Below are 72,089 nucleotides of genomic sequence, written 5' to 3' on the forward strand. Positions count from 1 at the left end.
TTCATATATTTTTGTCCAACATACAACACTTTGGGGTCCCCGTTTTTAGGGTCCCCGTTTTACAGATCGACCCAGGGTAATCTGTAAAACGGGGACCCCAAAAACGGGGACCCCTTAAAATCACCCCATAAAGCTTCTGACAAATTTCTAGGGGTCCCCGTTTTTGGGGTCCCCGTTTTACAGATTGACCCAGGGTAATCTGTAAAACGGGGACCCCAAAACGGGGACCCCTGTTTTGTCTCTCTATTTTAGGACTGATGAGTCTCCAAATGTCGCCAATATATTCACCATGGATATACTAATATTACAAATGTGAGTTGGGGATCGGAAGACCCTGGCGCCCCACACATCCCCGTGGCCACACCCACAATTAATTCACACAAGGCCCGTGACCTCACCACATATTTCACCACTTTGAATTAGATCTACGTCATGATTAAATCAATTTTGATTTATGAAAGTAGTAAGGACTTCATATATTTTTGTCCAACATACAAAACTTTAGGGTCCCCGTTTTTAGGGTCTCTGTTTTACAGATCGACCTAGGGTAATCTGTAAAACGGGGACCCCAAAACGGGGACCCCTTAAAATCACCCTATAAAGCTTCTGACAAATTTCTAGGGGTCCCCGTTTTGGGGTCCCCGTTTTACAGATTGACCCAGGGTAATCTGTAAACAGGGACCCCAAAACTGGGACCCCTATTTTTCTCTCTATTTTAGGACTGATGAGTCTCCAAATGTCGCCATTATATTCACCATGGATATACTAATATTACAAATGTGAGTTGGGGATCGGAAGACCCTGGCGCCCCACACATCCACGTGGCCACACCCACAATTAATTCACACAATGCCCGTGACCTCACCACGTACATATTGCACCACTTTGAATTAGATCTACGTCATGATTAGATCAATTTTGATTTATTAAAGTAGTAAGGACTTCATATATTTTTGTCCAACATACAAAACTTTGGGGTCCCCGTTTTAGGGTCCCCGTTTTACAGATTGGCCTAGGGTAATCTGTAAAACGGGGACCCCAAAAACGGGGACCCCTAAAATCACCCCATAAAGCTTTTGACAAATTTCTAGGGGTCCCCGTTTTTGGGGTCCCCGTTTTACAGATTGACCCAGGGTAATCTGTAAAACAGGGACCCCAAAACGGGGACCCCTATTTTTTCTCTCTATTTTAGGACTGATGAGTCTCCAAATGTCGCCAATATATTCACCATGGATATACTAATATTACAAATGTGAGTTGGGGATCGGAAGACATTGGCGCACCACACATCTATGTGGCCACACCCACAATTAATTCACACAAGGCCCGTGACCTCACCACATAATACACCACTTTGAATTAGATCTACGTCATGACAGATCAATTTTGATTTATGAAAGTAGTAAGGACTTCATATATTTTTGTCCAACATATAAAACTTTGGGGTCCCCGTTTTTAGGGTCCCCGTTTTACAGATCGACCTAGGGTAATCTGTAAAACGGGGACCCCAAAAACGGGGACCCCTTAAAATCACACCATAAAGCTTCTGACAAATTTCTAGGGGTCCCCGTTTTTGGGGTCCCCGTTTTACAGATTGACCCAGGGTAATCTGTAAAACGGGGACCCCGAAAAACGGGGACCCCTATTTTTAATTCACACAAGGCCCGTGACCTCACCACAGTAACATGCAATCTTGCTCATGTTGAGCTGCACGGTCGCGGTCTGCGCCTGGAAATTTGTTTCATTCATAAAGTTGCTCAAAAATGTAAACAAACATGCAGACATGACACACGCGCAAACTTGAAAGGGAGATGTAGAAATATTCACCAAGACGTGTGTAATCTTATGGTGTAATCACTGTGTGGTGTAATCAAACCATGTTGCAACAGGCAATCGCGTAATCAAATTAATTTTGAGCAAAATGTTTGCAGATTGAACTAATGACCTTTCGTGAAATCGCCCTATCATCATCTTCATCATCATCATCATCATCATCATCATCATCATCATCATCATCATCATCATCATCATCATCATCCCCCCCCCCCCCCCCCTTGTAACCATGATTGGCTGGGCTAAATAAAAAATCTCAAAAACAAGCGGAAGAACTAACATTTATATTTATAGGCCAATATATCCATGTCATCATCGTCGCCATCATCATGATGATGATCATCATCCCCCTCCTTTTCCTGTAGGCCTGTCTGTCCATGGAGGTAGTCTCTACTACCTCCATGGTCTGTCACTCCTCCTCCTCATTATCATCACCATTATTATCCGGAGGTCATATTTAGGTATTATGGTCTCAGGTTCGATGTTTTTATAAGGTCATAAGCAACATTAGACCTACCAATTGCATTATGTACCCACCACTGATCTTTTAATTGGTAGAATTCAGTCTAAACTATTATTAACATCGATCTAATTGTTTCTATTTATTAATAAGATATTAAGGTATATATTTCAGCCAAAAAAACAAAAACAAAATTCTTAATTAGCTGTTTAATTAGCACTTAATTTCTTAACGAAGCGCTCATATGGGCCTGTAATGCGTAACAACCGAGCTCATGCCCGGGGGGGGGGGGGGCACTGCCATTACAAGGTGGACACCATGCTCGTGTACAAAAACGCGTAAAAAGGGTAGTTTTTCACGAACGGGCGATGTACGCGCGTACAGTGCAAAGGGTGCCAGAATTGCCAAAATCGGGAAAAAGGGTATACTTTTCCATGCAAAATACTTGGCTTTTTTAGGGTACCAAAGTTTAATGGCAAAATAAATAAAAGGGTGAAATAGGCTATGTTTGGCTTCTATCAGAACAAATCGTAGGGTAAAACATTAAGGAACATCAAACTACTTATATTAAACAAAAGTATGAACATGAATTTTTACTTTATAGTGTTAAAAAATGGCAAAATACTTGTTTAGGGTATGTTTTGCACGCGCTGAGTAATACTCGTTTAGGGTGCGTTTCGAGAGTCCATACTGTCATGAGCATGGTGTCCATCACATAATGTAAGTGGCCCCTCCGGGAGCTCATGCAGCCTCACCTATTTTAAATTTTCTAAGAGAATTTGAAGATAATTCCAACAAATAGGGTATCACAGAAAAGCCGAGACTCTAAGCAATGTCACTGAGGCATCGATTAAGTTGTGTAAGGATCTATTTTTTGTGAATCAAGTTTTTGTTGTTGAGTAATGTTATGTATAATGGTTTCCTATGAGAGTGAGTGAAAGTTTGTTAAACGCACGCCTGGATGTGAAAAGTGTGAAAAATCGGCCAAAACGCTATCATATGAAATGAACAAATGATAAAGTTCAAAATAAACATCTCTAGGATGACAAAAAATGCACCAGGAGTTCAGAGTGAGATGATTTCCATGATCAGTCCACTACTCAAGGTTGACTTCAACAGTGATTACAAGCCAAGTTTCTGCTTAAATTGCCCATGTAGTAACAGTATTTTGGCACTGTTGTTTTTTAAACACTTTTACATATTAATGAACATGGGATTGGCAGTAAGTGCTGAAAAAACAAAGTGGATAGCTCTTTCCAAAAATTTTTGAGACCATTTTTTACCAGATCAGTCCATTTTCCAAGATGCTTGTTCAGAGATATTTAACAATGGACCAATAGACAAAGCATGTAATACACTTTGATTTCTATAGTTAACATGTATAGTATTATAGGCCTACATTATATTTCATCAGATTTATTCCGGGGATTTATTATGTTAAATGTTGTCATTATGAATCTTTTAAATGACATTTAAGTTTCAATGTCGATTCTAGGGTTTCATGATAGCAAAAATATAGATTTCTTCATAATAGATATAGATGGAAAAGCTGAAATTGCAGTGTCTTAACTCTAGCCGGATTTCTTCAACGCAAATTCAACCTTGTCTTAGGCTTAACGCTTGACAACCTCGTCCCTTTCAACCAGCGACTTAATTGTATAGGCTGTTGGAGGTAGATGTACATAAGCTGTGGTCCTCACGGTTTACCGTACTAACAAGGTTGCCGTCTCATTATCGCAATGTTCCCGGCGCAAAGACTAGCCTGGACCCGCGGTCTTGTGCTTGGGCTTATACCGTATACACAACTTGATGCAAGAATATTGTGTCTGTTTTGTGTCTTTTATGTATTATTTTATTTCCACTTGACTTTTTATGAGTCCAACTTGTATGAATGATACGTCTATGCTTTATACTCGTGATTTTTTTTCTTTGCATCCCAAAAAGGGTAAAACTGTAAGCCTATGGAAAGGAATCTGTGATTCCCCTAAAAGGAAAACAACCAACGTGATATCTACTGCTGATATCAGTAGTCTTCTCAGATCTCACATGAAGTTATCTGTTGGTACAATATTTATAATTATTTAAGTAGAAGATATAGCAATATTATATGCATCTTATCCGTAAATTCAGTTTTAATACTGCATGCATTATTGTTTCGTGTCAAATATTTACTATATCTTTACCAATTTTGTCATTCATCTTCTATTGTATTAAATTGATGTCCAACCTGGTATAATATAGGCACTCCAAAATAATATTGTAATAGGCCTACTTATGAAAAGTACGAGTATCAAACTATTAAGGCTTGGATAGGGACAGGTGGTATCATATAGGTCTTCATGATGATGATGATGATGATGATGATGGTGATGATGATGCTGATGATGATGATGATGATGATGATGATGATGATGATGATGATGATGATGCAACCCATAATCTTTCTTATTTTTAATATATAGGTTAGAATGACATTTGAGTTTATATATAAAAATATGTTAAAATTAAGGTATGCGCTCAACTATGCTCACAATGCCCGTTTTTGGCCCGCTAGTCTTGACTGAAAACCTCTCTTCCTGTAACGGGATGCCCCCCCTCTCCCCCCCTCTCTCTCTCTCTCTCTCTCTCTCTCCCTCTTTACACCTAAACCTTATCTCCCTTGGAGTTGATAGAAAAATAGCGGGATATGATATACTCGACGACCCGAATCGGGCTCTTCGTTCAGGTACATGTATAATACACATGTAATTATTTTGTTTTACATTATGATACAGCTTGACAAAGACTATCATGTGGATCTCCTGTTGTCAAAATAGACTTCTTCACATGCATGAAAACATTGTGTACTGTTGAAATAATAATTATTAGACAATGTACTGTGCAAAAGGCCAACTTTTTATATAATCGCGTATTGTACTTTTGTATGCTATGTGTACCACAGATAAGCAGTGTATTAATGGAATTGTTTATTGTCTATTAAAAACTTTAAAAACTTGAAACATGTGAAAGAGACCATTATTGATGATGATGATGATGATGATGTTTGTGAGGATTGAGGATCACTCAGTGTATTCCATCACCGTATACACTGCACGTTCAAATATTTTTCTGGAAGTCAGTCATTCGATGTAATTTTTTGCCGATATTTATAAATCAACAGTGTAGCCATATAATAAAAATTGACGATACCTGTGAACTTGTCACCTGGGCCTGGCTGTCACCTGTGCAGTGTTTTTATACACGCAGATAATAAATGATGGTAAGCTTACTTACAAATCATGCGTAACTTCCATATCCATATCATGCTTCATGGGCATTTCATTTTCATGATTTTGTGTTCAACAGCCTAGGCCCTAGCCCCGCACACCGACATCGCCTGGCTAATAATTATTTGGTGCAGCAGAGACACTAAAATGAATACACGGGATCGATACACATGAATTGCTCCCTGACCCTGATAACACAATGCCGTCGGCCCGACGTTGGCGACTGGTCGGCGAAGTCGGCAAGGGGTCGGGGTGAAGTAGTCGGGTGGACATCGGCCCTACGTCACTAAAGTGAACGACGACCTGCTGACTTTGGGGCGACGTCGGGTTGAGGTCGGCCCTAAGTCACTAAGTGAATGTCGGCTCGCTGACTTTGGGGCGACGTCGGGTTGAGGTCGGTGAAATTCCGGTGAATGAGTGTCGATCTATAACGCTGTATGACAGAAGCGGGGTTCTGCTGAAGTAGTCGGGCGGACATCGGCCCTATGTCACTAAGTGAACGTCGGCCTGCTGACTTTGGGGCGACGTCGGGTTGAGGTCGGCCCTACGTCACTAAGTGAATGTCGGCCCGCTGACATTGGGGCGACGTCGAGTTGAACTTGAGGTCGGTGAAATTCATCAAATCTTTGATGTTGGGCCAATGTTATTAATCCATCCATTGACCAAATTTTTTATTTTTACATGTATATTACTTTATAAAGAAAACAAATAAACAAATTTAGTAAATGTTATCAATATTTACAGTAAATTTGATCAAAATATTGCTTATATTAACTTAAAACACTTCATCAAAATAGAAACCTCGGTAGCTCAATCGGTAGAGCACCAGATTTATAAACCGAAGGTCCCTGGTTCGAATCCCGAAATTTTGGTAAAATACTGGCACCTAGTAATAGGTATTAGTAAGGGTCATCCACCAAATTAGCAACAGCACTGATGCCCCACCAGTGTTGGCTTGGGAAAGGAATATCTGTTTTTGTCTCGCCTGATAAGGCAGGAGACTATATAATCACTTTTCCGTGCAGATGTGTGTATGTGTGTGTGTATGTGACAAATTTGGTTAAAGTTTTGGTTAAAGTTTGCTTTCCGCCTATTTTCTCGGAGACTATGAGTCACACGATCCTCAAACTTGGTGGGAGAGTGCATCTTGACCCGAGACAGAACCAGTTTGTATTGGTTAGTGGGTCAAGGTCACTGAGGTCATCTAGGGGTCATCTGAGGTCAAATTAGTAAAAACTGTCATATGTCCATGACACTTGGTGGGTCCATTCAACATTTAAAGCCAAATTTTTGGAAGGTCATTTCAAGGTCACCAGAGGTCATCTGAGGTCAAATTAGTAAAAACTGTCATATGGGCATGAAACTTGGAGGGTACAGTCAACATTTAAAGCCAAATTTTTGGAAGGTCATTTCGAGGTCACCAGGGGTCATCTGAGGTCAAATTAGTAAAAACTGTTGGATGGGCATAAAACTTGGTGGGTACAGTCAACATTTAAGGGTACATGCCACAAAATAGCTTTCCATAGACTTTACGTGCAAAATAGGGGTCACGTTTTAGGCTATAAGTCGAGTTACGCCTTACTTTGAAATATATATTTGATATCATCTTAATCAGAACAAAATTCTGCATAACATATCTGAAAATGACACCATATTTTAGGTCTACTTTTTGAGAAAAATAGCGCTATATAAAAAGACCCGATTTTCCCTTGTTTACGTCCGACTGCTAACCGCGTTTTGACCTCGTGTGTTCATGCGCTCATCATCGTAAACATCACTCAAATTTTCGCGTTTTCTGTTCAAATTAGAAGAGATCACATTCACAAGTTCTAGCAAAACACGATTTGCAACACTAAAATTGTTAATATTGTACCGATTTTGCACATTTTTATGCAAAGTTGGGACTATAGTCGTGATAAACTTTTACCGGAAACCGCTTCACACGCTGGATTTAGTGGCATGCACCCTTGAAGAGGCTAAAACATCGTTTTAGGCCTTGAAAATGATTTTGTTATCTTTTTCACTACATTTTGAATTAATTGTAAGAAATTTTGGGTTATTTTCTTTCATACTTTAGACAGGATGTCGATTTCAAGCACAAGCATGATAGCCGACAATTGCCATTTTTCGTCATTTTGATGCACATGAATGCACAATGGTTGCTGATTTGCTATTTTCATGAAGATATTAATTGATGTTAAGAGTAAACGTTCTTTAAACATCTTTTACAAGTGCATAACTTGAAAATTAAAACATTCTCAGTACCTGCAGAATATTTAAAAAGACAAGAAATGTCAATCAAGTAGGCCTACCCCCCCCCCCTTCAGCGTCATTTTTAACCCGTTTTGTACAAAAAAGCAAATGTAATGAATGGCTATTTGAAATTAAATATTAATATAAATTAAACTTTGAATGTTATAACAATTTAAAATACTGGACAGTGATATAAATAAAGCAAACTAGAAACTTAAATATCTTAAATCTAATATTTTATGTAATTTTATTAAAATTGAAGGCCAAAACTTGAGTTTAAATGACAAAAAAATTGGTTAAAAAATAACAATGAAATTGAAAAACTTCTTTGTAATTTAAACACCAATAAAAAATGTTTTCAATATTTTGAAACTCTTCTTTATTCATATCAAAAGGTTTCAAACTTCTACCAAAATCGGAACTTTTATTAAATTGGAAATAAAAGCAGGCCTATTCGCGGCAATCGCACATACAGCGAAAAACCTGGCGGCGTCCATGAACGCGCTTGTTGATGTCCCTCCTCTTTTCTTCGCGTGCATTTTAAATAGATAAAGACGCGCGGAAAACGCATGGAATTGCTCCTTAAAGGGTACATGCCACAAAATAGCTTTCCATAGACTTTACGTGCAAAATAGGGGTCACCTTTTAGGCTATAAGTCGAGTTACGTCTTACTTTGAAATATATATTTGATATCATCTTAATCAGAACAAAATTCTGCATAACATATCTGAAAATGACACCATATTTTAGGTCTACTTTTTGAGAAAAATAGCGCTATATAAAAAGACCCGATTTTCCCTTGTTTACGTCCGACTGCTAACCGCGTTTTGACCTCGTGTGTTCATGCGCTCATCATCGTAAACATCACTCAAATTTTCGCGTTTTCTGTTCAAATTAGAAGAGATCACATTCACAAGTTCTAGCAAAACACGATTTGCAACACTAAAATTGTTAATATTGTACCGATTTTGCACATTTTTTATGCAAAGTTGGGACTAGTATAGTCGTGATAAACTTTTACCGGAAACCGCTTCACACGCTTGGATTTAGTGGCATGCACCCTTGAAGAGGCTAAAACATCGTTTTTAGGCCTTGAAAATGATTTTGTTATCTTTTTCACTACATTTTGAATTAATTGTAAGAAATTTTGGGTTATTTTCTTTCATACTTTAGACAGGATGTCGATTTCAAGCACAAGCATGATAGCCGACAATTGCCATTTTTCGTCATTTTGATGCACATGAATGCACAATGGTTGCTGATTTGCTATTTTCATGAAGATATTAATTGATGTTAAGAGTAAACGTTCTTTAAACATCTTTTACAAGTGCATAACTTGAAAATTAAAACATGCTCAGGACCTGCAGAAAAAAAGACAAGAAATGTCAATCAAGTAGGCCTACCCCCCCTTCAGCGCATTTTTAACCCGCTTTTGTGCAAAAAGCAAATGTAATGAATGGCTATTTGAAATTAAATATTAATATAAATTAAACTTTGAATGTTATAACAATTTAAAATACTGGACAGTGATATAAATAAAGCAAACTAGAAACTTAAATATCTTAAATCTAATATTTTATGTAATTTTATTAAAATTGAAGGCCAAAACTTGAGTTTAAATGAAAAAAAAATTGGTTAAAAAATAACAATGAAATTGAAAAACTTCTTTGTAATTTAAACACCAATAAAAAATGTTTTCAATATTTTGAAACTCTTCTTTATTCATATCAAAAGGTTTCAAACTTCTACCAAAATCGGAACTTTTATTAAATTGGAAATAAAAGCAGGCCTATTCGCGGCACACGCACCTACAGCGAAAAACCTGGCGGCGTCCATGAACGCAGCGCTTGTTGATGTCCCTCCTCTTTTCTTCGCATTTTAAATAGATAAAGACGCCATGGAAAACGCATGGAATTGCTCCTTAAAGGGTACATGCCACAAAATAGCTTTCCATAGACTTTACGTGCAAAATAGGGGTCACGTTTTTAGGCTATAAGTCGAAGTTACGTCTTACTTTGAAATATATATTTGATATCATCTTAATCAGAACAAAATTCTGCATAACATATCTGAAAATGACACCATATTTTAGGTCTACTTTTTGAGAAAAATAGCGCTATATAAAAAGACCCGATTTTCCCTTGTTTACGTCCGACTGCTAACCGCGTTTTGACCTCGTGTGTTCATGCGCTCATCATCGTAAACATCACTCAAATTTTCGCGTTTTCTGTTCAAATTAGAAGAGATCACATTCACAAGTTCTAGCAAAACACGATTTGCAACACTAAAATTGTTAATATTGTACCGATTTTGCACATTTTTTATGCAAAGTTGGGACTATAGTCGTGATAAACTTTTACCGGAAACCGCTTCACACGCGGATTTAGTGGCATGCACCCTTAAAGCCAAATTTTTGGAAGGTCATTTCGAGGTCACCAGGGGTCATTTGGGGTCAAAGTAGTAAAAACAATCGTATGGGCATGAAAGTTGGTGGGTACAGTCAACATTTTAAGCCAAATTTTTGGAAGGTCATTTTGAGGTCACCAGGGGTCATTTGAGGTCAAATTAGTAAAAACAGTTGTATGGGCATGAAACTTGGTGGGTACAGTCAACATTTTAAGCCTAATTTTTGGAAGGTCATTTCGAGGTCACCAGGGGTCATCTGAGGTCAAATTAGTAAAAACTGTTGCATGGGCATGACACTTGGTGGGTACAGTCACCATCAGCCAGATAATCGTGCCCAGCCGATAACCGCCAAATTCATTTACCTCTACCAAAAGTAATTGAAAAAGCAGGTGGTCGCAAAAGCAGGCGAGACTCGTGGTTCGAGAACCGCCTTGTTTGACTTACTGACTAATTTTTATACAATATTTTTTATATATAAAGATGCGTTATCTCCATGTTGTTTGAAGATTCAGGGGATTATTTTTTGAGTATCATAAGCACTAGTAGTAAGTCCCAGAATAATGTTAAATAAAAGTTTTATTGTATTTCTTATTTTGTGTAACGAACTTTGAAATGTAAAAATAGGCATCAGGGTTAGTTGAAACTTTTGAGGTGGGGTTAGTTGACACGTGAAAATCGCATAGAAAAATATGGTTAAAAATTTGACTTTTTAAAACTTTGTAGCATGTTTACCATTTCTTCAATATTGCTTTAATATGGTTAAAAAGCAATAATACAAGCAAAAAGTGCACACAGAAAGTACATTTTATAATATTTTAGGCTTCTCATATTTTGGTCCATGGTGACACTCGTCACCTTGTGTCTAAAGTATTGACTTGCACTCCCACATATTTATATATTCATTTTTTCACACTGATTGTATGTTAAAGGGTGCCTTCAAGGGAAGTATAACCCTAACAACACAATAATAATTATTTTGAAATTTTTACAAGCCATGTTTCAACTAACCCCACCCTATGTTTCAACTTACCCCAGGGGTGGGGTTAGTTGAAACACTTTTTTCAAATTTTCAAATTGGATTATATGAATAATCATAAGCAGGTCCAATAAAGTTCAAGGCTGTATTTGTAGCATGTATGTATATGTTGATATTAATATGGTCAGTGTTTCTTGAAAGTAATCGGTTTGCGTTAAAAAGACGATTTTGTGAAAAATGTTTCAACTAACCCCAATCTCCCCTACGCTACTAAATAATATTTTTGATTTTTTTAAAATGATTTTTCGTCTCATTGGGCTAACTTGCCAATCGTTGGATCGACGTTGGATAATGGTTGGTCCAACGTAGTTCCAAGGTCGGGCCGACGTTGTTGAAGTCGGGTTAGGGTCGGCAACGGGTTTTAAGCAGTCGGCATTACGTCGGCCGGTGGTCGAACTGAAGTCGGGCCGACCTTGTCGGCAGGACATATACCCAATGAGCAGCCGACATCTGAGCTGACGTTCAGCCACCGTCCATGGCGACCTCTTTGTGTTATCAGGGCTATATGCACGATTTTGATATCAGACGAAAATCTTCGGATACCGGGTTAGAAAATGATGAATATCTGCCGTAAAAATGATTTCGTCTCAAGAAACCAGATCTGGTCTCATACACTTGAAAATATGTGTTGAACAGATATGATAGTCGTTAGTTTGCGCTTTGAGAAACGGCCGTGATCGAGTCTTGAACTCAAAATCTGACCAAAATCGCTAATTTTATATTACAGCGCCACTACTCCAGTGGAGACAGTATGCCCATTGACCGCAATGTTGTATACAAGCTTACTCACACAGCGAGAAATCAATTACCCCGGCTATTGTCAGTAGCCTTAGTCAGGTCACTTGGCTAATTATATGCGCCTCATAAGGTCGGAATAAAATGACCTTTCGTGGCTGTGGATTCAACCTACCATGGCGATTTCTACCATGGAGATATCGGGGCGATGACACTGTGCCCCGGGCCCTAGTCTAGCCTTGCCATGCTAATGACATCCCCCACTTCTCTCAAAAAAAGTTGAGACTATTTATAATTCTTGACTTAGTCAGTGGGAGTGGTCTAGTTCGTAGACACATTTCTGATTGGACAATATCGCATGTTTTCGGGTGCCGTCTCAGGCCATAGACGACCCCACGTCATCATACGTCTTGATAATGCATAACACGGTGTAGTGGTATGTATCGCGCTGGATGTGTAGACAAGTGCGGAATACGCGAACGCGCTAGCAGTACACGCAACAGAATACGTGAAGTTGTATTAACTTAGTTTCATTCATTTTATAATGAGGGGAGTTTTTATGTAGTACCGGTACTCAAAATATTGGACCTGCCTGTCGTCTATCACACGGTAGAGGATAGGCAAAATAAAAATTCCTATCGTTTATTCTCTAATTATACCACTGCACCGGAAACCTGGCTGTGGCCTGTGCTATGTTTGTGATTGGTAGGCCTATACCGTTAGTAACGTTAAAAGGGCATTTCGTGATCCACAGCCTCATCCCCACTTTTCTCAAAAAAAGTTGAGATTTTTATATCGCTGGAATACTCTGGCTACATAATGTTTATGTACAAAATATTTCTTGCAGATTAATTTGTTTAGCAAAGATATCGCGAAATTTGAATTTCGTTCTGGTGCACCAACAACAAATATTTTCCGTTCAATACGGGCCGGGCATTGTACAGCATGTCAGCATTCGTCATACGAACGGGAATTGTTGTTGCTTGCTTGCCTACCCAGAATGCAATTCATGTATACCAAGGTATTGGATTGCAAATTTGGCTATTTATTCACATTTACGCTGAAAATGCTCTTTTTTTTTCCCAAAGCAGCATAAAGGGGGGGATATTTGATATTATTATGTAATTTTATAGACAATCCATATCCAAAACCAATAGGGTTACCCCCCTTTAATTATAATGTTACAGTTTAAATATTGTTTCACTGCAGTACATGTATATGCATAACCTTGTGATGATGATCAGTGATGTAGAAATTATTATGTAGATTTTATTTTTTTCAGGTTTATTAAACATGCATGTTTAAGTCGAGGAAGGATGGCACATCATTTTTCTACAGAAGGTATGTTAATTGTTTGTTAGTTGATGTTCAGTTTCCTATTGTTACATATTTTTTGGTTGAGTAAAGGTGAGTCTTCCATTATTTGTCATTATACTGTATTTCATTATTACCAACATTGTTGATGTAATCGTGTCAATTAAAGCAGAGATCATCTTTACCGGTATTTTGTTATTAGATAAATATTAAAATGGAAAGAATTTGTAATTTGTTGTAATCATCCATTTAATGAGGGAATCCTTATTATGTTCATTTACATTCTCTACCCCTGAAACCTAGATACAAATTCTCCTTACATGTTAAGAGTTAAAAACATTGATATTTCCATCTCACCTTTAACTGATGGTTATGAACTGTGTACATGAAAAATGAAAGTTTTGGCCCAAATCAAAAATTGAGGCTGGTGGGTGACGCGCATCTTGGATTCACCTTTCATTAGCTTTTATCATTGTCAAAACTGACCAATTGTTAAGTTTTGTGTAGAACTTTTGCACATCTCTGTACATATTATTGCACCTGGATATACTTCACAAACACGTTGGAGAACACTGAATTGAACACTTGTCGGTAATGCCCTGTGTGGGGCAAGAGTTTTCCATCCCGATCATGGCATTCCCTGGATAATACCTACCCGACAAGGCATGTCTTGAAAAAAATTTTGAACAAACCCGCTTAATTTTTTTGGCACAAACTTCTCCCGAAACTTCTTTTACCTCATAATGTTAAATGAAAACTAAGAATGACCTACACATGTACATACATGCAATCACCCATATTCATAATAATTATGGAACTATTATAATACCATATTCGTGGGTCATTCAAAAAGTTCTACATCCATCGTCACATCTCTGTATATTGAAATTACGCATGATTATACTCTGCAATCTTGGCTAGAAATTAAAGGTTATTTGAATAAAATGTGATTTTTGATAAGCACAAAAAAACCGATACATGTTCAGAATAGCCTTCGTATTGACCTTTTTCCATAGGTTGTCGACTTTGATCGGTTATTACCATTAGAGTACCAAAATAATCCTTTCCATTTGTTAAAAATTGTATTCAATCTATTATATCAGGATTGTCCAGACAGTGGCAGCCAAGACGGTTGAAACGGCATACAGATGAAGATTCAGAGGACAACCCATTGCTAAGTTTGGTGAAAAAGACGTTGGGAGAAGAGACAACTGGCAACAACAGAGGGCCATCCTATTCCTTCCGCAATAGACCAGATGATGATGGGAATATAGAAAAACTGACCAAAACAAGGAAGAAGAAATCGACAACACAGAGTAAATATTTAAAAGCATATGGAGTATATGTGTGTAATTGGTGTAATTAATTGAACCACTTTTTTCCCTTTATTTATTTATGTATTCGTTATTTATTTTAGGAAATGTACTGGTTTCCCTGTAGGAACTGATTATAAAATCTTTTAATCAAAGATCCCCCATTTAGCAAATATAACAGTTTTGTGAATAACATTTTCGGTCTGATGGACTTTGCTTTTTTTTTTTCACTGCATCTTATCAAAAGAAATACAGAAAGAAGAAAGGGGGAAAATAATGTAGGCATCATGATCAGGTTAAATATCAGTTTGATTAATTTTGCACCGATTACAATGTATAACAAAACAAAACACAGTACTGCATTTAGGGCATATAAATTTGATGTTCACAATTGGCTGTCAAATAATTTTATTTCAGGTGTTGATCTCTGCATGGAAACCCAACTCCAAAACAGTCTTATTCAACATTTTGCATTCAACATAATTTGAATTCCAGTAGATCATGCCCAGTGGTTCCAATGTTATAAGCTTGCATTGGCCCATGATAAAACAGTACTTTTTATTTGCTGTGGTAACCACATTATGTTGACGAGGCTACTAGTTTTCAGCTCAGCATCTAAAAGAATTTTTTTTATTGTTTTTTCCTCTGAACAGATGGAAATATTCGCAATGTATTTCCTGAACAGTACAACATTCCACCAGAAAATCAACCAATAGAAGGTAAATAGTTTAATTATATTCTTGAATTGATAAAACCCTGAAAATGAACTACAGGTCAGGCATCCACCATATTTGTAATCAGAAGAACAATAAGTGGTCATGTCATTGTTTTCTGTTTGATAATTACAGCAATACTGATATTTTTCTTCAAGCTTATGTAAGATAAGCCTACCCCTCATTGTGGTATAGTGTATTGTTAGAAAGTAATTAGGTAAAGAAAAAGATCAAAATAAACTGTATTCGAATGTGGTGAAGAAAATTAAACTATTACTCAAAACGGAAATTATACAGCTTTAACCCAACATTTGTGGAAGAAAGACCCAACACTAGGCTTTCATTCTATTCCTTGTTCACTCGGTAGATAGACTGGTGAAAGATGCTTGTTACTGGTCAGAGACCATCAAACTGTGTATTGGAATGTGTTTCAGGCAATAGGCCTGTCAGTTTAATTGAACACCTGAGAGAAAGAAGGGCCCAACATCATCAAACTGTTTGTGAGATATAAGAAATATCTTAGTATTTGGAATAGCTTAGCTTTAGAGACATAATGTTTTCATCTTCAGGGGACCTTTAATACATGAACATCCTTTATTACATATACATTTGAAATGGTATACAATGTTTCCACTGTACAGGTCTTAATACAAGCCAGAGTAGAACCCTTCTTACACTAATATACTAAGTTCATTGTTGTGAAAAGCAGATTTCATGGAGAAACAAAACTCCACTTTAAACCCAACATTTGTGGAAGGAAGGCCCAACACTAGGCTTTCATTCAATGAAAATCATGATTAAATGTAGTTTGGGAGACTATTTAGAGAGTGAATTTACGCCATTCTTTCACACACAAGGAAGAACAGTCTGCTGGCAATAAAATGCTGGGTCTACCTCGTTTTTGTAAAAAACATATGTTATTTTACCTAAATATCTGAAGTCATATTGAAATTTTTCTCTTAATCCCATATCAAGAAAAGCGTTCTAAAAACAGTTCTAAATCTGTGCCAAATTTGGTGTATCTCCAATAAAAGAATGTAGGATTTCTCCAATATATTGCACAGTACGGCTGCATGATGGTGATAAAGCATCCATGTGTTATAATACCTTTACGCTGTAAATTGCAGTTTCGTCCATTTTTGGTAATATCAATGTCATGCCAAAATGAATCAAGCTATTTACATGAAAGTCACAGAATAAGTGTGACAGATACACTGTTGACTAGTATTATTTCTATTTTTTTTTTCAAACACAGTATAGATCATTCTGGGACACCCTGTACAAACCCACTTTCGCATCATTTTATTGGTGTATTATTTTGTATAATTTTCTTGCAAACCAACAGTAAATATTTATGAACTACTTATCATATTCAGATCCCCATCAGCAGCTACAAATGCTTATGGAGAACTTAGTTGAGCAGAACGAATACCAGTTGTCAGCGTGGGAATCAAGACAAGTTGAATATGAAGCAAACTGGCTGGCCCATCGGCAGATAATATTCCAACATATGTTGGAACTAGAGGCTCCACCAGAAGAGAAACAATGTGATGGATGCTCGAAAGAATTAGCTATGGTCAGGTGCTTTGACTGCATTGGGTCATACCTGTGTACTAGCTGCGACCACATCATTCACAGCTGCAATCCAATGCACAATAGATGCACATGGGATAATGGTTTTCTGGAATTCCTACCACAAGGTCAGTCTGCCATATTCAAACCTCTAACTGATAATACATTTTTTTTTACATTTTTTTGAAAATGTACAGTCAAAAAGGTTCACCTAACCCTGTTGCCTAATTATCATTAACAATCACCTTGGTGTAAACTATATTAAAGTATGTATTTCTGGAAAGAGTAATGAGCCAAGTAACTTGGATATCAGGCCTCATCATCATGCCATAGGTGCAACCGACCATTCAGATATTGCTTTTAGTCTTAACTTTGCTCGAATTAAACAAAATTTTCCTCCTGTTACAATTCTTCAATGCTCCAAGGCAGATCTTACTGGTCTTTGTAATGAACTCCATGTAACCGATTGGTATGAGCTCATCCATGGTAAAAACATCAATTAAGCCTGGAGTCTTTTGAAAGATAAGTACATGGAGTGCATCCATAGATTTGTTCCAAGCAAAAGATTCAGAAAATGGAAGAAAAAGCCTTGGATTAATGATGAAATAATCTTTTCCAATTGCAATTATATTTAATATTTCTCTTACACAAGGTACAATCCCATATGATTGGAAAAGAGCTACTGTTTTGAAAAATTACAGACCCATTTCCTTGTGTTCAGTGATATAAAATATTAGAGAGAGTTGTTACACGTAATGTTGTCAATTATATGAGAGCAAATGGTATTGTTGCTCCTCAGCAACATGGTTTTATAGCTGGTCATTCCTTTACCACTCTCTGTAAAGTTTGCCACCACTGGCTACAAATTCTTGCTCAAAGATTTCCACCAGATGTTGATGTCATTTCCCTGGACTGGAGTAAGGCTTTTGATAAAGTCAGCCACTCTTTGCTCTTGGCCAAGCTTCATCGTTATGGTATTTGTGGTCCTCTCTGGCACTGGATTTCCTCATTTCTTTTAGGTCGCTCTCAGTGTGTTAAAGTCCGATGGGCATTTCAAATAGGGTTTCTGTTGAGTCCGGGGTCCCTCTGGTTTCAGTCCGGGGGCCCCTGTTGTTTAGCCTCTTTGTTTTGGACTTACCAAATTTTGTTAGTTCATCGCTCACACAATATGCTGATGACACTGTCCTGTACAGACCCATTCGGGCGAAAGATGACATCAACACTGTCCAAAATGATTAACAAAATGTCATTCAATCCAGACAAGTGCAAAGTTATGAGATTCTCCAGAAGAGTCAGTGTTAATAGATCCACTCTACAGGCATGACAGTACACCTTACTTAACAAACTATTGGGTGTAGTTCATAGCTACAGATATCTCGGTATTATAATTTCTTCAAATCTGAAATGGGGGAGAACCATGTTAAATCTGTCACTTCAAGAACCTTGCAGCTTTTGGGGTTTATTAGGCGGCTGGTCCGCTGTAATGATCCAGCTATTTTGGTCAAATTATATATGTCCAATTCTTGAATATGGGATCCCAGCCTGGCTTCCACATCAAAGTGGACACTTAAAATCTTTGTAAAAAATACAGGGACATCTGGCACGTACCTGTATTCCAGCACCCTGGGGAGAACTTGCGTATGGTGTATGCCTAGAAAAACTAGGTCTGATGTCTGTGTGCAATAGATACAATTATCTTGCTATTTCATTTATTGCCAAGTGTTTTTATTACCAAGTGTTTTTACTTCAAGCATGACAAATTGATCCTTTGGAGTATATTTCCATCAATACTCGTCATAGTAACTCTCTTAAGTTCTCACATGCTTATGTTAGAACCGATAGTTTTAAATACACTGTCTTCAATTGTTTTCTAGTTTATTTTGATCAACTTCCTCCGTCTTTCAAACAAGACCAATTCTTGTTTAGTATCTCTAATTTCCTGGAAAATCTCAAAAAAATGTCAGGACAATAGCTAAGGGCGGAGCCAGGTGGTGTATGACGTGCAGTCCCTAAATTCAGTAAATTTTCATCGTCGACCGTGTAATTGAATGGGATTATTTTGAAATTTTAAAACGCTTGAAATATCACAAACAAATAGGCCTATGTTCATGAAAGTTCATCTGTGTTGGTATAAATCATGATTTTGATTTAAACTTTTAATCCGATAAAGGCCGTTTGTGTGTGATTTTGGATACCACTGAATATCATCAAAAGTGTGAAGCCTTGCTTGGAGATACCAACACATACAAGAAGTTAGGAAAACGGGATCCTACCTCCAGATACAAGAAAAATCTTGTGTCAGTACTGCAGGACATTGAAAATGAAGGTGCCATAAACAGGGTCGAGTATCGGAAGTTGTACCCAACTGCTGAAAATTCCCCTAAGTTTTATGGTCTACCTAAGGTGCACAAACCGAACACTCCTTTGCGCCCAATAGTCTGCTGCATTGGCTCCATCACCTATAATTGTTCCAAATTAGTTGCGGACATTTTATCACCTCTTGTCGGAAAAACCAAACACCACATTTCCAATTCGCAGCAATTTGTCGAACTTATTAAAGATCAAAGAGTAGAGGAGGATGAAGAGCTAAGATCGTATGACGTAAGTGCCTTGTTCACGTCCGTCCCGGTTGACAAAGCACTTCGGATTGTACGTTCCGCTAGAACAGGATAGTGCCCTCGGCGATAGAACTGAATTGTCACCTGACCAGATAGTTAGACTCTGTGAAGCTTGTCTTAAACAGTATTTTGTCTACAATGGAGAGTATTACGAACAGTTACATGGTGCGGCCATGGGCCTTCCACTTTCTCCGATACTGTGTGACATTTACATGGAAGATCTTGAACAGAGAGCTATTGAGACAGCGCCCACCCTCCTCTGTGGTGGTTTCGCTATGTAGATGACACCCATTGTAAACTTAAGAAGTGTCACTCTCAAGAATTCACTGACCATCTCAATTGCTGGATAAGGACATTCAATTTACCACTGAAGGAGAAGAGAATAACTCGCTTGCCTTTCTAGATACGCTCACCGTTATTCAACCAGACAGATCCACCAAAGTAACCATCTATCGCAAGAGTACACACACGGATCAATATCTGAATTTCGCCTCGAATCACCCCATTGATCATAAACTTGGAGTCATCCGAACTTTGTACCATAGGGCTGATACTGTAGTCACTAACCACCAGGATCGCGAGGACGAAAAATCTCATGTCAACAATGCTCTAGCGAAATGTGGATATCCCAAATGGGCACTGGATAAAGCGAATCAACCAAAATCTCACAAAACGCGTGGACGTGGGCGATAAACGCCTAATAAAGGCCACGTGAGTGCTACCCTACATCAAAGGCACCTCTGAAGCTATTAGAAGGACATTTAGCAATTACGGTGTCAGCGTGTTCTTCAAACCAACTCGCACACTAAGACAAATCCTAGTGTCACCAAAGGACAAGACAGAAAAGAAAGACATTACAGGTCCGGTATATTACATCCCATGCCAGGGCAAAACTGTAACCGGACAGTGCAAAGAATCTTATATTGGTGAAACTGAACGCTCCTTAAAAACACGGTTTCAGGAACATAGGAGGCCCAGCAGTACAGCATCAGAGGTCTCAAACCACATCCATATCGAGTCTCCTGGACATTTTGTGGACTTGGATAAAGTTCACATACTCGATAGGGACAGCAGGTGGTTCCAACGTGGAGTCAAGGAAGCAGTTCACATCAAAGCCAACCAACCATCTCTCAACAAAGACGGGGCGGTTCAAACTCTCAGGAGTCTACGAGTCTGTTATCAGGTCAAAGGTCAAAAGATCACGACCTGATACAGTCACTCACTGGCTGATGAAAGATGGAGTACCATCTGAAAATTCCGAGGTAGGAATTAATTCCTTGTGTTTGGATCAAAAGTTTAAATCAAAATCAAAATAGGCCTATGTTGATAAATAATATAAATACAAGCTAAAACCGTTGGGGTTCGATAATGAACCCCACAAAACTGACCGAGTATATGGAAAATGCCATACGGCCGGGCGGTTTCACGGGTTGCCGGCTCGATCATGTCATCCGCCGCCTGGGCGGAGCTATGTCATGCCGGTGAACATAATCGAATCCCGGTGAAAACAATATGAGCAAATCAATTATAAAGGCCACTGCACATTGCGCATCACGTGCGTGATGCTTACGTTGAATGTTTCTATTTTGACTCACTTGTTGCTAGGGAATTTAGCTCAATTTGTTGCTAAGCACCTGGATGTCCGTGCCCACCTATTATATTAGTTGGAATTCAATATAGTTGGGCTTAGTTTTACCTAAAGATTGTGCTTATTATCCGATGCCTCTTCTTATGTGGAGAATATAGGCAGATTGCATCCTTTGCCCCGCTTGTCTGTGTTCCTGTGGGAACCAATTAGGTTTAGCCACTTCGAAAGTGACTTTGTCACTATTTGGCTATATATCCCTGCCAGGAGTTCTCTTGTCCTTTGTTTTTGTTTCTGGTTAAGGCATGCCATGCCATCTCTCTAGTTTCTCCAACATGAGTCAATTCAATGTCTTGCTATATGACATTCCATGGTTTGCATTTTATATTTTTTGCATGTGTAATTTATGTATAAGTGTGTCATTTTGATATTGTGCAATATTTTATATGTGTTTTTTACTGGCAAATAAAATGATATGATATGATATTAAAATATGTTGCCTATTTCCACAAATCCAGTAAACCTTTCCCATAAAAAGCAAACATTTTTCAGACTTCATTCAGTACTAGTAAAAGAGAAAAGTGCCAAAAACATGGGGGTGTTTGCTTGTCCTTATCCAACTGACCATCCCAAATGTTCCAAACAAAAACATATTTATTTGAAAAACAATTTACGACTCAAAATTAATCTTTATCAATTATTCCATAAAAAAAAAAAAAAAAGAAAAAAAAAGAAGATTAGAAAAAGTAACTTTTAGTCTCTTGAATTTGCAAAAGGCAGACTTACTTGATATGTGCATTTGAGAAAGGAGTTTGAACAACAAAATTGTGTTCAAGAATTGAAGTGCTAGATAGTGCCTATGGTTTTTAGCGCGCTGTAGACCAGAGTGAGAATGCTTGAATGTTGGCATGCTGTTCATGTTTGAAGAATAATAATGATAAAAAATAACCACTTTTACAGACCAGCCAGTTCATTTTTTTGGCCTAATGTCAAATGATGGCATAGTAATGATATTTTAAATGTAACTTTTATGCAGCAGTAGCTCATTGTTTAAAATACAAGTACAGAATTGAATACCTGAGTGGAAGAAGGGCCCAACTCCAGTTTTTTACCAAAATTAGTTACACCCAGCATTTTACTGCCAGCAGACTGTTCTTCCTTGCGTGTGAAAGAAGAGCCAAAATTCACTCTCTAAATAGTCTTCAACATACACTTTATCATGGTTTTCATGGAATAAAGGCACAACTCCATGGAGTTGGGCCCTTCTTTCAAAAATATTGGATTAAAGAGGAATTGTGTTCATCCATGAAATCTGCTTTTCACTACAATAACTTTCTTGCTATTATTTACATGCTTCTACTTGTGCAATTAATGGATAATTAACTAATTTCTGTAGCTATTTATAACATATTTGCTTACGGAACTGGCACTTTCAGTATATTAGTGGAAGAAGGGCCCAACTCCAACTTGTATTAAGACCTGTACCGTTGCTATGGAAACATCATATATAATTTTGAATGTATGTAATATTGTATGTTCATGTATTAAAGGTCCCATGAAGATGAAAACATTCTGTCTATAAAACTTTTCCAAATATATCTCAAAAACAGCTTTGATGGAGTTGGGCCCTTCTTCCACTTAGGTATTCAATTATATAATGTATCGGCAAGAGTACATGTACACCATTCACTTCTGCACTTAAAGGTGATGGATGTAAGCAAGTGATATAGTAATTAATAAATAGATACAATTCTGAAATGAATACTTGTTTGAATTAAATATGTGTAACAAATTCTTTTTCAGATTTCCCCCTTCCAGCGGACCCACCTTCAAGATTTCTCTGCTTCAAATGCAATGGTACTGCATGTACATCAGAACCGCATAAAGACTATATAATCATCACCTTGCGGGGTATGAACTGTTTTATTCTCATTGATAGACAATTTCACTTTTCCGGATATTTTGCTGTGTCTTATATGTAAATTGGCCGGTGATTAGATATTTACAGCAGGTTTTTTTTTGTATTTTTATTCTGGGGGCAGTAACTAGGCGAGTTATAAAAAGGTGAGATAAAGTAAGGCAAGTTAAAAAGGCGAGTTACCCCATACAATGATTATAGCTTTTGGTCAATTTCGTACACGAAGTAAGCTAAAAACGAGTTACAACAAAGCCATCATGTCTCATTGGCGAGTTAGGACAACACCAACAAGTTCCATTGGTGAGTTACCACAACACCATCAAGACTTGCAAGCGAGTTATAACAACACCATTAAATCCTGTAAGCGAGTTACAGTAATACTGCAAGTTCCAGCGGCGAGTTACGCCACCACCAGAAAGTCGTGCATCAAGTTCCACCGGCGAGTTACAGCAACACCAATACAGTCCCACTGGCGAGTTACATGTAGGACAACACCATCAATTCCCATTGTTGTGGTTTGTGAATGGGGCTATCTCTACATCAGGCCACAGCTGAGATCAGGCAGACATACCACTATACTCCAAATGCAGGCAAATGCAATTCATCAACAACAATTCCCAGTGGTACTTGCCATATTCTCAGCAGGGGTCACTCTTTAATCTTTGCAGGGGGTAACTCACTTTTCATGTATATATAACTCTCACATTTTTAACTCGCCATTTACCTGTCCCCTGTTATTTCTCTTGGTCTGTGTTAGTGTGTTAGTTGAAGTTGACCATATAAATAATTTCCTATTCTCACATGAAGTATGGGGGATGTTCACATTTCCAAGTCTGTGATATTTGTTATGGAAGTTACAGTTGTGTATTTCACAAAGATTTAACATGCTATGATTAGAGCAAATGAAATGGAGTACGGTATGCAAAATTTAAAAAAAGAAAATATTTAAGAGGTGCTCACTTTGTATAGGTATAATACAGTTGCGTGTGCGCTTTCAACAGGGACTCTGTAAGAACCACATGAACGGCTTATTTGGAGAATTGGTAACAGTTAATTTCATATTAGCTAGTGTCATTGTGTCACAAAAAAGTAGATAATTATTCAGAATCCTTTTTTTATTTGTGAATTGTGTTATTTGTCTCAGGCAAATAGGTGACAGTGAAAATGCACTGTATGAAGTTTTTCCTGCCCAAAGACTTCCATTAGTTGTATATTTGTTCTGATACTACCCACAACCATATAAACTTTACATTAGAGGCTATGGAATATCTTCAATTCAATTGTTCAAAATCCATTTTTTTAAGCAAATGTACGGTAACTGTGAATCAAAAGGCTAGTTGCCATTATAATGCTTTTTTATGTCCTAGACATAGGCTTACAGGGTGATACACTTAAAACTGTCCCAGTCACTAAAGTCACACATGAGATAATACCCAATTGATATCACTTTCCATCTACATGCTTTTATATATCTAATGTTTGTCTTACATGTCAATGGTACCATTATCTATACATATCTATTCATCAATTTAAACAGGTTATTTTGTCCCTTTTGTCAAAAGGTCGTTTTGACGTGGGGAAATTCAGGACCAGATGCAGTCAATGTGGTGTGTTGAATCCTGAATATGATCTTGCCAACATTATCAACAAAGGCTTCTGGCCGGGTAATCCGGATATGTCGAAATCAGACTATCTGTTTGATAGAAAGCTCTTGGAGATGTGGCAACATATATACAGGCACCTCCCTGGTTCATCATTGGCTGGTTTTATAGCTGTCCTCAATGATATAAGTGCTTCGCATGGAAGAGTAAGTATAATGTAAACATTTTTGTTGTCCACCATGGCAAGGAAGGGTGAAACTGTACAAATTTGTTCATTTTTAAGCTATATTGTAATTTTTGTGATTTTTTTTTCCCAAAAAATACACTTGAAGATATTTTGTGATGTTTATGCAAAGGTACTTTTGAACCAAACTGGTGCTGAACTCTACCATACATTATACAGACATAGAAGCTGTATCAAAATAATTGTTACCCATACATTTTAATTGATAATGGATAAGTCTGTTACATCTAAATCAAGCAAAAGATCCAAATAATTTATAGATTAATTGTACAAGTCATAAATGATACATTTGCTAAATTTCAAGACTATCTAATTTTTATATTTGGAAGAGGCAGGCTTTTCAATAAACTTCATAATTGATATGTGGATATTCATACTTAGTGGTAGATAAAATGAATTAAAGTTTTAACTTCAACACTACACTATTTTTCGCTCACCTGGAACGTTTTCACTAGTCCGACTAGCGTCTTCAGCAGATGGTGATGCTGTGATGATATCTTGTCTACAATCGGGATATCTCTCACTGATGACGTCATATGATTGACAAAATGACGTCATAGGATATTACGATGTAGCGCCGCCCCGATATCCTTATTGCATTGTCTTACGCCCTGCCAGGGTGAAGCATATAGGCCGCCTCCTTCTTCATTATTTAAAGTCTTAATGTACGATCTTTTTTAATCTTTAGATTTTTCTTTTTTTCTTCCAAAATGATAATATGTAATCATTATGAAAGTTCCCAATACACTTTACCGCTATCACTCGAAATATCTCGCACTATTTGGATTAGGACAGCGAGTGCAGCCTCAGAGTTAGTCTCCCTGGCGGCCAGTTTGTTACGCTCCCTCCACATGTGGAGGGAGCGTAACTAAGCTAGTTTTGTAGGAGACTACGGTTTGCGACCTTGGCCGACATAAAGTCATAATCTAAAAAAATTATGACTTTATGTCGGACCAACAGAAAATTGTCCCGTTTTACTACAAATAGGACGAATTTGACAGTTTGCTTATAGATTTAAGTTAGAACATGTGTAAGTATTACAAATGTGCCAAGAAATCGGTTTTGAAAAAAAATAAAGGTAAATTCTGAAAAAAGATTGTACATTATGACTTTAATATATAATTGGCCGCTGAGACACAATGAGAGAGTTATCATGGGGACTTAAGTTGAGATTGCCCGAGTACCGACTGTGAACTCAGGTTGTACAGTGGTAAAGCTCTGGACCGGTAATCCAGCGACCGGGGTTCAATCCCCGCTGAGTCCTGATTATTTCTCCCTCAATATTTTCATATGCCTGTTTGCTCGAGCCCCAATCACGTCAAATTTCAATTTTGTTATTCTTTATTCAAACTGTGGAAATAATATTAGTAATAACTGAAGGGTTGCTGTCCATTATAAGTTGTAAAAACAAGGTAAAGTGAAAGAGACCCAACTGGTTATTTTGGCCATTTAACATGCAGTTTTATGGCAGGACATATTATCATGTCAAACTTTGCTCTGTTGACATACAAGGACATCAAATTTGGCCGATTCCATTTAGGTGCAAGTTGGGACATGTGTAAACATTACAAAATGCAATCAGGTTTGAAAAGAAAAAACAATTTCATATAAGATCGTACATTATGGCTTTAAAACTTTAATTCATTTCATAGTTGATGGTTTCCATTAATTGATACAGCTTGTTTTACCATCTACATACAGGTCTGACATAATTTATCTTCTGCATCACATGCTGACATATCTGAAATTGTCATTTGTATTATCATACTTTTATTTGATAGTGTTATTCGTTAAAATTTCACCACATTTCTCTCTTTTATAAAGGAACATGTGATAGTAATAGTGTGATTAATATCTCAAAATATAGTTGATTTTACAGTGTATATGAATACTGTAGATGACATCAATAAAGATTCACACATGCCAGCCTTTTGAGACATAATACATGTTACACTTTGTGCCGAGGCATACAAGGTGGTTTGAAATTTAGGGCTATTTGAAAACAATTTTGATTACACCTTGTTATAGAATCTCCTGAATCTTGAGTTAATGTCTCCAAATTGGAGAGTATTGTGAATTCAAATATGTGACCATCCACCACAAAGTGGTAGTAAAGTCGGCTCTAGACCATTTTCTGTTTATTGCAGATTTTGTAACAATGTACTTTCTGCTTTAGATTGACACCTCATCCAGCTTCATCTGACATCTGGAAGTGAAGTTATGGTTCATCAAAGATCAAATTTCTGATATATTTTACATAGAAATCCATATATTGTTTTTGATTGTATCTCAAAATGGTAAATGTCGACTTTACGACCAGTTTGTGGTGGATGCATGGTTCAGTTTTGCACTATATTTTTGTCCTTTGTCAATTTGATGATGTGCTAGATTGGTATGCCTGTATTTTATGTGTCTCTTAATTCTGTGATACAACTATATCAACCTACATCATTGCATTTGCATGTTTACATGCAGTGTACTCATCCTGCACTAGTCCATCTTGGGGCTTGCATACTTTTCCAATATATCCATGGCCAATATGTTTTGAGTGCATGGAATAAAGCTATGTGCACAACCTAAAGATAATTCATTGCTTGTGTGTATCTTATATTTTTCAGAAATCAACCATCAATCACCCTATGTTCTCACGAGCCATTGCAGAATATGCCAATTATCTGTCAGAGCTGGACATGATCAAGCACCAAGACCATCTCAAATGCCCGCCATGCACAATCAACCAGCATTCTGCACATGTTGATGGGAATCATAAGCTCTATAGATATAAACATGTCCCCAAGTAAGGAGCTTGTCATAATATCAAAGACATTAAGGGGGTACTACACCCCTGCCCAATTGTGTGCCTATTTTTGCATTTTTCTGAAAAATTATAGTGCATTGGGGACAAGTAAAATATGTATATTATAGGGGCAAGGACTACAACTACTGCACTGGAAATTTTATTTCAGCACAGACAACAGTTGCGGAGTTACTGTCAAAAATGAGGGAAAACCAATATTTGGTCAATAAATCAATAACTACTTGCTTTGAGTTGCTGAATTTTCAGTACAGTAGTTGTAGTCCTTGCCCCTATAATATACATATCTTATTTGTCACCAATGTGCTATAATTTTTGAGAAAATGCAAAAATAGGCACAAAATTGATCAGGGGTGTAGTACCCCCTTAAACTGGAAAGACTGGTTAAAGCCCTAATGTACAATTTCAATTTTAAATGTGTTATTCCATACTCAAAATGCTGAAATAATAATAGTAATAATTGTCGGGAAGGGTTTTACGCCATTTTGAGCTGAAATAACATGGTAAAGGGAAAGAAACCCTACTGGTTATTTTGGCTGTTTAACATGCAGGGGGGACATAAAGTCATACTTTCTTGAATTATGACTTTATGTCGAACTTAGCTTAGTTGACCTACAAACACAACAAATTTGGCTGATTCCATTTAGGGGGAAATTGGGACATATATGTAAACATAACAAATATGCCAAAAAAATCAGGTTTGAAAAAAATTAACCAATTTTATATTTTAAGATCGTACATTATGGCTTTAAATGTGGTGTTACCAGTGATTGTAAATCTAATGAGTTTTGACACATTTGGGTCGCAAAAACTTCAAATTGAACTCAAGTTTGGTTTAATTGAAAGTCCAATTAAATCAAAATCTAATCTTCATGAAAGGGCAATAGGGTCAAGTGCCTATCTGCAAAAAAGGGTTTAGCCAATACCCGATTTGTAAATTGTGACATGATCAGGGGGAATGAGTCACATGTTGACCCTGTTCGAAAATGATTTTTACATAGGTTCCTAAAGAGGACATTTTAGAGCTTCCAGAAACTGAAAACCCCATGCTGATACGACTTTCCTTTGCGAAGTTACGTCAATTATCAATCACTGAAAATAATGTAAAACAAAAGAATTTGAACACTTTCTTTGCCAATATCTCAATATTAGTGATGTGCGACTCATTTCCCTTTATCGTGCCACAATTATCTCTGACACATTCTTTTAAACCGAATGATTTTCATGGTATTATCGTTTATTTATTTATTTATTTATTTATTTATTATGCTTCATCACTGGCTCATATACAATTACAAAGATAAATATATTATATAAATATTGCACATACTAATAATCAAGACAAAGTAAAGAATAAAATGCCAGCGAAAAGAATGGGACAAACAGGTGCAAAATCACCTATAGGACCATCCCACCTTTCGATTGTTGAAAACAAATTATTGGGGGAAAAAACCCATCACAGCCCATCCCAAATTAAATAAGCCTGCAATTCAAGCATCTGCAGTAAGAGCTCCAAGAGCATGTTTTCAAAGAACAAAAATTTTGAGTAAAATGAGAATTCAAAAATTCAACCACCCCGGATTTGAAGGAAGAAAAGGAACCGGCTGTCCTTGTAGACAAAGGCAGCTGATTCCAAAGCTGCACAATGCGATTAAAATAAAAAGTCATGTGCGCTTCGGTTTTGCAACGTTGAATTTTGAGTTTAAATGGATCGGAAGATAATCTAGTGGTGGGATGGTCCTTCCCATTCCCTTGGCTGAATTTAACATAATTATTGACATTAATATCATAGTGACCCTCCCTACATCTGTAAAAAAAACAAGAGATCACTTTTGTCTCTCCTGAGAGTAAGGGTAAGTATGATTACGCATTACAAATTATGTGCATCTAGTTATATGTAAATCCAGCAAACACAAAACATTTGGCAGAAATGTTGGGTTGTAAAAGGGGTAGAAAGTTCCAACAATCAAAAACATATTGAAAATATGTTGCAAAACATTCTCACATAATGTATGTTGACAAAATCTCAAAATATGTTGCAAAAATGTTTGTCAAAAAACAATTAACAATAATTCATACATTTGTGCTATATAGCGGCGCGCATGATTGGGCGAGAGCCAGGCATAAACAACGTTCATGTATGCTCAGCGCACAGCTCAGATTACAGAAGTAATAAAAAAATAACTAGTAATTAATGTGCTTCAGGCTTAGTCTTTCACCTTTTATTTTAGTACACCGTTGGGCATTACAATCATGCATAAAATAAGGATTTAAGAAAAATTGATGGTGTCACTGTGGACCAAATCACATTATTATGGCCTTAATCAAGTTGAACCACTGATGACAAAAACTTTAATGAATGGTCAGTTGGCAAATGCAGTAGATACGGTGGTTACATGTTGCTGTATTAGTGAAGTATTAGTGAAGGAAGAAAATCGTAAGTTTAACATCATTTTGTAAAAAAAGAACAAATTTTGTGTTAAACTTGTTTACGAGTCTAAGGTGTATATATTGTGTTTGTTCAGTGAGCGACACATCATGAGTTATGAATCAAAAACTGATGCATCAAATGTCTAAATAAATTGTTATATTGCATCACTCTTGTAAATTTCAGAGGAACCATGGAGCCATACCACAATGACAGGTTCATTGTAGATGATGCACCTGTGACAAAACACATGAAACAAGTGTATGATGCCCATCCAAGTAAAAGCAAGGTAAGCTCATTTATTTAATTTAAATTGCTGTACTATAAAGTAAGGAAAATATTTGCCACAAGTATTATATCAAACCCTGCTACTGTTATTGCACACATTAAATTTTGATACTAGAAATGGTTGCTAGGCAAATTACCAGGCAGGTACTGTTCTTCAAAAAAGAATAAAATTATGAAATTAGTCATTTTTACCTTTGCACACCTGATTGTGACCAGTTTATATATCTATTTACTTACATACTTACTTGCTTACCCAACTAATTTTTATTTCATCTATTTCGTCTGTGCTGAATAGTTTTGTGTCATTTTATTTACATATTTAAGAATATAAATGAACTCATTTGCATATTTTGCCTTCATTTCCATTAATCCATTCTCCAGCTAAACGCAATCACCGATCAACTTCATTATTATGTTTTCAGGGTTATTAGGAGTTAAGAAAACCTAATAATGATAATATTGGATGGCTTATTTCACAAGATACCATAACATATCGGATTAGTCATACAAATATCGAACTCGCCGCTGGCTCGTCCGATATTTTTACGACTCATCCGATATGTTATGGTATCATGCTCAGCCATCCAATATTATATCAAACTTGGTATTGTGATATAATATGGTGGCCTCATGTGGTGTATAGTTCAGTGGGGGCTACTTTAATTACGAACTGAGTAATTCTAGTTAAATTTAAGCAAGAAAAATAATATGATACAACGTATCAGATTTGACATCAAGATATCTTAAACTTACTGATATAGGGTACCGTATTTGTTCCAATAAGCGCCCATGTTTTAATAAGCGCCCACCCAGGGTATTTTCAATTTACCAAAGGGTACCATCAATGTTGAAGTGACGGATAGACGTCAATATAGTGAAATAGCTGGGGGATTAGAAATCCTGTGTAAACTTGCAATACATTTTCTGCATCAGAAAAGCTACTAGAACGTCTCAGGACCCTTTTATAACCTACTTGTATAGATTAGTAACCTACTTGTATAGATTAGTCTCTAATAAACGCCTGTTACTTACCTGCATTTTCCCCCTCTAATTTATTTTTCCCTTCCCTTCTTTTTTGGTTTTGGTGGGGCGGTCTTAGAGGTGCCTGGCACCTGTTCGCTCCAGCCATTCACTGGACTTTTAAAACAAATGTTCCTTTCATAATATTGTGTAATTTTTGATGTAACTTATGTGCAATATTATATATTTCTTGTAATTCTGTGCCAGTGATAAAGTGTAATAAATAAATAAATAAATAAAATAAAAAATTAGGTAAACCATGTACAAAGCGCCCACCCAAAATGACTTTGTTGCGCGCCCTGGGCGCTTATTGGAATGAATACGGTACATACCGGTATATGTTTTGCCACACAACACTGAAATAATGGTGTGTCAAATTTGATACGATGTCAAAAGTTCTTATGTGTTAATTTATTGCTGAAATCATTTCAGTACGAGATGTTCATAAATCGATGTGCGACATACTGTTCTCTTCTTGCAGAGCACATACAACGACATATACTGTGGGAACAGCAAGTGGAAGGCAGCCAGGGAAACTACAAGCCGTCACAGCAAACTTGATGAGACTGGTCTCGTAGTTGTTGGATGTAGACACGCAATTGCTCAGAAAGCAGTGAATATGCATGCCGGAGAACTTTACGGTTACTCGCACTATTTACACATTCATTTCTTGATGCAGCAGAGTGTAGACTACCTGTTTCAAGATATAATGTGTAAATATTGGCTTTGGGCTAACAAAGTAGGAACAACAAGTTCTCTGTGGCAGGAAGGTACCACATGCATAAAACCTGCTCTGTCTGTGTTCCATGCCAAGGCACATTCTTGGCACTGCCAGGTTTGTTAGCTTCTAATTTGTTTATATATGTTTTTAATTAAGTGAAGGGAGCCAACATGGACCCTTCTTGACTTAATTATTTTAAGTTTAGTGTAACATATTGTAAAACTACATATTTTTGGAAAGGAAATACATCAATGAATGTTATGCTAATATCAATTTTTTGCTGAAAAAGTTCAGTGTTTTAAAAAATCACAAGAATTAAAACATTTTGGAACAACATTGAAGCAAATCAGTTCGGAATACAGTTCATTGGTGTGCTCCAAACAATAGTGTAAATGTTAACTTTTTGCTTCCATATATTTTAGTTACCTTGACCTAAAAATAACACAATGTTGTCAAAAATGAAATTTGATGCTTTAGTGTCAAAATTATACAAATAAAATTGCCTTACATACATAAGTTGCATCTGGTACATGGTCTTAATTTACATCTTTTTTTCACCAATGAATTAGCCTTGATTCAAGCCCATATACACCTGGGGCAATATACTGTATGTTACTGCCCGGTGCCCCGGTTACTGCGGGATGCTGTGTGCATAAAATGTTGCGTGTAATTAACGGCCGATGACGGTGATCGATATTATATCGGGGGGGGGGCGTGCTCAACCGACCGAGCGGTCCATGGCTGTGAGTGCTCACTGGCGTCGCCGATCGATCGTGGATTTGTAAAACTGCCAGAAATTTTAGTTGATAAATTTAAGTTGGAAGTACGAATTAGGCCGGGGGTGCAGAGATCAGCTGGCCTAGAGACTGACCGTCTTGAACAAGACTACCAATGAATAAAAAATGTATGCTCTTATGCTGAAATAATTCAACAATCCTGATTTCATCTGCCAATCTTTGATTTGTTTACATTTGCTTGTAGCATATGGGACTTGACTGCATTATGTGGGTATCATACTTTCTGTTGCTTGCTGCTGAGCGGCATGATGCTTCATCATGCCCGCTTGTACTTTTATGCAAGGAAAGCAGCACACTGCTGAGCAGTAGCGACATGACTATGAAAGCCAATGTTGCTGCTCAGCACCGCTACAGTATCATATTTTGTTCTCATTTGTCAGAGCGCCACCGCTTGGAGTTGACTTGAGTTCATCTCCCAGTACATACATATTGCACGTCGTACGTACATCTCATCATCATGTGGCGAAGCTTCTCGCATTGCGCCACACCAATTTCCACGTCGTATGCGACACTCACTCTTCGTTATATCGCCGCCACAATCCACATCGTGCGTCGACGCACAACGTGACCATTCATCATTCTTCATGAAATCAAAGGTGTTTCATCATACAACGTTTTACGGAAAGCAATGTCGGATATGACGTCCGTGGATTCTTCATCATACAACATTTTATTTTCATCATTCAACATCTTCATCATCATACATACAATTTTTCACTGTTCCACATCATCCTTCAACATATCCGATATGGCTTTCCGTACCCAGCAGGACTGCCGCCGCTGGTCACCGCTAGGGTTTCTGGTTTGACTGTCAGTGAAGAAAAATCATCTTCAAATCAAAAAATTTATGAAACCAGCATTAGACCTATTAATACACGCAGCTTTGAAATGTGTTACGCGATGCAAATTTTCTGTGTAATCACAATACATGTATTTCCTGTGCGCATTTATGGACTCACAATTTTCATACCAATTTTCGTTAGCTGTTTTGAATCATATAACTTTTCAGAGTAGGGAAAGTTAATAGTTATATTAAAATAATAGCGAAAAAAAGGGAAATATTAAAAAGTGTACTTCACCATTCTGAATAAGAACACATCTTAGTAAATAGATGCATTTGTAGGATTGTAGATAATTCAAATACATTTCTTGGCAAATCCAATGAAAAATTCACTCTATACTTTAGCTTTCACTGTCTGCTCTGATGGCCTGATCACAAAGAACATAAGAAAGACTCTTTCTTAAAAGAAAATAAGAAATACTCTGAAACAATAGCGGAAAAGAAATTCTTGAGAGGAAACAGAAATTAACTTCTGGACAACACATGTGCCATTGCTGACCACATTGCTCAAGAAAATAGCCTCATCGAATGGGAAGGGGGGAAATTTTGACAGAGACTCAAACGCATTTACCAGAAAAGTAAGGGAAGCAATCCACAATGGCAAAAAAGGGATCCAAAGCAATCAACTGAAACAGGTTATCCATGTTCTATAAGCTGCATATCCTAACAATGACTGCTATACCTTGTTTAGGACTTTCAAAAGAAGTACCTGCATGTGCAACCATGGCAGTTTCAAAATAGCCCGCCAAGAGTCATGCAGGTAACTCTGAGCATTGAATTAGTTTGAATGAGGAATACTATGGGAATAAGCGCCTTTTATTAGGTCACACATGAGTGAAGTGGATAACCTCTATTGTCTCTCTCGATCACAATCACATAAAAGATCCACTGCTGAAAACAGAAAATCCCGTCATCCGGAAAATGTCAAAAAGCTGTTTTGCGGGATAAGCAGTGGATCAAGTTGTATTTGATCAAGCGGTTAGAGCAGAGAGCAAAGGCAAAAGCTCAACTAGTGAGATACTTTTTCATTGGATTTGCTTAGCAAGATGTTTGAATTAACAGATCTCAGTGTTTATAACTGCATCAAGATATCTCAAAATCGGGCATTGAAGAATTACCTCCCCTTATACATGTACTGCCATTAAGGGCTTTGATAGCGATGTTTTTTGTGGGCCATGAGAGCACATCAGACACACCAAATTGCAGTTTGAATACGAGGAATGTCCTCCTGATATCAAATATTTTTTTGAAATTTGCGATAAAATACAAATAAAATTAGATGGCTGTGTGCCACACTGAGGACCGATTCATTTCAAATATCTGTGTTTGAGGGTCATATGCGGTCCTTTCAGAGCTACTCAAAGACCAAGCACTGTTGGGTTGTCATGGATGGATATGGACTTGTGACTGCCTTGACCTTGTTCAGCAATGCAGCCCCGCCTCTCGAGTTTGTGTGAATCAACTCAGAAATTGAAATCCATGTTGAAACTTGCAATATTTGACCACATCATTTATTTGTTTCTCAGATCCTTTCATCTGTTTCTTTTCATTCAATTTGTGTTTTTAATTAAAAGGTGTCTTGGGGAGGCAGGTATGTGGAAGGTGCTGGTGCTGGCGCTGGTGAGGACATGGAGCAGGCCTTTTCTCATCTTTCACGGATTGGGAACACCACCAAATATATGAATACAGGAGGTATGAAAATTTCAGGGTTTAATTTTACTACAATTTAAGATTGTTGGGTGTATAAATGATTCTAATGGGACAGATGCACCTGCTTAAAGGTTAGTGATATACTTTCAAATGGAGTACAATTATCAAAACATTAAAAGTTTTCTATTCAATTTATTTATAGTTCCACTGTAAGGGGAAAAAGTTGATTACATTATGCAATACAGTCATAGTACATTCTTTGACATGATGCACTACAAATGAGGATGTGGTCACTTTAAATTTTCTTTAAATATAAGATATGATGTGAGTTTATTTGACAAAATTGCAACCTGCAGGCCGAAATACATTGTGCACAAAGTAAAAAATAACAGTAAGATAAGCAATAGGCCTATATAAAACAACATTATTAACTAAATAACAACAAAGAGATCAAACACAAGGCGGCCGTAAAGAAATGGGGCTCTAAGCAAGGCAAAACAGGAGGCTTAATTTCTTTCTGCAACCATAATGGGGCGCAATATATTAATAACCGTATAGTCAGAGGCAAGGTTCATTATTGTCAGAGTTAGGATCTTAGGGTTATGGTCTTAGGGTTAGGGTTAGGTGTTAGGGTTAGTGTTTAGGGTTAGGGATAGAGGTTAGGGTTAGGATTAGATCTGAGGTCAGTATGCAGCCAAATACCCAACACTTATGCAGAAGGCACAAAGAGGGAGATGTGTGACCAATTTTTAGTTTAGGTCAGGATGAGGTGGAGAATCTTTGAAGCTGATTTGCATGGCTCGACACTTGACATGATTAGTTGCAGTTGGTAATCAACCGATCATTTCAGGAAGTCATCAAGATCTGCCTGTAAATTGCTAGTCACACTTACTAGAGAAATGGTTTTCAGCGAAGGTGAGATCATCAACATATTTCCGACAGTGTGACCTGCAATCGATAGGTGCGTCATTGATAACTGCCTGAAAGGTTATTGGGCCAAGTTTTGTTCCCTGTGGAACACAAGTGCCAAGAGGTAGGTAAGTGGACCAAGTTTGATTGTAATCTTGTTCACAGCATCAATAGGCAATTCAATCAAATAACTGAGTCCTTCTGTTTCTCTATACACAGGTCGCATTGACATGATCACTGATCATGTACTCTATTGGAACAGTCGTAAGATCAAAACCATGCCCGTCCTTCTGTGTAAGCGCTACAAGAATGTAAGTTTGTTAACAGTTGGAAAGGTGATATTGAATTAATTATGTGCCAATCAGTTGTAACTCACACCCCTTGGTACTCTCCCACCTATAGCACCTAATTGGACCTGGAAAGGGACTCTGTTTTGACAATTTACTGTGGGGCATCTTTAAATGAGTGCACGTGCAAGTCCCCGACCCAGTACCACATTTAATTCTTCCCTAGTCACTGTCCATTGACATCTAATGCATGGTTGGGTCATCTTTGAATGATAATTCTGACCAAATCCCAGTCCCCTACTGGTAATTTTAACAGGTCATTTTGAAAGTACCAGACCAGATATGTTGTTTAAGACCTGCCAACACACAAGTGGTACAAAATGTAGGTAACTTCTTGTGAGGCAGGTAAAATTTCAAAAGTACTTGATGGGTAGCTATGTTAGATCAGCGTGAAATCAACTTGTCACAACTTGAATACTGACAGAGCTATTCCAATCAATTCAGGACAAATCCTATTATGAATTAGCACAGAGAGCATTCTGGATCCAGAATAGGTAAAAAGATTAAGCAAGCAAAAAACTTGGGGAATACAAGTGTGTGACAACAATGATCAATTATTTATTTCTTAGTGAACCTTTTACTTTCAAACAGAAATAATTAGATAGATTTTTTTGACTTTGCATATTGTGAGATATAGGTAATTGTGGGTTTTTTTCTTGATTACTTGATGAACAGTTGTAAAATTTGTGGTAACAATGGCACATGATAATCAATTTTTTGGGCTGAACCCATTTGACAAATTGAAATAAAATATACTAGTATGACTCTTATAAGACTGTACAAAATTAAAGGAAATACTTTAATAGTATAGTATTACCTTAACCATCATAGACATATATGAATTGGAAAAAAGAAATGAAAAGTGAATACATACTAATCAAAAACAGTTATTTTATTAACTTGTCAAGAAATCACCTTTTATATAACTCTCTCTGTATGGCTTTCAGTTTCATTGTTGTGTCAAATTGTTTTTGTACGTTCATTCATCATAACTTCATTATAAAGCCACACTGTTGGGCTGTTAAATTTCCAGATGGGCAGGACTTGAAAAAAATGTTAATAGCCACAATTTATAGCATGTTTTTATATATAAAAAAGACACCATTTCCATCCAAATACCAGAATTTCCCTCCAAACACCAACAATTTTGAGCCAGGCAGATGGGCAGGTAAACTTTTGAAAGTTACTAGCCCAATGGTTAGAACCAATTAAAAATGTGAAGCTACAGCTCTGTCTTTGTGTATTTACTTCAAAAGTTTTGAAATAAACTGGTTTATGGATGAGTGACTTATTAAAGGAACTCTCCAAAGTAGAGATTTTCATTGTGAATATTTTCAGCATGATATTTTATAACATTGTTTCACTAGGTTCGTATGAAGCTTGAAGAAGTGGAATCAGAAAAAAGAAATCTTGCAGACAAATGTGATCGTGATGTTGTTCCTTGGAAAAGGTGGACAAAAGAAGTTATCCAAGTTGCCAAAGGTAAACACATGGACAATTCAATGCAAATCATTATTCATGCAAACTGCATAAAAGGAATAGTGTTTAACCTTCGCTATTGACATTGTGTATGCACGGTTGTTCCATTTATGGGGTACTTTCAGGATTTTATGATAAAATTCGTGGACAAAACAAGGACAAAAATATTCACAATTTTTAAGTATAGATCTAAAGTGTAGTATAACACAGACTGCGTAGAGACTACACTCGCTGTGTCGAAAGTGGATTGACGCCCATGGACATGATCATAATAATTACACAAGTATTATCGCTTTTATCCAAACCAGGTACATATGTTACGCATCACCGCTAGCGGTATTAAACATGTTACATGGAGCCTTGTGGTCATGCACTATCTATGATGTCACTTTCAAAACTATCATGATGATGTATTTTTGCACGGTTTCGTGTTTTCTGCACTGTTAAACTTGCCGCATTGGACTACCACGCCCAGTATATTTACATCTCGGCTAGCAATTACTGAATGTTAATATAACGTCACAGTGGCATTGTTTTTACATTCAAAATGACGTCAAAACAATGCCCTTGTAACATTATTATATTTCATCTGGTAACAACACTGGTACAAACTAAATAGGAGTTCACAAATGTATGTGCTTATGACGGCCACGGTGATGCTGTTTTGACATTCAAAATGACGTCAAAAGAACACACTGGTAATTATATAACATTATATTTTCAACTGATAACGACCTTGTTACAATGTAAATACGAGTTTACAAATTTAAATGTTTACGATGTCCGCAGTGATGTTGTTTTGACATTCACAATTAACGTCACAAAAAAAGTCATGGTCTGAACAAATTAAGTACATCATCTCTAGATGTTGTAAGGGCATTCAGGCCATATATAACAATGTTGTTATCAGATGTTGATTTAATGTCTTAACAACAGTGTTTCGACGTTCACAATGCCGTCAAATGCTACAGAGTTTAATGGGTAGGCTCTGCCAGTGCCAATAATTAATTGAAATATATACAGTAAACTTAATAGCAAATATATCTAGCAGAATAGAATTCCATTTTGAATGTACTCAACTACTTATAGGACCCAATATGGCTTTTATTTTATTTATTTTTGTTTATTTGGTTTATCTGCCAGTAGGCATATTATGTTTCCGTTGTAATTTCATGTTTAATTGTACTAGTGTCTTAGTGTGCGATGCATGATTCTCTTTCTACAGTGTGTTGATGTTCTAAGAATAACTATTAAAGCCATATTATAACATTTGCTCAGGAGGACGCCCTCCACATTTTCAAAATTCTGCTTTTACTCGATTGTAATTACATGCAAAATCAAGACTTTAGGCGTTGTAGTTTTGTTTTTAATTATAAGTTGGAAATATTAGTCGAACACGTGTGTGACGTTTAAAACAAAATGTACGTACATGGCGTGTGGGACAGTATACACACATCAAAGGACCATGCCATAGAGCTACCGATGGAGTGACATGCATTTGAGACATCGGCACTGGTAGTAAATTCCACTTTTTCTTTGTTTTACATAAGTTGTTCGGCTTAAAATTTAAATTAAAGGGGACATATCTGACAGTAAAAGCTAACATTGTTTGGAAATGAAATACTGTTTTCATTATGGAAATGTTTAAAATGTTTAATCATCATTAATTTGATCTTATGTGCTAGTTTGTAATGTTTGAATGTTTCCATGTTCCAGTGTATGATGCTTCAGATCTCACACCATCAAATCAGAGTCCCATAGAGATATGTGCTAAATTTGCCTTAAGAAAACTTAATTTTTCCTTCACAAGAGCGACTCAGTTTTAAGCGACAGCTATGATAGTTGAAGTCAGTCCTTGCCTGATCCCTCTGTCTGGGAAAAAAATATAGGTTGACCATCATTATTTTTTACGACTGGCTCTCGAAGTCTATGATGTCCGGAAATTGCCTACTTTACAGGCAAAATCATGCCAGGGTTTCTGTAAAGAAAATGCTGCTTAAAAACATTAAAAGTTATTCAAGCTCCTCATCTGTGGTATACTTGTAGTATTTAACATTACTAATTATGACCAGTCCAAATTTTGCCAAAATTATGCAAATTTCTGCTCATTTTAATGCTGATTCAAGGGAAGGGGTATGAACGTTTGGACAGTATTTATTGTGGGACATTAGAGCACATCAGACATATCGAATTGCATTCTGAATACGAAGAATGTCCTTCTGATATCAAATAATTTTGATTTTTGAAATTAGCAATGTAATTCACATTTTATGAGAAATCATTAAAAATTGATATTTTTGATATTTAACAATAATTGAAGTAACTGATGATTTATACTTAAAGTGTATGTAGGTGGGATGAAAAGCCGACGATCAATTGAAAATGTTGACCTTTCGTATTGAAGATATGGATTTTTTCCCCAAAATACAAAAAAAAAATAGGTCTTTATGGGAAAATCCATACAATACAAAAGGTCAAAATTTTCAATTGAACGTCGGCTTTTCCTCCCAGCTACATTCACTTTAAGAATATATCATTAGATTTATAAAATTTATTTCGAGGACTGTTATATATCAAAATTTGAAAAATATCAAATTTTAATAATTTGTCATAAAATTTGTATTATATCGTGAATTTCAAAAATGAAAATTATTTGATATCAGAAAGACATGCTTCAGATTCAGAATGCAATTTGATACGCCTGAGGTACTCTCATGTCCCACAAAAAATACTGTCGTTAACGCTATAAACGCTCATTCTAGATCCCTTAAGGGTAGACGAGGTATTGTTGGTCGAAGCAACCTAAAAATCGATTTTCATTATCTAGATCGATATATTATTGAAAATTAACACCTTGATGTTTTGCAAAAATTCATTCTACAAATCGTATACTTTGCAAACTTGCTCAATTTATTGTTGTTAATGAGTTATGGACGTTTTACAAAAGTGTTGTTGTTTCAGCCCTCTTTACAACGTAACTCAGGAACCGCAGCACCTATAAAAGTATATCTGTGATATTTTAATTCTTCTACACGCTCGCTATGAATTGAGCAATGCAGTTTTTGCCAAAGCTCACTGCCATTCATAAGATGATGTGAACTACCAAATCACAACAGTTTAAAATAATTAATAACCTTAAGCTATCCATGGTTTTTTCTGAGAAGTGAATTTAAGGGCACACTACCATATAATTCTATTTGGTGGTGTGAAATCTGAAGCCTCTTCCCTTATTTGTATAATTATATTAGGCTTGCAGGTAAGCACCATAAATTGATCTTGTACGCTAAGGTGTTGTGTGTTGTTTGCACTGATTATCCGGACTGCTCACATCCATTGAGTATATTGAGTCTTGTTTATCAGGGACAGTCTGTATAGATCAATGTTTAGAGCATCAGCCCTGCAAGTAAGAGGTTTAGGGTTCAAATTCTGCATAGTCAGATATGTCCTGAGTATTTTTCTATGGATTATCTGCCTATGCATGTTATGTTTCCATTGTAATGTCATGCTTAATTGTACCAGTGTGCAATATGTGATCCTTTATCATGTATGTTGATATATTAAGAATAACGACTAAGCATCAATTCTTTGATCTGGTGTGCTACTTTGTGATGTTTGAATGTTTCTCTGTTCCAGTGTATGCTGGGTAAGCCTATTCCCTGGTTTGTTTGGTATAGTCAATTTTATATAAAAGAATTGTTGTTTTTGTCATTTCTCAAAGATGTCAGCAAGTCATCTGACCTAGACCCAGCCACTTCCAAGCTTTTGCAGCAGAAGTTTATCTTGCAGGAGCAACTGCGGACAAGATCGAAGCTTGAGGACTTCATAGCAGCAGCTGGTGAAGGCCTGACCACAGTTCTTGGGATGGTTTCTCTATTTGACCTTATTCAAGACGAAATTAAAGATAAGAAGGCCAAGGAAAAGAAATTGGCAGATGTTACTGCATCACTAAGGTTACTCTACCCACATCAAGATGTGGACGAGAAATCCAAAGTAGCTGCAGTGAATAACACCTGCTCATTCCTGCAGGCAGACATTGAACTTTTGGTCAATGCAGTGAACCAAAGACTGCAAGCCATCGCAGATCTGGCAGGTAACTTTTTGTAACTTGTAAGGCCTATTGCATTTGCTAAAGACTTCACAGAAAGTAATGCTGTCAATTCAAAATTTGCCTTAAGGGATCTAAAATGAGCGTTTATTGCGTTTCAACAGTATTTTTTGTTGGACATGAGAGCACCTCAGACCTATCGAATTGCATTCTGAATACGAAGCATGTCTTTCTGATATCAAATAATTTTCATTGTTTGAAAATCACAATATATCTGAATTTTATGACAAATTATAAAAATTTGATATTTTTCAAATTTTGATATATAACAGTCCTCGAAGTAAATTATATAAATCTAATGACATATTCTTAAAGTGTATGTAGCAGGTCGGAAAAGCCGACGGTCAATTGACAATTTTGCCCTTTCATATTGAAGATATGGATTTTTTTCCCCAAAAGACCTAATTTTTTTTTGTGTTTTGGGGAAAAAAATCCATATCTTCAATACGAAAGGTCAAAATTTTCAATTGATCGTCGGCTTTTCATCCCACCTACATACACTTTAAGTATAAATCATCATATTTATAAAGTTTACTTCAAGTACTGTTAAATATCAAAAATATCAATTTTTAATGATTTGCCATAAAATGTGTATTAAATTGCGAATTTCAAAAAATCAAAATTATTTGATATCAGAATGATCATGACATTCTTCATATTCAGAATGCAATTCGATATGTCTGATGTGCTCTAATGTCCCACAATAAATACTGTCCAAACGTTCATACCCCAGCCCTTAAGCTTCAGAATATTTAAACATATTCATTATATTTTAACATAGAAAGAAAGGTGTTTTATGTAAGTACAGTTTGATATCCCATTCAACCAATTTCTTTCAATAACATTATCATGATTTTTGAACACAAAACCCAGAATTTAAAAGCTGTTGGAAATTGTATTTATTCAATGCAAAGTTAATGACAGGTTTTACATGCCACATTGCATGCGTTTAATAACCACTGATCAATGTCAATGCAACTTTTGCAATAGAAAGCGCTTTGTGACTATTAGAAAATATGTTGTGACATGCAGAATTAGGCCATAATTCTAATGCAAGCCAAGAAAATGTAATTAGTATATGGATGTAGATTAGTATTAGGATGTGGTATATATTTTTTATAACGGCGTATAATTAGGTAGGTAAACTTCATTATGTAAACATGAGCAGGTGATACAATGTATATAAACATAATGAATGGAAGGTTTGTGAGAATTCAGAATTGGTATAAGGAAGATCAATTCTAAACTGACACTGTGGGGCTAGATAGAACTCATTGATAAATAACAAACTAAACACCATTTCGTTTCGCAGGTTATCTTGGCCAAACATCTGCAATACTTACAAATTTAGGGAACTTTTTTCCACTGATATCTGCAAATATTGCCAATGTTCATACATGTACAGACTAACTCATCTGCCCACAACTTTGGTGTAATTATTGAAAATGATCCCAGTATTGATCATAAATAACAAACTAAACACCATTTCGTTTCGCATGTTATCTTGGCCAAACATCTGCAATACTTACAAATTTAGGGAACTTTTTCCACTGATATCTGCAAATACTGCCAATGTTCATACATGTACAGACTAACTCATCTGCCCACAACTTTGGTGTAATTATTGAAAATGATCCCAGTATGGATTCATATCATAAATAATGTTTGCCACTCTGTTTCATATACGATTTGCACAAAATTGGTTGAAGTAGACATTACCTTGATATCAATACTACTGAAATTGTAGTCCTTTTTATAATTACAAGTCATCTTGATATACATATAGTGCCTTTTTCTGTGATCTTCAGGGCTCACAAATAGCAAAAGCTCACAAGAAGTCAGAACTCAACTTGTTAGGCATGCCTGCTTTATGATCAAGCATGTAACACTCCTTAATCACTTATTCTTCATTGGTTGCCTGTCAAAGTACCATAATAAAATTCATCTCATATTTTATAAGTGTTTACATGTGTGGAATTGCTCCAGGCTGTCTGACAGACCTAAATCCATCTGTTTCAACTCGATCGTTTGATCACTGATCTTTCTCTAAAGTATTTACTGAACTTTGGTATAGACTTGCCTATTTATGTCAAAACTCTCAGCCTGTTAATTGCCTCTTAATACCTCATTTTGTTTATAATGTCAATGAAACATGCCTTTTACATAGTAGTTTTAAGCTCCTTATAATGCATAATTTTATATTTGTTGTTCTTTTATTCATGCTTATTTATCATATCTGCTTGTAAGTGTTCATAGACCTAAGTGTAAGGCACTTTTATACACATTATTGTATTATTATTATTATCTGAATGTTAACATTAGAAGTATCAAGAAAAATTTTGAAAAACTTAAAGAAAACATTAAGACCTCAAATCACGAATTTAACATCATTGGCCTATCTGAAACTCACTTAAAAGATTCGCCATCCGAATACTTCAACTTAAATGGTTATAATATGGAATATACAAACAGAACAGAAAGAGAAAAAGGGGGTGTTTGTTTATATATTTCCACTTCAATCAAATATAAACTGAGATCTGATCTTTGTATTTCAAACTCTAATTTTGAATCTTGTTTTGTAGAAATAGAAAGAGAAAATACACGAAATATGTTAGTAGGTGCCATTTATCGTGCACATACGAAAATTGAGCATTTCATCAAAGATATTGGTCCTATTTTTGATCAAATAACTAAAGAAAATAAGGAATGCTATCTAATGGGGGATTTTAATATAGACTTCTTAAAGGATGACTGTCACAAACAAACTCATGAGTATCTTAATCTTGTTTATTCATATTCGTTCATGCCAACAATTTACAAACCAACTAGAATAACTGAACATAGTGCAACCATTATTGATAATATACTTACAAATAATCACAACGATGTAAACTCAGAAATAATAGGTACTGATGTCAGTGATCATCTATTAACTATAGTACTCAAAAGAGGAATCATAATACTTGTAATATAAATAATTTTAATCAAAAACTTTCCAGTGTGAATTGGCATGCTGAACTGGATAATGAAGATGTAAATGATAGTTACAATAAGTTTATACATATTTTCAATAATGTATATGATGAATGTGTGCCTTTGACAAAATACAAGAGTAATAATAAAAAAGAAACAAAATTTCCTTGGATAAGTAGAGGTCTTCTCAAAAGTATAAAAACTAAGAATAAGATGTATAAGAGGTATATACAAAAGCCATGTGATGAAACGTTTGAGTCATTCAAAACATATAGAAATAAGTTAAACATGTTAATATGAAAATCAAAAAGAGAGTATTATAAAAAAAAATTGAATCTGTTAAACACAATCTACAAAAAACTTGGAAAACAACAAATAGTATTATTGGACGTAACAACAAAAGAAATATGCAAGCTAAATTCAAAAATGATGAAGGCGAAACGGTGTCAGATCCCCAGAAAATTTCAAATGAATTTAATGAATATTTTGTTAACATCGGACCTAAATTAGCTTCCAAGATTACAACAAATGGCAAGAAGTACTATGATTATTTAAAGAGCCCATTAAGCAGTAGCATGTACATGAAACCAATTGTTAATGAAGATGTTATAAAAATAATACATAAATTTAATCAAAACAAGAGTACTGGTCACGATACTATTGGTAATTACGTGGCAAAAAGGATAGCAAAGGAAATATCGATTCCGTTAATTATCATATTCAACCTGTCTATTACTGCTGGTGTAGTACCAAATGAGTTAAAGATCGCAAAGGTAATTCCCATTTATAAGAAAGAAAATCCAGAAGTTTTCTCCAACTATCGCCCAGTTTCTGTCCTGCCATGCTTTTCAAAAATACTTGAAAGGCTTGTATTCAACAGATGCATACATTACATTGATAAATATTAAATTCTAAATGATAAGCAATTTGGCTTTAGATGTAAACATTCTACCTATATGGCTATCTTGGAATTTATTGACAAAATTAGTAATGCTGTCGAAAACAATGAGACAACTGTTGGGATTTTCTTAGATTTGTCAAAAGCCTTTGACACTATTGACCATAGTATTTTATTACATAAACTGGAACATTATGGTTTTAGAGGAAACATTTTAAAATGGTTTAAAGATTACTTACATAATAGAAAACAGTATGTGTATTACAATTCTTGTTAATCTGAATATAAAGATATAATATGTGGAGTACCTCAAAGCTCCATCCTAGGCCCATTATTGTTCATTTTGTATGTTAATGATATCATAAATACTTCCACCATTCTAAAATTTGTCTTGTTTGCCGATGATACTACTATAACTTATTCACATAAGGACATTGTGTCCAAGTACGATCTTATCAACAATGAATTAAAAGAAGTTAATAATTGGTTTAAGGCTAATAAGCTATCAGTGAATGCAAGCAAGACTAATTATATGGTGCTTGGTACAAATCACAAAACATCACACGTATTGTACAATGTTACTAATAATATTATATTAAATAATGTAATCCTGGAAAGGTTGAATAAGACCAAATTTCTTGGAGTGACAATTGATGAGAATCTAACTTGGAAATTTCATATTACCAACATCTCAAAGAATATATCTAGAGGTGTTGGTGTAATAAACCAACTGAAACATTTTGTTCCCGAGCGAATAATGTATTCACTATATTGTACTTTAATACTTCCTTACATAAACTACGGTATCTTAGCATGGGGAAATACTTGTCAAAAATATTTGGAAAAGATTTTCAAACTTAAAAAAAAAGCCCTTAGAATGATATCGAATAGTCACTTTTTAAGTCACTCAGCCCTATTTTCAAGAAATACAATTTGCTTAATGTTTATGATAGTTATGATCTCGAACTAAGCACTTTCATGTACAAGTATAATACCAATCTGTTACCAAAGGCCTTCAATAGTTATTTTGTTGAGCAGAGGAATCACCTCAGGTATCACACAAGAAACGCTGAAGATTACAAGATCTGTCTTACAAAAACAGAGTTTGCTAACAAAACAATAAGAACCGCCGGGCCAAGAAAATGGCATTCGATTGGCAGATGTGCCAAAACGGCTACATCAGTAAAACTCTTTAGATCCCAAATTAAAACAAACCTTATGGAAATGTACACTTAATACCTCTTAGTTTTGATTTACTTATTTTTATTTTTTTCCCTTTTAAAACAAAAAATCAATTAAAATTAATTGATCTCTTAGCATTTATACTATATTCACAAAATGTCAGCTTTCTTTTGCGATATACGTGAGCATATGTTATGAAATCCTAATTTGTCTTACACTTATATGCTGCATGTTCTTTATTCATCATTTTTTTTCTGCTTAGTTCGTTCTACATGAATGTATGGAAGAGGGTGGGGGGTGTTTGTATGTATGTAATTGTATTTTATTAGACAAATTAAGAAACTTAGGCTAAGGTTAAGGGGGTGCTTGTTCAGGCCTTTTTGGCCTTCTGAGCATCTCCTCATTCAAATGTGTTGTTTTGCTGTTATTGTATTGTTGTATTTTGAATGAAATAAAGACTGATTGATTGATTGATTTGATTGATTGATATTTTGCTACATACCAATATACCTTTCTCATTTCAGATACAAGCAAAAAAAGGGCCGCCTACAAGGCGAAAATTGCAAAAGACAAGAAGAATCTTGAAAAACAACTGAAGAAGTTGTGTAGTGTAGAAGCACTTAGCAATGGTAACTCCAAATATGAAATCGATAAGATTTTGAAGGGAGAGTTTCCATGGCAAACCACAGGTATGAAAGTGGTTTATAAACCACTTGTGACATTTGTTGATGTTTTCTTATTGTCTCTTAATATATTGGAATGTTTTTTATCAAATACTTTTTAATCTAGCTGCATTTTTCAAACTGTATACTTAACTTTGATACACCCTGTAGATGCAGGTTAGGTTTAAAAATCTTGTCATAAGTAAAGTATGACCTACAGTGATCAGATACAGACTTTTTTCTGTGCCAGAAACCTTGATAATATAATCCAAGCTATAAGGTTAACTTCTGGACTATGACCATTGCAGAAATTACCCTTAATCCAAACCTGCTAACTGAGGTATATATATTATAGAAATGAATGTGCAGTATTTAATAATATTTACAATACTTTTATGTTCTAAAACAATTGATATGGCCATGAAAGTATGCTTTATAGCTATTCGTCTTTATTACAAACCCCGAAAGTATCAACTGGTGTGCATAAAGTTTGATGCTGGGTTGAATACCCATTCAACTAAATGTGAACCATAGCACTCATCATTGAATTTGGGTTTTTGTGCAGAAATTGATATTTTCCTACGGATATAGACTGTAAACTTGGCATATTAGATATATAGTAATTTTCTTGACATATTAAATTGTTTCTAAGATTTTAAAGCAGGAAACACAATTTTGCTCTATATTTTGTGTATAATTGTTTAGGATTTTCCAGTTGCGCGAAGGCGCACTCACATTATTACGCCATAGCACCATTTGTACTTATTTTGATATCACTGAGATGAGATGTCTAATAGCTATACATTGGGGTTTAATATAGCAGTAGATCACATTGAATACAGAAAATGTGGGGTTCAATTCTAGCTGTATATACACTAGATCTACCTATTTTGTACAGTTAGTATGTGATTCATATCTTTGCTAAATTCTTATATTAAGCACAGTTTGATGCGATTTGTCCAAATGCAATTTGTGATTTCTATCTCAATTTTTGGTGGAAATGAAAGATCACATAAAACATAGTCAGAAGCAATTAACCTTTCATAGCATTTGGTTGAAATGTAGTATCCCAGGCTAGTCAGGTAGCTTGACTCGTGTTGATATTTTGTCGACACGCAGTCAACAATTTTTTTTTCACGTCAAAGTTCATAATTCCAGACTTATAAAAGAAAAGAAGAGTTTTAACACAAATCTTGCTCCAGCATTGCAGTTTCTTAAGTTTGTTTTTTGTTCCAAATTAAATTATCCATATATCCACGAAGAAATGATACACAGTTTCTCAATCAGCTTGTGCAATGATTTAAATTGAGATGAAATGTGCATTGTTATCATCTTCTTTTTATTATGATGCTATAAATTGAATGTTAATTGATTTGGATAGCTGACACCACTATTTTCTGTATTTTGTTGTTTGCTTTTGGGTTCAAAAAGCATGGCAGTATATAAAAACAATCTAAAATAACACTATGTGTTATCTTTGACTTTGATAGCGGTAGATGCGGACTGGACTACTAAGAAACGGGCAGCTGATTTGCATATGCTACATGAGAGACTTATGGAAGAGGAACCATTGTTGGTCAGGGAAATGCATGATTTCCTTCAGTTTCAACTCCAGGTGAAACACTCCTTAGAGCATGAGATTGAAGAGTTGCAACTGAAACTTGATGAATTGAATCAAGGAAGTGACCAGGAGATGCAAGGATGTGATCAGGAACTGATGACACAGGTATTTAAAGCTACTGCATTTATTGAATACATGAATACATCTCTAGCTGGTATTGACCATGTATTGCTTTGTGAGAGTGAAATCATACAAAATAAAGCATGCGTATGGAGATGTTGATGTGTCTAATACACAAGCCACACAAGTGGAGTGCATTGGACACACTAACATCCTATTACAATTGCATTATTTTGTATCATTTCTCAAGCCACAAGTAATATACGCAGTTAGGCAATAGAAACAAATTAGTTCGATCTTTCGATCGACCATCAATCCTGATTATTTATGAAATCAATTTATTTACTATAGACGATCGATCCAAAGATCGAACAAATTTGTTTCTGGTGCCTTATGAACATACACTAAAAAATGTGATATTTGTTATTTTTATAACAAAATTGTCACTAAATATAATTGAAATGTTAACAAAGATAAATGTATCAACACGCAAGCAAAATTAATATGTCCAAACGCACTACACAGAGTGTGTGCCGGTGCATTATACACAATCAATACACTCATGGCATTAAACATTTACTCTAATTGAATGTGTGAATAAAATGATAATGTATTTGATCAGTTATATCATAATTTCTTACCGTATGCACTTTTGTTGTTGTTGATATTGCGAGTCCTGATTTTGTACATTTAATTTGACCACAGTGGCAGTGAATTTTTACTGTGGTCAGTGCAGTGTTATCTATTTCAATATCTATTTTGTTCTGCTATACCAGCCAATGTCATACCATAGTGAAATATTCATATTAAGTATAATACATGTGCATAATTATTGACTTATGGCAATAAGGTATACATTTTTTACTTATTATATTTGGTACATGTGTGCCATCCTACAAAGGAAATCCATACAAATGTATGCTTGGTGGCCTAATTTTGTTAACATAATGACTACAAAATTCTAGTTTATTTTATTTATGATTGTTTGCTGTTTTTTTGTTTTTGTTTTAGTTTTGCACTGCTTTCTATAATAAGTGTATTTTTAACTTTGTAGGAATCTTCACTCCGGTATTCTCCCAACGAAGTCACCAAGCCTGCTGCAATAAAAGGTCTTATTGCAATGAAGCGCAAAGGGATAGCAGAGTCAAGGTCACATATACAGACTGGACTTGGCCTATTTGGGAGAATAACTGGTGATGGATATCGAGATCTGGTCTTTGACACAGAATTTGATGAGGAAGAAGAAATTGTATTGGATGAAGAGGAAGAAGAGCACATATTCATGGATGAAGAGGAAGAAGAGCAGGAAGAAGAGCAGGAAGAAGAAAGAGCTCATGGATCAGAGGTTAACAACAGATTAGAGGTTTAATGATTGTGCATCACTTGTTTCGATGGTATTGTAAAAAATCAAAACTTTTTCCATTAGAACGAAGGATATATACCGGTATTGATTTGCGCAGTCCAGAATGATATTCAAAGGTACAAGCGAAAGATTTTTCACCTTATCCGTAAAATAATTTGATGCAAAGCCATTAACCTCGTTCGTAATCATCACTTTGTACTTTATTTTAACTGGATTTTGTTCATTTTTTAAAATTCCAAAGAATGTTTAACTCACATTCAAATGATGTTAAACCACTTCAATAGTGGTTTCATCTAGTGGTTTCATCAGACTGGCAACCCATAACACCTCTGAATGTTGCCTTTTGTAGACAACAGGAGATGCTGCAGAAGATCTAATAGTTTGTCTCAAATCCCCCGCATGCATGATGCATTGGTATAATCGCTCACTTTTGCTCTTTTTTTCCCCCAATTGCGCTACACAAAAATCTGGCATCTGACATCAAAATAGCCTAAATCGTAAATCTCAATAACATTCTTCATCTTGACCACAGTGAAATCTCCTTCAAAGATGGAAAGGTAGTCTATTCTTGTCAAAGAGCTCATCTCATAGATAAAAAAAACTATAAAAAATACATTCCGCATTAGGTTTTTAACTTGGGAAGGGATTTGAGATGAACTAATCTGGGTTCAAAAAGAAACTAATTTTTCACTAGGTCATATATCTTAAAATCCTGTCCATAAAAATGAACCAAAATTACACACAGGATTACTTTAATACCCTACTCTAAACACACTCATTACCAAGCAGTTTTCCAAATGACACAATAGCAAAATGCACTGACACGGAACAGCTTCCTGGACCACATTCACAGGCGAATAATTGGCACCCAGCAAAAGAAATCTGTGAGAATGTGTACAAAATCCTTATACAGGTGATTATTACCAAAGAGTAAGTGGAATAGTGTGGAACATGGCTACATCTGCTTTTCACACACTTTCTTCAAGAAACAAGTCTTGTTCCACATTATTACACTATTCACAGATTTCTTGTGTTTGATGCTAATTATTGGGCTCTGAATATGGTCGAGGAAGCTGTTCCATGTCATTGCATTTTGCTGTTGTGTCAACTGTTTGGTTACTGACCAGTGTTTCGAGTAGAGTATTAAAGTAATCCTGTGTGTAATTTTGGTTCATTTTTATGGACAGGATTTTAAGATATGACCTTGTGAAAAATTGATGGTCTAATTAAAGAGTTGGCCAAAGATAGTGTTGTGTGTGTAGGTCCACTCTTCCTTGTTTATAATGGAAGAAAGAGAGATAAATACACTAGTTTACATTTGACATCACCTGTCAATCAAACGCGAGCATGGTTTGTTTACAAGTGTCGTGATGATATGAGTTGCTGGACGTGGTGGTAAAACCAGGCGCCTTATTGTTAATTTTGCACCTTCAAAAATACAAACCATCTCAAAAGTTTGGTCTTTATAGTAGGAAACTTTCTTTCCCGAAGGCACCATGTCAACAATGCCTTAAAAAGTTGCTATTTGCCTTGAAAAATTAGGTAATTATTCGCCATTTGCTGTTATTTCTTTTCTCTGACCGGCACCAAAATAAGGACTTTCCATATTAACCAATCAAGGATCATAGGGAATTTGATTGACAGTGACATCAGACGGAAACTTGTTTTTTTATCTCTGTCTTCAATTATAGGACATTACACTCTAAACAAGGACAAGAGGGGCCTGTGAACTCAACTGTCAATCAGTGAACTCTGAATAAAACTGAAGATTTCCAGATTTATTATAAAAACTTAAAGCCATATGCGTTTTATGAGAAATTGTATTGTATTTTTTTTTCACAAAATGCTGTAGTAGCTTTCACTGTTAGCCCAAACAGATGAGATAATACAAAGAAAATCACTATTTGATACCAGGGCATATATGTCGCCACTCCTTAGAATGTGACTTGGGTTGGTTCTTTTAATATGCTATGACCGCTGCACTCCATGTACGGACTGTGTTATGAACATAGACTAATATTTCTATCGTGATAATTAAAAGTCTTGTTCACTTGTTTTATCCAAAAACTTGGATTTTAACAAAACTACAACACATAAAGTCTTGAATTTTGCAGGGTATGTTATTTATCTAAAGAACATTACAACCGTGTAAAAACAGAATTTGAAAAATATTGAGGGCATATGGCTTTTAATTTTCCTGTAATAGAAGCATGCCAGGATTGCTATAGTGTGTCTTGTCTCAAGTTGTGAGTAACGCTATGTTGGATTTTGTGGTAGCAGCTTTTAATCAATGCGTTTACCTTGTTCTTTCGCCAGTGTTCGGACAAATTGCACTAATTGGACAAATATGTCTATATATGCTCCCCTTAGGTTTAGGTTAGTTTACGCGATTCAAATTTGCCACTGCCAAATCCAACATGTTGTTACTGTCACATTGAGATGAGACAGACTATCTTGTCTTTCACATGGTATTTTAGTACACCATTGGACATTACAGTCATGCAAAAAGTACAGATTTGTTTAGAAAAAATGAGGGTGGATGTGTGGAGCAAATCGCATATTATTCTGGCTTTAAATTGTGTGCAAGCCTCATATGCCCTGTTTTTACTTTTGGACAATTTGGGTAATGACTACATCTGTAACCCTCTTTTGTATAACATTCTCATTTACACTGTCCATCCTGGATTTTCTCATGAGAAATCATGTACTATTGCTTTAAAATCAAGCTGCTTGTGAGTGGAACAGAATTTGGATTGTTGTACACCCCCAACATCACATATTGACCTAGTCTCAATCAATCACATCTGCGCTTTCGATCCCATCTCTCATGCAGTGCTTTTGGCAAAGCTGCATTGCACTTATAATTTTAGAGGTCCACTTTTATAATGGCTCTATTCATTTATTGCCAATCCTTAGAAGCAGATGGTTGCTTTCTCTGATCTTATATGTAATCAATTTTGTGTCTGTCCTCTCATCAGATGTTCTCCACCCAAAGGTCAGTGTTGGGGACCACTGCTTTTCAGAGTTTATGACCTCTATCTTCACCTCATATCTAAGATTTTTCAATATGCTGATGATACTTTTTGATTTTGCAAAATTACCAATGATTCTGTCGTTGAAATTATTCAGAAAGATCTTACTAGTTCACTTGTGGTCAGAGAATAATGCTCCCAAATTTAAACTATTGCTCAAAAGTGTCAAGTTATGTGTATTACTCGCCAATTAAAGTAATCATTCTCCAATTTATATTGTGTAAGACTCAAGCTATCAGTCTTTGTCTTCTTGGGATTCAGATTTCTACGTAGAATGTACATGTCAAAAGTGCAAGCAATTGCTATGTTTTCTTAGAACTGTGATTGGAAATCAAAATCAAAATATCCTCATTATTGAATTCTGTTCCCCAGTTTGGTTTTTATTGCAAAAATCACATTGGCACCATAGAAACTATTCAAAGATGTGCCATCTGGTTCACTCAGGGTCGAACAACTCAATAACATGGATCTTAACATCAAAAGGAAATATTTGTATATCTGTTTTGCCTGTACATGTATTTCAACCTGCTCAATAAGAGCTGATTAATCAGCCAGCGATCATGATGATTATGCTAGAAACATGGATCAATTAGTACTGTTACTTCATGTGGAAAAGCCAGAGGAATTGTAGCAAGTCTATATTTAACCATGAAAAGTAACAGGAAGAGTTCAGATACAAAAACTGATATATCAATTTTCTTGGTGTGAGATATATAGGCAGATATAACTTATAAATAATATAATAAGAAAAAATTGTGGATTTTTTTAAAGAAAAATACATTGGCTAGTTAGTTAAAAGTCCATTATAAGCTAGCATTATATGGCATGTGGCATTATGTGACATGATCTGGTCCATGTGGGCCAAAGGCGGCAAATTTGAAACTGAGATAAAATTAAAAATATGGAGTGAAAAACAATAAAATACATAAGAAAATATACAACTTTAGAACCAAGTATGCTAGACCTTTGGTGTTTTCAGTAAATGATAGCCTATTGTATGTATAATGTAATAATTACAGTGACTCAATTTTCAAGAATGTCTCCTTTGGCCCCATATGGACCAGATCGTGTCACATATCAGATTTCATGTCTGAAGATAAGGCCTAGGTCATACCTTTTAATAATCAAATCAGATATTCAATGCAACAGGTGTTTGTTATTTAATCTATTTTTAGTCTATTTACAGTCATATTGAACTTCTATCAAATGTCAATATCTATTTTTCTACCAGATTTTCATGTCAAATTTGTTGATTTTTTTTGTCAACCAACATTTATTAACAAATGAAAAGGGTTTGAAACACATTAAAGAATGGATACTTATATGAATATTGGACTTCAAATATGCGGAGTCTGAAATGGCTTCTTTTCAAAACAGTTCGATAATCATTGCTATCACACAAGAAACTGTAATAAATATAATCAAACAAGAAGCTCTTCACTGATCATTCATTCAGAACTACCGGCCCACTATAATGGAATTCCCTTAATGATAACCTTAAAGTATCAAATTCAATCAAACACTTACGAAATAAATCTAAATTACAGCTAATCTAATTCTTTGGGCCCGCATCTTTGTTCTTGTGTGATAAGCTTAATACTTTTGTTTTAATTATTGGCCTTCAATCATCTCCTCCATAATTGTCTTTGTATTATTTTGTGTTTCGATGTATAATTTCAATTATTAAGCAGATAAAATTCCAAAATTTGGAATTGTTTCTGTCTTTGCTTGCCATGATATTGTTAATTCTCTATGCAGTATGTTGAAGTTTTTTGGAGATAATATTTTAGAGTGCATAATTAATGAGGTATAGGTCAAAGGGTAAAATCAAAATTGTACAGTGTTAAAATTTTCAAAATACCCCCAATTGCAGTTAAAAATTGTCTCAAATTGGATGGCCATCTTGACAAAAGAAAACATGCAAAAGAGTGTTATGATCGCCAAGGTTACATGATGTCCACATCTCATTTTGTATTAAATTTTTGTTAATGGTATCATTACTATTTGTTTATTGTGTTATTGATGCGATGAGATAAAACTAACTATTGAACATGAATTTGAACATGTATTCTTTAGGGTAGTTGAACTCATTAGGCAGAAGCGTTTAAGGCCAATGGAACTCGATTATTAGTTTCCGATTGGATGTTTGAAAAAAAGGACGAGGTCGCTATTTCATTATTCATTATTCGGTCTCTTTTCATTATCCATTATGTCAACAAAATCAATGATTTTATGAACAGCTTTCTCCAAATTTAGGTTCCCCACCAGTACCAAAGTATATATTGTTGATGAAAGACCATCTCAAAACCTGTATTAATGCTTAGATCATCTTTACAGACATTTTGCAACAGATTGAGAAAAGATTTGAATGTTTTCATTAAAATGAAAAGAAATTTGCAATTTTTGTAATCACTAGAAACATGATGAGGTAATCCTTAAATTTCCATTATTTACTACATCCTCTACCCCTACAACTAAGAAAAACTGCTGATTATGATCTGCAGGTGATGTCTGACATTTTGAGAGTTTCAATTTTGATTATTTCCATTTCAATTTTCAAATCATTGACTTTTTTATGAAAATAATGAAAGTTTTGGTCAAATTGAAAAAGTGATGCGGGCGGTCAATAGGAAACTAACAATCGAGTTCCATTAGCCTTAGCTTTAGACATTTAACTATTTTCATTATTTTCCACCTGACCTACCCGGTGAAAAATCGATAAAATAATGAAATGTTCAAAAGCTGAGGTTAAGATTGGTCTGAATCAGGGAATTATGTACATTTTTGGCATTGCAACTTCTAAATTGTTGATCTTAAGGTTATTAATTATTTTAAACTGTTGTGATTGGGTAGTTCACAGCATCTTACGAATGGTAGTGAGCTTTGGAAAAAACTGCATTGCTCAATTAATAGCGAGGGTGTAGAAGAATTAAAATATAACAGATATACTTATATATAGCAGAGGTGCTGCAGTTCTTGAGTTACGTTGTAAAGAGGGCTGAAACAACAACACTTTTGTAAAACGTCCATAACTCATTAACAACAATAAATTGAGCAAGTTTGCAAAGTATACGATTTGTAGAATGAATTTTGCAAAACATCAAGGTGTTAATTTTCAATAATATATTGATCTAGATAATGAAAATCGATTTTTAGGTTGCTTCGACCAACAATACCTCGTGTACCCTTAAGTGTATAAAAGTACACATATTTAGAATGAAAAAAACATGATGAATCCAACAGTGATGTCAGATTTATGTAAAAAAAGATTTCCCGTCATTGACCATGTGGACAATTTCAGATGAAAAAGGGTGAAATGCCATATTTAAGAATGTTAGAAATAAATTTGGGAAAAAAATTACAAATCTGAAATTTTTTCAGTTCAAGTTTAAAGTATGCAGACTAATGAATATAGAATCCAGGAAAACAGGAATTCTGCATTTTTGGCCCCACATTTTGCCTGCATTTCAATTAATCCACTCTGCAACTTACACGCAATGACCGATCAATTTGGTTCTGATTGGGTATAGTAGCCCGATGTGCTGTATATTTTTGTGTCATGTTATTCTGAATATCAATGAGCTGATTTACATAGTTTGCCTACATTATCATTAATCCACGCAATAACCACTTTAATTACCATTATTCACTCAATTTCTTTCTCTATGTATCTCATTGTTTTATTGACTGTTCAGTTCCAGAAGTGTGTTAAGTGCAATAGCTGCCATGTGCTAATGTCATGTGTGGATAAGAACAAACCAGCAAACACAAAACGTTTTCAACATCATTCGCAAAAGGTTAGAAAAGGTTGCCAGAAAACGATACAATGCCATAACATAATGTTATAAAGTGTTGACAAATATTTGGCAAAAAATGTTTGCAAACAAATATTTTACATTAACATTTTAAAAACATTTGACAAATATTTACCAAACCCAAAATATAACCTGGAGAAAACGTTTTAAAAATGTTTTGTGTTTGATGGAAATATATTATTGTGTGTAAATTGCCAACTGTTCACAAGGCACTGCACTGAGCAGTCAATTAATCCCATTTAAATTGACTTAATCACCATGCATTTCAAAAAAGCATATATCAACGGTTCCAAAAAAATCCAAGTAGCGGAATAGTACCTATTTACATAAATTTCAAATAGATAAACTTTGAAATGTATTTCTCTCATGGTAAGGATTGAGAAATGAATAGTTTGATATGTCTGCCACACAGATCTTTAATTTAAAAAGGTCAACAACTTGAGTTTTGGGGGCAACAAGCGTTTACAATTGAAAAAATGCTGACATTTTAATCAAACTGGTTTCAAATTGTTTGTTTAGCAATGAAACACGATAAACAAATAAAAATGAGAACAGTTGCATTAAAGATGTTACATGTAAAATGACAAAATATGCCCACGCCAACAGGGCTCACTGGAATTTGATATATTTTCCATGTTACCAAGGTAACAGATTACAAACCACATTACTGAGATATGCCAACTGTCATTTTGTTTCAAATGTATGTATTGTATTGTAAGTTTATCGAGCTTGCTTTCTACATGTTTGTACTGTTTTTATATGTTTTGGCTTTGTGTTTTAAACCACACACTTTCCTTTATTAAACCCATTTTTTTTCTTTCTTCAAAAGTCACTCTGAAGCAATGAAATGTGTTACAAGTGGACTTTTATACATACTGGATTTCAATCAATGTGTTACAAGACTCAAATCATGGACTTGAGTGGTTCTTTCATACATGCTATTTTTCACATGCTCAATAGACACAGTGGATGAATTTGAGATGTTTTTTTATACATATGACAGGCCTATGCATAGCAACAAATTCCCATGCTTAAATCAATTTGGCCACAGTATGGACTTGGGTGGCTTTTGTATTCATATATTCAATTGTGATATTTCTCCTCGTTCCCATCCACCGTGTAGAATGTGCAGGTGTACACGGTGGGTGCCCGCGTCTCGTGGTTCAATGGTCACGTAAAATGGCGGTTCCGTGTGTCAGGCGAGTCAAACCTGAGCACGTAAAAAGTTGCAGGCCTTATCGAAAAGAGTAGCGGGATCATCCCCGGGCTTGTTACCTGCACCATCCCTAGGTCCCAGGGCAGTAGTAGTTGTGAATACAGTGATTGTAGTAGATTAGTTGTGTTAATGTAATGTTGTGAAATGGTGATATAGATATAAACTTGCCTCAAAAAGAAACTTATAATTTTTCACAAGGTCATATCTATAAAAATGAACTAAATTGCACACAGGATTACTTCAATACTCTACTCTAAACACATGTCAGTAACCAAGCAGTTGTCCAACTGACACAGCAGCAAAATGCACTGACATGGAACACCTTTCTGGACCAAAATTCACATCCCAACAGAATTCCTTTGTTGGGTTCCATTTATTCGCATGTGAATGTGGTCCCGGAAGCTGTTCCGTGTCAGTGCATTTTACTGTTGTGTCAGTTGGACAACTGCTTGGTTGCTGACATGTGTTTAGAGTAGAGTATTGAAGTTATCCTGTGTGTAATTTTTGTTCATGTATAGGTGAATAATTAGAACCCAACAAAAGAAATCTGTTGGGATGTGAATGTTGGTCCAGGAAGGTGTTCCATGTCAGTGCATTTTGCTGTTGTGTCAGTTGGACAAGTGCTTGGTTACTGACATGTGTTTAGTGTAGAGTATTGAAGTAATCCTGTGTGCAATTTTTATTCATTTTTATGGAGAGGATTTAAAGATATGACCTTGTGAAAAATTATAAGTTTCTTTTTGAGGCCAGTTTAGATGTTAAAAAGTACACTGCTTACTCAGTGGTGCGCCTGAAAATAGGCGGGATTTCCAAAATACAATACAATATGGCTAATTACGATAATTTGGATAGTTTGATAAGTTGGATATTATTAAGGCTAATTAGGATAATTTTGAAATTTTATATAATTAGGATATTATTTGTGCTATTATTAAGGCTAATTTGGATAATTTGGATATCATATTCACACATTATTACTCCTAATTAGGATAATTTGGATTTTTCAGATATTTAGATATTTTAGATAATTTGGATATTATTGTGGCTAATTATGATTATTTGGATATTTCAAATATTTAGATAATTTGGATATTATTATGGCTAATTAGGATAATGTGGGTAGGTTAGATAAGTAGGATATTATTAAGGCTAATTAGGATATTTCAGATATTTTGATATTTTAGATAATTTGGATATTATGGCTAATTTCAAAAAATAATTTGGATAGTTTGATAAGTTGGATAATATTAAGGCTAATTAGGATAATTTTGACATTTTATATAATTAGGATATTATCATAGCATTGTTAAGGCTAATTGGGATAATTTTGATATCATTCACATGTTATTACGCGTAATTAGAAAATTTTGGATATTTCAGATATTTTGATATTTTAGATAATTTAGGTATTATTATGACTAATTAGGATAATTTGGATATTTTAGATAAGTAGGATATTTGGATACTTTTTAGATATTTTGGATTTTATTATGGCCAATTAGGATAATTTGAATATTTCAGATATTTTGGATATTATTATGGCCCCATTTGAAAGGAGGTTTGTAAATGTGCATGCTATCAAAGAAAATTAATTTGCAATCAATACAACATTGATTTGCTAAGAATGGAACGGGCACCTATAACATCAAGCCATTTTTCGAAAGTGACAGAGATCCCAGCAAACACAAAAACGTTTTTAAAACGTTATAATTAAGTTTTATCTTGGCTTTTGGTTTAGGTAAAAACGTTGTAATAACATTAAAATGTCGGGTTATATAAAGGTCATGAAAACGTTTTAAAACGTTTTATATGAAAACACACTACAACAATATTTTGTAAATGTTTTTTAAAATGTTATTGTAAACTATTTTCGCAAACGTTTTTTTGCCAAATATTTTGTCAACACTTAAATAACATTATGTTAAAATATTTGCACTCGGCAAACACAGAAATGTTCTTAAAATGTTTTATTCAAAACGTTTTAATAACATTTAAATGTCGGGTTATATAAAGGTCATGGAAACGTTTTTAAAACGTTATTGCAAATATTTTGGGCAAACATTTTTCGCAAAATATTTTTTCAACCCCAAAATAACATTCTGTTTAAAATGGTTTGTTTTAAGTTTTCAAAAATGTTTTTGGAATGTTATTAAAACGTTTTTATACCCTTTATATAACCCGACATTTAAAAGTTTTCTGTAAAACATTTTGTGTTTGTTAGGCAGTAGATTATCAAAAATGTTTTTAAATGTTATGAAAACGTTTTATACCCTTAATATACCATTTATATAACCTGACATTTAAACATTTTCTGACAACCTTTTATAACCTTTTGCGAATGATGTCGAAAACGTTTTGTGTTTGCTGGGATGTCATATTGTGTGGTGGAACAGAATAGCCCCGGTGGTACTATTTTAACAAAGCTGTATGCACATTTCAAAGGGAGAATTGACAGGTCACTTTATTTAAGATGCTTTGATAGTTGTATCAATCCCCAGTATCAATCTTCTATTAATTCTGTTTGTTGCAGGTGCATCTGCAGACCAAGTACTCATTGAGTTTCTCACAAGAAAAGGTAGGTAATTTAAATAGTTTTTTTTGTCTTTTTTTCTTTTCACTTTGTTAATATATGTTTTTGCAAATAGTTTCTATACTTTGAATTTAGCCATAACATGTGATCCTGCGATTGTCTAATCCTTTGGTCGGTGGGGGTGGGGGGGGGGGGTGGGGGCATGTGTGTGTGGGTGGATGTATCCATGTTTACCTGCAAATGTTGCAGTTGCATACCAATGTACACTTTTGAGATACTTCCTCTGTTGTGCAGTAATAATTTTTATATCACCTTTGTTGGTATGCATTTCGAACTGTGTATTATATACAGACATTTTGATCCTCGGTTTCTCAATTATACATTGATTCATACATCCTCTGATTTCTTTGACCGATGGCAGATGTTTAGGGGTGTGATTGATCCATTTTTAATTTGGTATTTAGTACGTAAGAATTCCAAATGATTTACATTGATTTAACTTGGTAGAGTTTAGCATTGTCAATTGTCATCCCTGGACCAAACCAAGTATATTTAAAGCACTGTACTTTAAATATGCTTTCTAAACAACATTCCAATGTGCAACATTTGGAACGACGATTAAGTACCTTTAAAGTACAAATAAAGCACAATGACCAGAAAAGTACATTTAAAGCATACTGAAAAAAGCACATTTAAAGTATTGTACTTTATACTTTATACCAAACAAGCATATTTAAAGTACTGTGCTTTGATTATAATTTATAACAAAACAAGTATATTTAAAGCACTGTGCTTTAAATATGCTTTCTTAACAACATTTGTGCGACATTTGGAACGACGATAAAGTACCTTTAAAGTACAAATAAAGCACAATGACTAGAAAAGTACATTTAAAGCATACTGAAAAAAGCATATTTAAAGTACTGTGCTTAACGAGGTTCCATACCATATACCAGTAAGCTCATAATTATAAGCTTACCACATGAGCTTATGATTTCACACCACCAAATAGAATTATATCGTTGTGCGCCCTTAATTTCACTTCTTAGAAAAACCCATGTATTCTCAATTTAAGCATTAAAATGAGCAGAAATTTGCATAATTTTAGCCAAATTTGGATTGGTCATGATTAGTAATATTATTTCCTGCAAGTGTACCACAGATGGGCGGGATCAAATAACTTTTAATGATTTTAAGCAGCCTTTTCTTTACAGAAATACTGGCATGGTTTTGCCTGTAAAATAGGCAATTCCCAGACATCGTAGACTTCGAGGGCCAGTCGTAAAAAATAATGACGGTCAACTTATATTTTTTCCCAGCCAGAGGGATCAGGCAAGGGCTGATTTCAACCATCATAGCTGTCGCTTAAAACTGAGTCGCTCCTGTGAAGAAAAATGACGTTTTCTTAAGGCAAATTTAGCACATATCTCTATGGGACTCTGATTTGGTGGTGTGAGATCTGAATGGAGCTGTGTGTGTGAGTCTCAACTTTTGATTGAGCAAGTTAGCCCTGTTCCAAATTTGCGTTTGCATCCACCGAAGAAGTGCATTGACTGAATTTATGTAATTAAAGGCTAAAATTGAAGAGAACTGCAACATTTGCTACAAATATACCAGTGCTAAGGTGAGTTTTGACCCGAAATGTGTGTTTGAGTGAAAGATTCCATATCGTAGAGTGACTTTGGCCCATGCAATGTTTACAATCATAATATTTGGTAAGCTTAAATCATCAATGGCATGTAATGACACAGTGGCAGATAGAGAAGACATCAGTATGGTGCTAGGGTACTGGTCGGAACTCATGAAATAGGCGCCTGGATCAGGTAAGCTTACGGTTTGTGTGTGTCTGTGGGGGGGGGGGTAGGCTAAGCTTATGATTCCACTACTGGTAACCCATGTAATGTTTGCAATCATGATGGTATGCAGTGACTCAGTACCAGATGGAGAAGACATCAGTATATGGTGGCACGTGGGCTAGGGCACTGGTTGGAGCTCATAAAATGTGCCCATGGATCAGGTAAGCTTATGGGGGGGTAGACTTAAGATTTCACTAATAGGTCATATAATTCAACACTTATAATTCAGGCATTGTGGACATGTTCTTCTTTGTTTCTGTGTGTCTGCCTGGCTTCTTGTCCCTCTTGACTGTAAATTTCTGAAAGCCTAAGTCTTGGTGAACTTTTAACTTGGTAATCACAATGCTATCTTCAGTAGATAGCACATGTCAGAGACACAATGATTCTGCTTGAAATTTTTTTTAACCAGCTTCTTGCTCAAATTATGCTAAAAATAAGTTAATTAGATTAAAATAGTCTGAAATTAAGGACAATCAGAAACATGTTGGATCATTCATGGAGCTGTGTGTGTGAGTCTCAACTTTTGATTGAGCAAGTTAGCCCTGTTCAAAATTTGCGAAGTGCATTGACTGAAGAAGTGCATTGACTGAATTTATGTAATTAAAGGCTAAAATTGAAGAGAACTGCAACATTTGCTACAAATATACCAGTGCTAAGGTGAGTTTTGACCCGAAATGTGTGTTTGAGTGAAAGATTCCATTTCTTAGAGTGACTTTGGCCCATGCAATGTTTACAATCATAATATTTGGTAAGCTTAAATCATCAATGGCATGTAATGACACAGTGGCAGATAGAGAAGACATCAGTATGGTGCTAGGGTACTGGTCGGAACTCATGAAATAGGCGCCTGGATCAGGTAAGCTTACGGTTTGTGTGTGTCTGTTGGGGGGTGCTTATGATTCCACTACTGGTAACCCATGTAATGTTTGCAATCATGATGGTATGCAGTGACTCAGTACCAGATGGAGAAGACATCAGTATATGGTGGCACGTGGGCTAGGGCACTGGTTGGAGCTCATAAATGTGCCCATGGATCAGGTAAGCTTATGGGGGGGTAGACTTAAGATTTCACTAATAGGTCATATAATTCAACACTTATAATTCAGGCATTGTGGACATGTTCTTCTTTGTTTCTGTGTGTCTGCCTGGCTTCTTGTCCCTCTTGACTGTAAATTTCTGAAAGCCTAAGTCTTGGTGAACTTTTAACTTGGTAATCACAATGCTATCTTCAGTAGATAGCACATGTCAGAGACACAATGATTCTGCTTGAAATTTTTTTTTAACCAGCTTCTTGCTCAAATTATGCTAAAATAAGTTAATTAGATTAAAATAGTCTGAAATTAAGGACAATCAGAAACATGTTGGATCATTCAGATTTCACACCACCAAATAGAATTATATCGTTTAATAAGCCTTTTAATTTCACTTCTTAGAAAAACCCATGTATTCTCAATTTAAGCATTAAAATGAGCAGAAATTTGCATAATTTTAGCCAAATTTGGATTGGTCATGATTAGTAATATTATTTCCTGCAAGTGTACCACAGATGGGCGGGATCAAATAACTTTTAATGATTTTAAGCAGCCTTTTCTTTACAGAAACACTGGCATGGTTTTGCCTGTAAAATAGGCAATTCCCAGACATCGTAGACTTCGAGGGCCAGTCGTAAAAATAATGACGGTCAACCTATATTTTTTTTTTTTTTTTTGGATCAGGCAAGGGCTGATTTCAACCATCATAGCTGTCGCTTAAAACTGAGTCGCTCCTGTGAAGAAAAAATGACGTTTTCTTAAGGCAAATTTAGCACATATCTCTATGGGACTCTGATTTGGTGGTGTGAGATCTTATCAAATTATTGGTAACACAAGTATGTTCACATGCAAGCATACATTACCAGTAACTATCTCCTGTAATCAAGCCCATTAAAATGAAAATTTGGACAGTATTTATTTTGGGACATTAGAGCACATCAGACATATGGAATTGCATTCTGAATACGAAGAATGTCCTTCTGATATCAAATAATTTTGATTTTTTGAAATTACGCAATTTAAAACACATTTTATGGCAAATCATTAAAATTTATATTTTTGATATTTAACAGTACTCAAAGTAAACTTTATAAATCTGATGATTTATACTTAAAGTGTATGTAGGTGGGATGAAAAGCCGACGATCAATTGAAAATTTTGACCTTTCAGATTGAATATATGGATTTTTTTCCAAAAACACCCAAAAATTTGGTCTTTTGGGAAAAAAATCCATATCTGCAATGTGACAGGTCAAAATTTTCAATTGACTGTCGGCTTTTCCTCCCAGCTACATACACTTTAAGAGTATATCATTAGATTTATATAATTTACTTCGAGGACTGTTATATATCAAAATTTGAAAAATATCAAATTTTTATAATTTGTCATAAAATTTGTATTATATTGTGATTTTCAAAAATTAAAATTATTTGATATCAGAAAGACATGCTTCGTATTCAGAATGCAATTCGATAGGTCTGAGGTGCTCTAGCTAATGTCCCACAAAAAATACTGTCCAAACGCAATAAACGCTCATTCTAGATCCCTTAAGTCCTTCATATTTTATACAAATATGAACAGTTTTATACATCCATTGCAATATGCAACCTTAGCACAAGATGACCATTGGTATTTTTTCAAATCTAGAAGAATGTAGTCATGTGACTTGTATATGTAAACATCACATGACCATGATGACCACATTAAAGTACATTTAAAGTACACTGAAAAGCACATTTTAAGTACTCTTACATTGCTGACAATACCACCGGGGAAAACCAATCCAGGTAAAGTATACATAAAGTACTGATAAAATATATTTAAAGTACACACTGATGTTCAAAATTTGGTTCAAAATAAGCACAATTAAAGCATACTCACTGACACTGGGAAAAAACTAACTCCAAATCAAGTATAGTTAAAGCACAAAAAATTTCCCATAATTATCAAAATATTCATAAAGTACAATTAAAGTCATATAAAGCACATTTAAAGTACCTTTAAAGTACACAGTTTGTCCAGGATATGAAAAATAAGCACATAAAGTACACTTTATATGTACTTATTAACAGAAAGTACAGTTAAAGTACCCATAAAGTACAGATAAAGTACGTTTCTAATGTGCTTTATTTGGTCCAGGGATAGGTTCTCAGTCTGATATTTACCTCAAAATATGATAAAAATCTATTGATTTGCATAGGATATGTGATTGTGCAGATGAGTATGTTTTTAGTATGCCTCCATCGCGAGGCATACTGTTTTTGCAATGTCTGTACTTCTGTCCTTCCGAGCTTCCGTCCGGAGGCTGCATCTCGGGCACAGGTGGGCGGATTGACTTAATGGTGTCGTAGTCTTGTGGACCGTCGCAAGTTTAAAGATAACATCCTGCTCTTCAAGGGATAACATGGCATATATTGTCTTTTATCTCATTACACGATAGAGTGAATTTCCGTGGCACTGAATCCATTTCTCTAAGATCTGACTCGCCTACAATTATCCCAAATAAGTGCAATTCCAATATTTTCAAGCAGACAATTTTTAACCGTGTGTACAACTCCTGGAACAACCTCCCTGCTGACGTTAGGAACGTTCAAATTTTCAAATATTTCAAATCCGAGCTCCTTAATCACTAAATCTCAAATTCACCTGTCAGTATCCATAAATAATTTCATCGGGATTGTTCATAATTCACAATTTGCAAATGTTTCTTCTGGGCATGTCCAGAAATACTTCGGTATGGAGGTCTTAGGCATGCCTCCGTGGCATTTCGTGCTGCACTGTGGTACTTTCTCAAATTGACGCCACCAACGTCAAGTTCCAGCAGGAATCAGACGAGGAGTGTGAGAGTTGATCAGTCAATTTGATATGGTGCTACGGTGTGGTGCGGAGCGTCATTGGGGTGTGTAGGGGATATTTGTGCCGAGGTGTTCTTGGATTTGTACGGGGGAACATTTGCAAATTGTGAACTTATCAGTTTACCTACTTTGGCCAATTTCACTATGCTTATTGAATTATGTGATGTCTTTCCCTATATTTTGGCAACTCAATTTTAGTATTATATTGTATTTTTAATGTATTTTATAGTGTTTTTAATGTTTAATGTTTATAATTATGTACTGTGTAATTTTAGTTCTTTTATTTTGGTTTGTGTATAAGGGCCCCCATCCAGTGGGCCTGCGTGCCTGTTCGGGGTTGCCCTTTTGCACCACACACCGCATTTTGATATTTTGTGCAATAAAGGTATTAAACTAAACTAAGAAGATAATTATTTTTTTTATTCCCACAACGTTGTTTCGCTTTTCTCCAACACGCCAATCAAAGAAGCTCTCGTTGTTATCAAGCAAACATTAGCCACAAATAAAGATCTTAAGAAGTGCACCAACTTGACTCGAAATTGACGATATTTTTGGGATAGTTGGAATTTGACATGTGAATTACATGTGAGCTACATACAATAATATATAACTAATGATGACACAGTTTGTGTGGATGCATAAAGAGAGCCAACAGTACCAGCTAACAGCACATTTAGAATATGATGGTGTGTTAATATTGGGTGTCCCAAGAGATCAAATGACACTCATGTACTAAAAATATGTTTGAAATTGATATCTGTATTGCGTAATCACAAAGAGATTAAATAGTACTAAAATAATTATGTCTTTTGTATAATATCACATTCTTGCTAATTTACTTTAAAAAAACTATCAACCCCATTCCAAGTGAATTGAAACAAAATTTAAAATTAAAAGTGGATGTACATGTAGGTAACCATGTGTCACTGCAGCATGAGTAAGCTGTAAGTAAATACTGTAAATTTTATGAATATGGTTAACCTACAAATATTTTGAATACTGTTGACATATTCCTCATTTCCCCATTGTTCTTCTCTTCTAGCAGCTGACATGGATCAAGTTGGGGAAGGAGGAGGTAACTTTTTGTATATAAACAATGATGACACAGTAGAGACATATTGCAATGTTCCAAACGCAGCACGTGGAACATACATTGTTACATATGTTAATACGGTGTTAAATATTGCTAGTCTCGGTTCCAAACTGGATTGTGCTCATTCGTCACGAAGGAGAACAAGTCAGCTAGAATAAAGATCTAGGTCGATAGAGGGCATAGTGATTAAAACAATAACAGTACGTGAGCTGAGTGTCTGCCTAATTCAAACAGGCTGCTTTTGATTTTGATTAAAATTTTGATGCTGATTAAACCTAATTGTTTTTTTGTGTTCCCCAAATATAATAGTTGCCCAAAAATATATATTTTGGTAGATTAAAGATCACTACATCCATACATCATGACTTTACTTTCAAAATGAGACTTTTTCGTCCTCAAAATTGGGCGCATTGCATAGACTGAGACATTGAGGTAAAATCAGCATATTTCAACGTAGCATTTGCGTTTTATTGTACTTTGGAACCAAAATGGGAGATCGCAATGTCATTTTTTTTTCGCAAAGTATCACACACATTTGAATGGGCAATCTCTGCGTATGAATATTGCGTTTAAATTTAGTCCATTTTTAACACATCACTGTACCTTTATTATAATGATTTGTTACAAACAAAAAGGATCATAATAATATAATTAGACTTTCCTTCATATGTTCATTATGTCTTTAGCATATTGTGAAATGGACAAATTTTGTGCATTTTCAACGATGTATCTATGTCGATTTTGCACGTGGAATATCTTCAAAATTAAATATGTGACCTCGCTTTGATACAGGAGAGTGGTTTTGAATAGATCAACGTACGTCCGTTGTCTACGTTTGGAAATCGCAATGTCTCTAGTATGTCCAATAAGTCTTACTTCAATAATTTGGGCTTGAAAATATATCTGCATAGAGGTATTATAAAGAAATCAAACGGTACTAATATCTATTTGATATTGCATTCTTACAACAATGTTAAATTCTGTTTATTTTATGAATACTTTTGACTTATTCCTCATTTTTACTCCTGGTCTTCTCTTCTAGCAGCTGGCAGGGATCAAGTTGAGGGAGGAGGTAAGTTTTTGTATAGAAAAAATGATGACACAGTATTTCCAATAAGTCTTACTTCAATAATTTGGGCTTGAACTCATATATCTGCATAGAGGTATCACAAAGAAATCAAACAGTACTAATATCTAGTTGATATTGCATTAATGATGTTAAATTCTGTTTATTTTATGAATACTGTTGACTTATTTCTTGTTTTCTTCCTGGTCTTCTCTTCTAGCCGCTGGCATGGATCAAGATGAGGGAGGAGGAGGTAAGTTTTTGTATATAAATAATGATGACACGGTATGTCCAATAAGTCTTACTTCAATAATTTGGGCTTGAACTCATATATCTGCATACAGGTAGAAATCAAACAGTACTAATATGTATTTGATATTGCATTCTTACAACGATGTTAAATCCTGTTTATTATATGAATACTGTTGACTTATTCCTCATTTTCCTCCTGGTCTTCTCTTCCAGCAGCTGGCATGGATCAAGCTGAGGAAGGAGGAGGTAAGTTTTTGTATATAAATAATGATGACACGGTATGTCCAATAAGTCTTACTTCAATAATTTGGGCTTGAAATATATCTGCATAGAGGTATCACAAAGAAATCAAACAGTACTATATCTATTCGATATACTTTCTTACAACGATGTTAAATTCTGTTTATTTTATGAATACTGTTTATTATATGAATACTGTTGACTTATTCCTCATTTTCCTCCTGGTCTTCTCTTCTAGCAGCTGGCATGGATCAAGTTGAGGGAGGAGGAGGAGGTAAGTTTTTGTATATAAATAATGATGACACAGTATGTCCAATAAGTCTTACTGTTGAATCAATAACTCGATCTCTGTAGGATTCATAAAGAGAGCCTATTGTACTAAGCAGTTTATACTTGAATATGGTTTGTGGATCTGCATTGGGTGTACTTCAGCAATTGCGCTTGAACGATATATTCATAGAGGTATCACAGAGAAATCAAACGGTACTAATATGGCCAATTGTCCTAACCCTAACCGCCTAAGGGCTTTTTGGAAGGGAAAGTATGAAAGAATAAAGAGAGAAAAGAAAGAAAGAAGTTGTTTGCTCTGGGTGTGATTCGAACCCGAGACCCCTCGCATGCCAAGCAATCGGTCGGCGACACTTTGCCACAGGTCTTGGGCTTCGCTGGCCAGCGAAACTGCCTATATATCACTTGGGGCAATTGCATCATCACACCATGTGGGATGCACACACGAACAGCGCATATCAAGTAGTAGTTTGTAGTATACAGGAGCCTATTGTGTGACACCGACGAAATTCATGAAATTTATGTCTTTTTTGATTCAAATGTTTGCCTTGCAAAAACTAAACATCTCACCCTATTAAAAGTATACATATTTTTGAAGCATTTGCTCTAAGGAATTCAAAAATGACATTATGTTCTTCTACTTCAAAACACCCTTTTGTAGATCTTGATACTTTCTAACAATCACCTCATCTCTGGGGGAAAATGCATGGTTATAGTCAATGAACAGAAGCTACTTCATAATGCCTTCCGATTCAACAACAAGTGATAACATATATACCGGTACCGTACTAGTATTGAATCACTTGATGGTTTGATGGCAATTACTGATCCTCCGAGGCCATACATGGCATACAAGTTTGCCATTTCTTCAGATTCAGTGACACTTTTTTGGTTGGTGCTTTACTAGATGTAGAAGAATTTTGATATTTGCTGGTGTCTGAGTCTGCAAACCGCACAAGCTGAAAAGGCTTTACATATTTTTTGTTTTCACAAGCATCAAAATCAGTTTGTAAACATGCCATACAATAACATGACAGTTCTCTAACATTCAGTTTTCCATCATAGTGAACAGATGCTACAGAGAGGAGCTTCTGTGTGTTTGGAACTGTTGTGTATGGGCCATTACTTCTGTTTCTTGACACTGTGTCAACTCTGCTCCTTGACCTAGAGTGTGATAATTATATTATCAGTTACATTAGACAATACGTCGTTGCATTTTATTTTTAATATTATTAATTGCTTAACATGATTAATTTGCTTAACGAGAGGGGGTATAATGTTTGACCTGCACAAAATGTAGGACAATGTATTTTTTCAAATAGTTAACAGAATTTCAAATGATTAGACTCGTTTATGGCAATATTTTAGCCTTTGCTAATTAACAACTTGTTAAATGTCATTAATCTAATAATTTAGTTATTACAGGCCTACAATTTGTTTAATTCTTTATTAATTACTTGCTATAAAGCATTAATGAGTGGTGGCTATTTGACCTCTGTCGCAGCGGTTCAAACCATCCAACACGATTTCTGAATGTTAGAGCTTTTGTCGCATCATGGTTTTACTCTTAATAAGTGACTCGTTAAGTGTCATTAATCGGTATAATTAAAGTTAAATTTATAAAATGTTACAGCAGAACTATTAATAAGTACATTCAAATACATCTATTAACCATACAATATTAAATTACTAAAAATTTCAAGTGGATCATAGTTGGTACCTATAAAATTCATTTTCCCCATAGAGATTACATTGTACCGTATCTGAAGATCTGTGTCCATGATCCTC

At 35.4% G+C, this 72,089-nt stretch overlaps 2 protein-coding genes across 20 annotated transcripts in view; both read left to right on the top strand.

Annotated features, from left to right (window-relative positions):
- The first annotated feature begins 5,337 nt into the window (after positions 1 to 5,337).
- Positions 5,338 to 52,747, top strand: LOC140165956 (uncharacterized). The gene is made up of 17 exons (XM_072189296.1): positions 5,338 to 5,552; positions 13,273 to 13,331; positions 14,408 to 14,620; positions 15,271 to 15,336; positions 16,707 to 17,030; positions 22,909 to 23,016; positions 24,586 to 24,830; positions 27,487 to 27,665; positions 30,298 to 30,400; positions 31,901 to 32,254; positions 35,353 to 35,470; positions 36,557 to 36,648; positions 38,052 to 38,166; positions 41,882 to 42,253; positions 47,846 to 48,010; positions 49,474 to 49,709; positions 50,719 to 52,747. Exons 2-17 carry the CDS (start codon positions 13,307 to 13,309, stop codon positions 51,031 to 51,033), a joined length of 3,030 nt encoding a protein of 1,009 aa, XP_072045397.1. The 5' UTR covers positions 5,338 to 5,552; positions 13,273 to 13,306; the 3' UTR covers positions 51,034 to 52,747.
- An 8,624-nt stretch (positions 52,748 to 61,371) lies between these two features.
- Positions 61,372 to 72,089, top strand: part of LOC140165957 (uncharacterized) — a 24,584-nt gene continuing 13,866 nt past the window's right edge. For 11 of the 19 annotated variants that reach the window (XM_072189297.1, XM_072189312.1, XM_072189301.1 and 8 more), the window contains exons 1-6: positions 61,372 to 61,665; positions 68,405 to 68,437; positions 69,498 to 69,527; positions 69,742 to 69,774; positions 69,987 to 70,019; positions 70,252 to 70,287. In XM_072189297.1, the coding sequence (XP_072045398.1) occupies positions 68,413 to 68,437; positions 69,498 to 69,527; positions 69,742 to 69,774; positions 69,987 to 70,019; positions 70,252 to 70,287 (157 nt within the window). In that variant the 5' untranslated portion in view covers positions 61,372 to 61,665; positions 68,405 to 68,412. The remainder of the gene's footprint in view (positions 61,666 to 68,404; positions 68,438 to 69,497; positions 69,528 to 69,741; positions 69,775 to 69,986; positions 70,020 to 70,251; positions 70,288 to 72,089) is intronic. The other 8 variants (XM_072189302.1, XM_072189310.1, XM_072189309.1 and 5 more) reach the window with 6 other exon arrangements.

This window comes from Amphiura filiformis, chromosome 12 (genome assembly GCF_039555335.1).
Source record: "Amphiura filiformis chromosome 12, Afil_fr2py, whole genome shotgun sequence".
Lineage (NCBI taxonomy): Eukaryota > Metazoa > Echinodermata > Ophiuroidea > Amphilepidida > Amphiuridae > Amphiura > Amphiura filiformis.

Coding starts and splice junctions, on each gene's coding strand:
- LOC140165956 (XM_072189296.1), top strand. CDS start 13,307: ATGGCACATCATTTTTCTACAGAAG. Junction 35,471..36,556: donor CAAATATATGAATACAGGAG/GTATGAAAATTT, acceptor CTCTATACACAG/GTCGCATTGACATGATCACT. Junction 49,710..50,718: donor ATCAGGAACTGATGACACAG/GTATTTAAAGCT, acceptor TTAACTTTGTAG/GAATCTTCACTCCGGTATTC.